General features: G+C 34.9%; 2 protein-coding genes and 1 long non-coding RNA gene across 9 annotated transcripts; 1 reads left to right on the top strand and 2 right to left on the bottom strand.

Moving 5' to 3' along the window:
* Positions 1-2,789: 2,789 nt before the first annotated feature.
* On the bottom strand, positions 2,790-6,565 carry LOC147508361 (uncharacterized). Of its 3 annotated transcripts, none has more exons than XM_086599129.1 (8): positions 6,324-6,565; positions 6,153-6,222; positions 5,941-6,029; positions 4,328-4,358; positions 4,188-4,251; positions 3,970-4,058; positions 3,809-3,881; positions 2,790-2,995 (listed from the first exon to the last, which is right to left on the bottom strand). In XM_086599129.1, exons 1-6 carry the CDS (start codon positions 6,530-6,532, stop codon positions 4,021-4,023), a joined length of 501 nt encoding a protein of 166 aa, XP_086455255.1. In that variant the 5' UTR covers positions 6,533-6,565; the 3' UTR covers positions 2,790-2,995; positions 3,809-3,881; positions 3,970-4,020. The 3 variants fall into 3 exon arrangements, 2 of the variants coding, with proteins under 2 accessions (XP_086455255.1, XP_086455256.1); XM_086599130.1 differs by having other exon boundaries at positions 4,188-4,248; XR_015216350.1 differs by having other exon boundaries at positions 3,970-4,358; positions 5,941-5,992; positions 6,153-6,565.
* Positions 6,566-26,047: 19,482 nt separating this feature from the next.
* On the top strand, positions 26,048-29,788 carry LOC147508360 (uncharacterized). 5 transcript variants are annotated; one of them, XR_015216347.1, is made up of 5 exons: positions 26,048-26,188; positions 26,421-26,537; positions 27,167-27,375; positions 28,075-29,280; positions 29,391-29,788. It is a non-coding gene; the product is annotated as an uncharacterized LOC147508360 (long non-coding RNA). The 5 variants fall into 5 exon arrangements; XR_015216349.1 differs by lacking the exon at positions 26,048-26,188 and having other exon boundaries at positions 26,277-26,537; positions 28,075-28,276; positions 28,439-29,280; XR_015216348.1 differs by lacking the exon at positions 26,048-26,188 and having other exon boundaries at positions 26,277-26,537; positions 28,075-28,276; positions 28,389-29,280.
* Positions 29,789-31,725: 1,937 nt separating this feature from the next.
* Positions 31,726-46,558, bottom strand: ALATS (Alanyl-tRNA synthetase). The gene is made up of 23 exons (XM_086600899.1): positions 46,293-46,558; positions 45,969-46,207; positions 45,744-45,884; positions 45,375-45,521; positions 45,138-45,290; positions 43,434-43,563; positions 41,918-42,014; positions 40,578-40,698; positions 39,347-39,403; positions 38,333-38,383; positions 38,147-38,242; positions 36,804-36,905; positions 36,368-36,490; positions 35,347-35,490; positions 35,182-35,253; positions 35,015-35,090; positions 34,788-34,930; positions 34,584-34,692; positions 34,309-34,496; positions 33,147-33,236; positions 32,857-33,039; positions 32,216-32,392; positions 31,726-32,122 (listed from the first exon to the last, which is right to left on the bottom strand). The coding sequence occupies exons 1-23, from the start codon at positions 46,525-46,527 to the stop codon at positions 32,051-32,053; spliced, it is 2,946 nt and encodes a 981-aa protein (XP_086457025.1). The 5' UTR covers positions 46,528-46,558; the 3' UTR covers positions 31,726-32,050.
* Between the last annotated feature and the right edge of the window lie 4,296 nt (positions 46,559-50,854).

Raw genomic sequence — 50,854 nt, 5'->3', positions numbered from 1 at the left:
AAGTAAATATGTATGTTTGACTTTATGAAAAAAAAAAAAAAAAATAGTTTGTTTAGTTTGAAAATGGTTTAATAGGAAAGTTTTTAAGTTTTAAAATAATGTGTAGAGATTTTATTAATAGGGAAACATTGAGAGAATAATTTCGTAATTTATGGGAGAAAATATGGAAAGACTTTGATGAGAAAGAAAATATCTATAATTTGTGGAGAGAGAAAAGTTTTAATTTGAAAAGAATGTGTAGAGAATTTGTAAATATGAAAATGTCTTGAGTTTGTTTTAGATCTAAAAGAAAGAAGAAGAAAACAAAAGAGAGAAAGAAAAACTGTGTGAACCTATTTCATCCCCTTTAATCTTACATGTCTCCCTTCCTCTGTTTTCCCTCGAAGAGGAGAAATATTCCTCATTTTCTGATCAGCTGAATTTATTTGGGTTGCCTACGTACCCCCGGCGGAACAAGCTTCGTCGTAGTTCTATCCTTCCTGCTCCTTCCATTTTTCCCTCCCTTTCTCTTCCCACTTCAATTCTCTCCTCCCTTTAGGTCAAAGTCCTTGGACCCTATGATCTTGGGCCCATCCATTGGGCCCAATACCATACAAGGTCCACTCCTCTCTCCTTTCCTTTTTTCTCTAAGTGTTGTACTCTTAGGCTCCTTCTACCTGTGATCTCAGTGGTCATGAATATGGCTGACACAGATGCCCCCTTTCGGGTCCGTCGATGAAGACGGCGAACCCGAGAAGACCTTGACCAGTAGTGCCCCAAAACTCAAACAAATATACCTCAGATGTGACCTTTCTGGAAAAATTTTGGCAGCATCTCCTCTGTATTTTCAACATTTCATAAACATAATTACCTGTCATAACCTGAAAATTTAATAAGGATACTGCCAAACCACATATAAAACCTCATACCTCAGTTGTAAAGTCAACTATTAAAGATATATTGATTCGTAGAACTAGCTACTTAACTATCTTGTCTGCTGCCATGGAGATGTTGGGGGCAACTCAGTTTGCCCCCAAGTTGAATTCGGACCTCATTGTCTGCGAATGGCTCATCCCCCCCGCTGCCATGGAGATGTTAGGGGCAGCTCAGTTTACCCCCAAGTTGAATTCAGACCTCACCGTCCACGAAAGGCTCATCCCCTCCGTTGCCTTGGAGATGTTAGGGGCAGCTAAGTTTGCCCCCAAGTTGAATTCGGACCTCATCGTCCGCGAATGGCTCATCCCCCCGCTGCCTTGGAGATGTTCGGGGCAGCTCAATTTGCCCCCAAGTTGAATTCATACATCATCGTTTGCGAAGGGCTCACCACCCCCCACTTGTCCTGGAGAGGTTTGGGGCAGCTCAGTTTGCCCCCAAGTTGAGTTCGAACCTCATGCCTGTCAACAGGTGTATAATCTGCGAAAGAGGAAAAAGAACACAAAACGCTATACAAACCGAAAACTATGTACGGTTAGAATAATAGTGCTAACCTCATCCATTTACTGCCGCACTTCCATAGCCTGCACACCCTAAAAAGCAGAGGAGCTAGGCATTGCAATCTACAAGCCAACAGATCATAACTCTATTATAAAACCAAAATCTCCTGTTCCTGCATTCTCATTAGCAACATCCCAGCCCGGCTCATCTTGTTCTCCTTGCAATAACCACTGATCATTACAGTGTACATACACATTAGGTTTGTAACTATCACTTCGCACAAGCTTCAGAAATAGCCTAAATGCCTTCTCTGTCCATCCTTTCTTGCGAAACCCATCGATCAATGCCATGTGCATATAAACATTTGGTTTCCAACCTTTCTTTACCATTTCCTTTAAAACTTCAAAAGCCTGTTTAATGCGCCCAACGAAGGGCCCCACGGTCTTTGCGTACTAGAATAACATTGCGGCATTACCTTCTGAAATACAATACTAGAAATTTGTCACCTCGTCCCCAGAACAGAAGTGTTAATCTCGAAAGGGATGCTAAATTCACCTTGTATCGACAAAGCAAACATTAAATCGTAAAGTCCTTCTTACGCCGGCACTGGAAGGCCAGTTGGTGGCTCGTAGCCGCGGATCTACAAATGGAACTATTGATAGCCTGCTGAAATCAGATTCTATTCCTAGATGTTGCATTTTCCTGTACGTCCCTATGCACTTAGTCTCCAAGCCTACTTTACCATAGCCAGCAACAATACAGTTCCAAGAATCCGTTTCCCATTCACACGGTCCGTCAAAAAGTTTCTCCGCACACTACAACAAACAAGCTTATCTGCAACGCCATACCCCGTCGCTAAAAGTTCCAAAAAGCGTCGCAACTGATCAATTGCAATGCCAAACATGGCGTCACAAAGATGCTGCAAAAAAGTGTCACAAAAGCTAAATTGCAACACCTATAATGGCGTTGCAAAAGATTTTTAATTTTTGCAACGCCACACTTCATTGCTAGTAGTATATGTGCGTCGCTATTTCATTTTTCATAATTTAATCGGGTTTTAAACTATTTGCAACGACTGGCATCGCTAAAAACTACTTTGGGCAACACTATTTGGCGTTGCAAAAAGATGGCTTTTTAACTGCACCATTTGGTGTCGCTATAAGTTAACTTTTTAGATGCACTTTTCAGCGTCGCTATAAATTACCCAATTGCTACACTAGATATGTTGCTAATTGTTTAAACCAGTGTTGAAATGTCCTGCTTCTTTAATGGCCAGCACCTAAATCATACAAAATATTTTAATTCATATGAATTTGCAAAATTTTCCCAATTCAATTTATGTAGATAACAGTAACCACATTTCAATGCACAATGAGTCATAACAAAATATAATTCATTAATTAACATCATCCATTACAAAAGTATTTGAAACATCCACAATTATTGTTTGCCAATACATTGTATCACATATTCGTCAAAGCTAGATTTTTAGCAAAATTCCCAAATATCTGTAGACCGCCGTTTGAACAAGATCCATCCACATAATTTTCTTCGTTAGTCTATTGGCAACTGATCAATCAATCTGGTACAATAAATTAAGAAAAAAAATGTATAAGTAAACTTATCTGAAACATTAACAAAACAAAAATGCACTCAAGTAAGCAATGAATGTGAAAATATATTTTCCAAGTTAAACGTATAAACCTAGGAAGTAAATACCACTACGACTTAGCTTGCAACAATTGTTTAAATTCCCAACCTTTTATAGTATGAAAAACAATAATCTGCCTATGGTCAAAAGCTTATAAAGAAAGAAAGTGAAAACAGACAATAACCAATAGAGTTTGAATTGAACAACATGGAATTATAGGTAGGAGAAAGAAACAATGAGAACAGGAAGCCTACTATGTTCATCAAACAATAATATATGCTTTGGACTGAAAAAATTATAAGATGTACAGATTAATAATATTTACTCATAGTTGTCAAACTACCGTCTTGAAACAAGTAAGGAAGCAAAGACTAAAACACAAGTACCTCACATAGAAACACAGATGTCCTATGATGGATCATAAGATAAAGATGTATTACTTTAAGGTCATTACATTACATTTGTGGTATACACTAATCTTGTCAAAAAAGATATTGTAGATCATGCCTAATGCGTACTTGTGTAAATATTGTATGTCCTTAATATATCCCCTAATCAAACTATCAACTAATGAACTAGGCATAAAATCTCCACATGGTAGTATTCAATGCATAGTTGCTGACCAAAAGATACAAAAAGAAATCTACAAGACAATCTACAGTAGCAAGGATAGCAAACTACACTAGATCTTACTGCTCAAAATTCACAACCCATTTCCCTTCTAAAAATAGATAAAAGTCATACCCATATGGCGTTAGAGACAACTCGATCTTAATCTCATGTTGCATTTGTTCGGCCCTGCTACTTGTTCACTAGGCTGCAACAAGTCAAGCATAGAGACTACAATAAGTCTTAGAACCAAAAATGACTGCAGCAGAATGGAATGGTCAATGGAGGCAACTTACAAAGCAAGTTAGTTCTAGACCAAGAATATGCAAACCATGTATCAATTCGAATCAACCCTTGAAAACTTCTGACCACCTCTTCTGAACATCTAGTAAAATAGCAAAGAAAGATGTTATTGAAGATAATGCGTGGCTTGACCATGAAAAACACAATGAGTCAATAAAAATAACCTATACCCATTGCCAGTGAATGAAGCAAAAACATGTAACAAACATACCATAACCTATTGCCTGTGTCATGTCATCGGTCCTGCTCTTAATTAGATCAACAATACCAGCCTTCTGAAGAGGAGCAACACTATAAAGGGAGATAGCCACAAGATACCTTGTAACTTCAGAAAATATGTAAGAGACGTACCATAGGAGCGGAGTTTTCTTTGGTCTTTGGACTATTGGAGAAAGGCACCAGTAGAGAAAAATAAAAAGTTATATGGAGTTAAGCATCATAAAACTTTCAAAAGCCAAGTAACTATTTTCCATCTTTATCGCTTAAACTTAGACAACTCTATTTCAAAAGTTTAGCCTAGTATTTTTTTAGTAAGCATTTTCAGGCTATCTAGCATTTTTAGTTAGTCAATTCTAATATATAATCAAGATCTGGTAGATATGGCCACTCATTGTAACTTTTGCATGTTAAATGGAGTTTCATCCTAGTTTGCACTACCGTTGTCTCTAGAGTTGATTCTCCCAATCCCATCTAGACCAAAACATATGGAAAATGAATTCGCAACAATGCCAGAATTTGAAAAAAAAAATGCTAGGAGCAGATGACTTGTCCCTACCAAGACCAAATAACCATTAAGAGCCGCACCGTTAAGAAAATAACCAGTCTCAACCAAGCCACAGTTGCACCATCAAAGTAAATATAAGTGTTAACAATAGCTATATCTTGATAGAGTTTAAATTGCAAGACAAAAATGCTTTGAGATGTGACTCTAGGATAACATAGTAGATGAGGTTCCATTACAAAGATATTCAACTTGGTAAGGACATGTGTGGGATACTCTAGAACATGCACCTTGGCAATCACACGAACTGCTGTTGTAGGGGACACTTTTGCTTATTGACGATGATTTGAGATTCTAAATGTTGAAATCAAATCTCTGTGTTCACATGAATTGATTAAAAGGAAAGCAAATACTAGGGGTATATAAGTACTAGAAGTGACGTAGTTTGACAATCTTGTAAAAGAATAAATACCTTAGAGCTCCACACAAAGGCCAAGTAAGCAATTGGTCTCAATGAAAATATTAGCAACTAGACAATCTATTCCAGCTTGAGAATTACAAATGCTTCCAACATGTCACAAAACAATAGGTAAAACAGACCAAATCCCAAAAGCACCCAAGTACACCCACCTAAAACATAAATAGAAACTACAAAATTGAAAAATGCAACCAAACATGATATCCTAATCCTACCATTTAAATGCTGGAAACTTGATAAGATTTAAAAAGCCAAGATTTTGGTTCCAAAACAGTTATAATTAAAAAACAATCAACAACTAGTTTACCAAAATTAAATCAAACCCAATAAACAAAATTGAAAACAACACTCAAAAATCACCTCAACCACTTGCTCGAAAGTAAAAACAATCCCAGGACTAGATTGAACCACCAATATACCATGATTGTACACTACCATTTATTAAAGAACATCCACATTACCACCCAAAAAATTCAACGAAATCTATTCACCACAGAAAATTTAACACAATATATTGTACATCAAACAAAGCATTTCTAGCAATTAAGTTCACAAAATTAAAAACTAAACATAAACTTACTGATCCATGGATTAATTCACAACAAAAGACCTCATAAATAAGTTCAAAGAGTCTCAAAATGCAATTTGAATCCCGCCAACACACCCACAGGAGTGCTGTATTGACGTAAAAGTCCAATATTTCAACAAAATTATGCATTTTTTTAACTAATAACCCATTTCTATTTCACTGCAATCAAAAATTACCTGTATGATGAGAAGAGAAGACACTTTGTTTCAGCGTTAATGGTGCCACTACCTGCCGAAGTCGTCAATGTGGAAACATAGAGAAAAATCTGTTAATTGAACAGAGAGAGAAAATCTATTAGCTTTCAATTGAGAAGATCAATTAAGCTTTGAACTAAGAGATAACAAGTTTAACGGCGGTGGTGGTGGATTATAGAAAAGTCGGAGCTTACCTTAGATTTAACGGTGGTGGTGGAATATGCAAAAGTCGAAGTTTTAACGTGGTGGAGGATACCCCAAACTCTAATATGAAAGTTTTAACGTCGATGCTTTAATAGTGTTAAGGATTAACCAAAATTAAAGCTTTCAAATTCAATCAAAAGAAAGCAAAGAGATAATAACACCTTAGTTTTGATTGCGCCGGAGGAGAAGACGAAGAAGATTTTTTTTTTTGTATGAAGATGACTCGGTGGCAGTAAAGAAAAGAAGATGGTGGGAGAGGTTTTCCAATTTTTAGGGTTGGAATCCAATAATAAGAAAGGCCTGCGAGAAAATTTGGTTGAATTAGAATATCCCACCCCAATAAAAAGACCATCAGCGACACCATTATCATAGCAGCGAAGGTAAAGAGAAAAAACTTTATTTATTCTTTTACCAAAATAATTAATCACGCCTATTGCTCACGCAAAAGGCGTGGCAATAAGTAAGTTTAAATAAAGCTGAGGCGGACATAACGCAGAACTATTAGGGACGCCTACATGTGTCACAATAGATATCTTTTACCAACAAATTTTGAGCGCTGCAAAAGAGTGTGTTGCAACTGAACCTTTTTGTTGTAGTGCGCAAGGTCCAAGCACCCACACTTGCAGTACATTGACAACAATGAACTACTAACCATCTTATCAAATTCATAGTTTCTCCTAATTATCAGCCCATGAAAGGCCTTGCTCTCATAATCCTTTCCAGCATTCCCAAGAACATGAGAGCATGCAACTGATAACAATTCCATCTTGATCAATTCCAGATATTTGCATATCCCAAAACAAGTCTAAGCACTCATTAATGGAGCCACTTCTTGCATAGACACCGATGATCACTGTCCAAGAGATGATATCTTTGTTTGGTATTTCACAAAAAGCAACATGGGCTCCTTTAGTGCTCTCACCCATTGAGTACATCAACAACAGGGATGACTGCACATATCTAGAACACCCATTTCTGTTTTTTTAAAAATAACCATGTAAACATCCCCCTTTTAAGATATTGGCTAAATTACCACAAGCCAACTTCAATAGTCCTAAAGTTCAATTTTTCACCAGATTTATGCATTTCATGAAGACAACCCAAACCCTTATCACTCTCCTCATTCTGCACCTACCCACCTATAAGTGTAGTCCAAGCCACACCATCTCTCAACTCCATTTCATCAAACACGTACTTTAGAACCATCAATCACATTACCACATTTGGAATACATATAAACAAAAGAAGACCCAACTGCAGAATTACCCACAAACCGACCAAGCTTCAAACTCAAACTATGAACCATTTGACCCATCTCAATACACAAAAGCTCGACACAACAAGAGACAACAATGGGTATAGTAAAAACATTATCACCATTTCCATCATCACCATTTTGAACTTGACTCCATCATCACCATTTCGAAGTGAATTAATCGTATGCTCAAGAAAATCTCGATCTGCCTCAAGTGTTTCCAATCTCTCATTGAGGTTCAAAACTTCATTTTCAAAAGAAACTAAACCAGTTGGTGTACTGGCAGCGGAAGCGTCTACACAGAAAATTTAAAAATAAACAATTGTTTGAAGAAAGCTCCAATCTTCAGATCTTGTTCTCGCAATCTATTTGACCATTCCTCCGTTTTGAATAACCCAACTCTGCATCAAATTTGTATCACCCTTTCCTTTCCCAAGTCGACAGAAGTCTCTCCCTCTAACATTCATTTATGAAAACTTTACTCTATCATCCTCCATAGAGAGAATCCCGACCCATAGTTTATCATTAGCTTTTTGTTTTGGAATCCCCACAGACGGTGCCATTGTGCGAACCCATTTCATCCCCTTTAATCTTACATATCTCCCTTCCTATGTTTTCCCTCAAAGAGGAGAAATACTCCTCATTTTCGGATCAGTTGAACCCATATGGGTTGCCTACGTATCCCCGGGGGGGATCAAGCTGCACCGTAGTTCTCTCCTTTCTGCTCCTTCCATTTTTCCCTCCCTTTCTCTTCCCACTTCTCTCCTCCCTTTAGGTCAAAGTCCGTGGACCCTATGATCTTGGGCCCATCCATTGGGCCTAATACCATACAAGGTCCACTCCTCTCTCTTTTTCTTTTTTCTCTAAGTGTTGTACTCTTAGGCTCCTTCTACCTGTGATCTCAGTGGTCATGAATATGGCTGACACAAAAACAAAAGAAGATTAAAAAGAATAAGAGAAAAGAAGAAGAAAAAGAATGAATGAATAAAAGAAGTATTTCTATTGCTTGGTGATATGGATTTTACGTGGCATTGATTCTTTGTTATGATTATTCTTTTGATGGCAATAACAAAAAGGTGAGTAGGCCTCACTAATTAGTCATTTAAATTATTTGGTTGTTTATTCCAATATATTACATTCAATTAATTAGAAAACAAAAAAAAATATATGTTGCGTATCTTGGAATGTTAAATATTAGTATATGATTAATAGTCTTGAAATGATTGTTTTAATTATAAGGGTTCACATTTTATTTACATGAATCATATTTAATATTACAAAGTACTTGTTAACGTTGAATAACGTAAAAGAAATAAAAGGAAATTATTAAAATTGTATTAGTGATTAGACCTCGCATATAAATAACTATTCTAATTATTTTGGTTGTTGTTTTTCTATGGTATTCAATTAATTAAAATAAAATATGAATATAGCGGATTAATATTTATGAAATGAATTGGTACTTGAAAATGCTAAATATTAGTGTATGTATAGTAGTTATGAAATGATATATATCAATATCGTTTTACATTTATTTGCATGAATTTAATTAGTACATAGTACTTATTAACGTTGTATAATGAAAAAGAGATACAAAAAAAAAAAAATGCATGCCTAGTGATTAGCCGTTATTTTTAAGTTGTATATATTAGGAGTTCTAATAGACAATTTTTGTGGTTGTTTCGTTTGAATGGTGACATAAATAAATTAAAGATTTTCGAATGATTACAGTATATGTATTAAATGTTGGTTTCGTATGGGTATAATTATTTATAGATTTTATTAGATTGTGATATACGTAACAAATTGGAAATGTTGTAATTGGGAAATTTATTTATTGTTAAGACATGTTTGATGGCTAAATGGTGTTTGGATGGATTAATTAGAAATCTTTGTAATGTAAATCAAAGTGTATGTATGATTTCAGTGTGACATGACATTCCTGAAATACTATAAAAATATTATGCAGTATGTTTGGAGCAATGATGACATTATGTGGTAAGTTATAATTGTTGTTCTGTTAAATGATAGGATGTGTTATGATATCTATTAAATGCAATATTTTTTTTTCAGAAATAAATGTAAACGCTCCATTATTATAATTGTGAGATGCTATATGAGGTATTATAGTCTTTGTGGATATTTCCAAAGGGATTATGGTTTAGTACAATAATTTTATTTGACACGTGAAAGAATAAAATGGTTATGAGATGGATAGTGATATTTCCAAACGTTCTGTTTTAATGCAATATATTTTATTGGCACATGATAGAGTGTGGAATGCTTACGAGATATAATTGTAAGATATTTGAATAAATTACGTCACGAAAATCCTAGAACCTAGCTACCATAACTCATGTGATTAGCCCTTGTGTAGGGCGTAATTTGATTGGCCCTTGTATTGGGCGTATAAGATGCTAACTAACCCATGTGTAGGGCAATCGTAGCCGAATAGTGGCTTGATTATCTCGTTCACAAAATTTAGAACGAGACGCGTGATATTTTATGCCGAATAGTGGCAGTACTCACCTAATGGCATTCATGTGAGAGTTACTTGGTATGCGATATCCCGCTTAGGGTAATTACGCACGGAGTGGTTCATTACGTGAGGAGAGGCATGTGGATGTACATGTTCGGCGTTGGGAAGCGATTGTGATAGCCAAAGAAACTAGGTAAAACATAGAGACGATGTGATTCTAGAGACACTTGAAGAAACTCTAAACAATAATTATGATGATATATCAAAGTGTACGTTAAATCTATAATAAATGATTGATTGTGGTTGTGAAAATGGTCATTGAGATTGTTCTTGTTGGTTCAATGAGATGATTGGAATTATGTATATGATATGTTTGTTTTATTGTAATTTATGTTGCATTCACAATGGTTTTGCAGAAGGGTGGGTTGAATTAATTATTTATGCAGGTGTGACCCACTCTGTGATCAGGCCTACACCAGTGTAAATATAGAATAAGTTTTAGTTTAGTTATTTTATTATTAGATGTAGTTGATCTAGTACGGTTTGAACTTTGAAGCTAAGGCACCTCGGTGGAAGAACTAAATGCCTTATTATTATTGAATTGGAAGCTAAGGCGCCTCAATATATAGAGGAACTACCTGTCTTAATTATTGTACTTAAGAATGTTGTATTATTTGTTGGAAGGTAAGGCACCTCGGTGGAGGAACTAATTGCCTTACTGATTGTGTATATATATGTATAAGTATGATTTGTATTTTAGGGCTACTCATACCAGCATTGTTTATAATATTAACTCGATTTGCATGTTTGTTTATCGGGTGTGTTCATAAAATGAACATAGTCGATAAGTCTTGATAGGATTAGTGTTGAAGAAGGTTGATTGCTGTTTGTGGTTTACGTTAGCATCTCATTACATAATATATTTTGTTTTCCCTTGAGGTGTAATAGATTTTTAGTTGAGACAATGTTTATGTATTTTCAGTTGTAATTATAATTAAAAAAAAGTTTTTGAAAGGAAATTTGTAACTTCATCATATTTGTGAATTTTTGTAATGTAGAGGACTTTTGTTTTTATTAAATTTTAATTGGTTTCAAATTATTGGAATAATCAAATGGATAATGGGTTTTTGGAAGTTGAGAGTGCATCACACCTCGAAAATCGGAGAGTCGGGAACAAATATTGTTTTTCCAATTTTGTCGAAATTCAGGGTGTGACAGTGGGTGTAGAAGAAACAGAGGGTTTGACAATGGGAAGATATTTGGAAGGTTTAATGGGAAAGGGAAGGATGTTGTTCTTCCTTCTTCTTCTTCTTCTGAAGATGTGTACGTGATTAAGGATGTCGAGTTTCCTTACGTTGTTGGTGGATACACTAATGTTGAGAGTGAAGAAGTGGAGGTAAAGAAATGGTCAACTCCTGCAGCTGGTTTGCAGAGGAAGAATATGGACAATGGTAAAGATGTTGTTGTAAGTGCTGTAAAACTCGTTATCATTATCAATAAAATTTCCACTTATTAAAAAAAAACAGGTAATTTTTTACTTTAAATGTTAATCTTTTATAATTTTTTCCACACGATAGTAGGGTTATATAGACTTATAGCATTATAGGAAGTTAACAATTTGTTAAATTGTTGTAGACTTGTGGACTAGATTGTGTTGATATATATAGACATTTTTTTCCCGATAAGTTAGATATATATAGACATAGTAATATCAATTAATGGCTTAAATGCTTAAGTAGTTAACTTTATCAGTCCATATTAAATTATTAGTAGTTAACACACTCTAGTTTTGTGAATTGAAATAAATGCATAATTTTGTTGATCTTTATTGTTTAGACCTTTTGACAAAAAAAAAATTGCATATATATATTGTTACTTTTTCTTCAATGCGTTCAGAAGTGTAAATGCACTCAATGTGCAATGTTATGGACCATTGATTTCCAATCTCTAATCAAAATTGAATAAGGGCAAAACTGGTAGATCAGTTGTTTAACTTGCTGCACCAAGTCATAAATCTCTACGTGTTTCTTGATTTCTCGAAACAAAAAGAACGAAATAAAAAACACTACGTGTTTCCTGATTTCATTCTCATCCTCCATCGCCATGCCCTTTTAGATTGATTAGGAAGGCACGAGTTCTTTGATAACTAGGTTTGCCTGTAGATGGAGAAGTGAAGTCCATTGAGAGTCTTGTATCTCACATTAGTGCGGCTGACTCTTTCGTCCCCACACTAGTAGATACCCCTCTTATGGAAGAAGACAAAGATCACAATTTCTACTCCTTAGACGTAGATAACATCGAGGAAGATTTTCTTCGACTCTTTTGCAACCCTTCTTTGCCACCTCGCGAGTCCCCTCATATTGACATCCATTCATCCTTTAACGCCATGATGGAAGAAGAATTTTTCACCCTCTATCCCAGTGATTCTTCTGACCCACCTATTGAGGAATGTCTTGCATATTTTAAAACCTATGATGATATAGAACTAAGAACACTAGTTGAGCACCATTCACCCACCTTACATCCTCATATCACTCATTTACCTTCCATCACCAATATTCCCCACTTTCCACCTTTTCAAAGGAACCTTGAGTTTGCACTAAACCTGCTTGTTTCTCCTGTGCTTCATGACTTTGTAAACCCATCTGGTGAAGAAGTAATACCCAAGGACAAGCCACCTGACACTTTTTCATTTTTTCCATTCCTTCCTTCTAAAACTTATCCACATCCCATGTATTTTCCAAAACCATCCATTTTCTCACGCTCATTCACTTGACATCTTTTTCGTAGGAGGAAAAAGAAGAAACTGTATGCTCGATTAGGTTCTAGATCCATCAGAATTCACTCCCATTCCACTAAGCCACGTCATAGGAAATCTTGGTGCTTAATTATGTTTGATGGTGCATTCCGTGTTAAATATTTATGGAAAGATCCACAATTATTTATATTATTGATATATGGTAAATTGCATATTAATACATATATATCACATTAAGTCTAGGGAATCTGACTTTAAAAGACCTATATAATTTTTGTAACATACCACCTTTTTGGAGTATAGGCCACAAAAAATTTCAAACTTAAAAAGAGTTTTCAAAAAATTTTGTTGGGGGAGGGGGGGGGGGTGTATTTTGGTATTTCATTTCAAATCTTTTTGCCACCCTTTGCCTCTCATGTTTACTCCAGTAGAATTTGTGTTAGTTAGTACGTAACAGTTTAATTGTGCTTCATGTTATCATATTATCTTTATAATATTTCTGTTACAAGTACTGCCAATTTTACCATGTTTCTATGGTAAATTCTTTCCTTATCTCTTTACACTTTGAGGACAAAGCGTTCGATTGTTTGGGGGGTGGGATAGAAACATTTGCAAAAATTAGGCACTTTTAGGATGTAAATTACGTACTTTTCTTTATAAAATATTAAAAATCATAAATATTATTTATACTATGCACTTAGTGATAATAGTATTGTTCCATTCTCCATGATGATATTAGTCTAGAAATCTCACGTAATACTTAAATTAGGATTTAATTTTTAAAACTTAGATTAATACGTAGGTAATAGTCATTGCATCTTTGATTGTATTTGGCAGTATTTTTCTGAGACCTAAGTTAGAGTATTTAATACATATCCTGTGAGCATCTAGCCTAAAAGCTTCATAAAAGTAAAATATTTGAGTGCTGACATAAGGGAGAAGTAAATTCTGAGTAGAGAAATCACACGTCCACTTGCTTGATCACCATACCATATCCTAAGTGAGAATTTAGGCCCTTTTTGGATCAATATAGCTAAAAATTCATACCTATAAGTAATTATCCACTAGTCGCCCTACTGAGCCTTTTTATTAGCATTTTCGCAACCACAAATTCTTTATCCATCTTTAAAACCAATAAAAATAAAAATAAGTTTGTCATCTTGAATGAGTCTGAGAAATATGATGAGTAAGGAAAATAAAGAGAAAGGCCTGTGGAAAACCAAAAATTAGTTAGTTGCTTCTGAAAATAAAAAGAAAAGAAGTTTCCATCCAAAGAAAATAAAATAAAAATAAAAATAAAATAAAAATAAAATAACTCCAAAAATAGAATAAAATGAGTCAAAAAGCCAAAATAAAAAGGCTAAGGATGAAAACAAAGTATAGAAGCAAAATAAGAACGAGGTTTTCTCTAGTTACATAATATGAAGACCCTATTTTCTCAAATTTGTCTTTTGAATATCCATTTCCTTTATTCTTTAACCAATACCTACGCCCCGTATCACCTAATAAAGACCTCTATCTCAATTAGGAATAGGTTGGTGTGATAGTAAGTGGTAGATGTGTTTGATCAACCTCGGCTTCCTTGGATTGTCATTGAGATTATGAGAAAACGTGTGCCCACTGCACACTAGAGTTAGCAAACTTGAGTGGAAAAATCATAGTGTTATGTGTCTTTACACATTCCTTGTGAGAACCTACTTAGGCACGCTACCAAAAAGTTTCAGAAAAAGACCTACCACTGCATTTCATTTCATAGTTCATTGTATTGTTTATCTTAAGATGATTTGATTATTATGCATGTATTAGTTTAAGTTTTAGAATGATCATCATTGTTTAAATACTAATGAGATGTATAGATTCTGAAATAAAACTAGGGAACAATTACTTTTATTTCTTAGTCGTTGTAGTATAAATGAAGTTTGCGAGTACCTTCTCTAGAAAACTCTCACGAGGCTATAACTCGTCCACTCGGGAATTCCTAGTGGTTTAAGACCTTATTGCATATGGTTAATGCAGTCGCACTCAGCGAAACGATACTAGTTAAAAATACATTTTTGACCACTTATTTTAATTTCACATATTAACTTGAGGACAAGCAAAATGCTGTTTGGGGGTGGTTTGATAAGAGTCCAAAACTATAGTTTAAACCCTTTAATAGTATTTCTATTTAGCCCATTATGTTATTAATAATATAAGTTTATCACTAATTATGTGTTTTTGAGTATTTCAGGCTTCGGAGTTGAATAAATGTCAATTCGTTACTAATTAGGCATTAAAAGGAGCTAAAGTTATTGCTAGAGAAGTTTCATGAAGAAAGCCCAAGTTTAATGGAGAAAAAGCCCTTAAAAAGCCCAAGTCAAAACTGTTAAGTGAAAGTCAAACCGGATTAGAGAGCTGAAGAAAAATCAACAGAACTTCAAAATGCCATATCTTTGGACTCAGGCCTCGGATTCGGGCCCATTTTATATCAAAATGACTGGCTCAGAAAGCTCCTTCTAATGGTCTAGGCCTTAACTTGACTCGATCAAAGTGGTATAAGTTAGTGAAAACACGCACTATAGTAACACCAGAATTGGAAGTCTTTGATTCAACCAATTAGGTTATGGACTTAGGTTATGGACTTTATTTATGGGTCCATAACCTAGCCTAAAAACTCATGCACGATTTTGTATCATTATATAAGAGAATAAAAACCCTAAACCATCTCTCTCTCCCTCCCATTAGTTAGAATAATTTAGCTCTCTCTCTCTCTCTCTCTTCCTTTTTAGTTTTAGTATAGTTTTAGTTTATGAGTTTAGTTTGTAGCCTCCATTAGAACATTTTAATAAAAGTTTTAGTTTATTCAATTCAATTACTTATTCTTTACATTATGTCTCCCTTTCATTATTTTAATTTAATTAACCCAATGATATTAGACTAATTCCCCCATTAGATGGAGTGATTATAAAGCCTAATTAGGAATATATTGATTAGTATAATTATTTAATTGGGTATGTATTTAAATAAATTTAGTTTATTGTATGACTTTCAAAATAAGCATATAGTAAATTAAACTAGGGATTGTTGTAATTAAGTTGAGAGACTTGGTTATAATAATCCTACATGCTAATAATAATGACTATAGAGATGTAGGTTGTTGCTAGGGATGATAAAGTTTGAGGCTTTAGGTTGGATCATTGTGTTAAAACCTAAAGATGATATCTTTTCAATGAATAATTCTATTCTTGCTTGAAACTAATCATTAGGTGGATTGATTACTTTTCTCTATAACTTTTTCTTCCATCAAAACCCTATTTCTATTAGTTTAGTTAATTTAGATTTATTTGAATCCGTATTATAATCGTAGAATATAAATCTCTCAACATAATATTACTTTCACCATTGTTTCTTTATGATTTAAATTAGTTGAATTTATTTTATGTATTGGTAGTTTAAGAGTGGAACGAATCCGTACTCTTTATATTACTTCATTATTATTTGAGAGTAGGAATATTGATCTAAGCACTTGTTTAATTGATTGATTATTTGTGATTTACGCATAGATAGTTAATTTAAATAAAACTGAATATCATAGTGCCATGAAATTTCTTCTTTCCATTAGTTGGAGTTGATGGCAATGGTGTACTCATTGTTTGTTTTTTGACTTTGGTAATTGCAGGATAGTTTTCTAGCAAGTTTTCTGTTAGGATGGGGAATCACAGTAGGAGCAGGGGTTGCGGCGTACCCAATTGATACTGTGCGAAGGAGGAGGATGATGACCTTAGGAGAAGCTGTGAAGTATAAGAGCTCTCCGGATGCATTCTCACATATTATCAAGAATGAAGGGGCCAAGTTTCTCTTCAAGGGTGCTGGTGCAAACATCTTGCGCGCTGTTGCAGGTGCTGGTGTGCTAGCTGGTCATGACAAGCTGCAACTGATTGTGCTCGGTAAGAAATATTGATCTGGTGGTGGTGGGTACTGGGTAACTTGATCAAGTGGGTGATGTGTGGTCGTGAAGTTGATAAATGATGAAAAGTTTGTTCTTCTTGTTTTTGACGTTAAGAATGATACGAGTAGTTTATCGCTTAGTATTTGCACTAGTTGGAATTCTAATAATCGGAGTGATAAATGTTAGTAAGTCATATGTTGATGTATCATCATAAACTAATGGAAATATAGTGGTTCTTAAGATATTCTGTATTCATCATAAACTAATGGAAATATAGTGGTTCTTAAGATATTCAGTATTCTGCTTTGCATGATGGTATTTAACAATTACCAAGTTCACTTGATTCTTTCAGCTGAACTGACCGAAACAACGAAACAACACAACACAAGAATATAAGAATAAATTTATTCGCTGAACTGACCGAAACATGAACAAACATAGCAAATAACATCCTAACTGAAAAAAAATACTAGAACAACAACTACAATGCAGCAAAATTATAAGTCTTTTAGACAAACTAAATTTTTAGCGTAGTCTATTATTCTAAAATGGACACAATCCAACAAAACAATCACTTGCTCGAGTTGCGCTTCCACTGTATCTTATCCGATGACGAATCAACCACTTATGAACCAAAGGCAACCTCCTGATCCAGTTCTGAAAACCATTGAAAAGATAACCATTAGAGAAGGCACTGCAGGACCCTTGTACCCAAACTCTATGTCAAAGCCACAGTGCCTAAGGGAGTGAAGTGAAACAGTTGCAGGTTGTTGTCAAATGCACCATTAGAGAAGTCAATGAACTTAAACCAGATCTTGTGGGTCATATCTACAGTGGAAGCGCAACTCGAATGGACAGTGGAAACTTTTCAGGTTCCACTGTGGACACAATCCAACAGATCTTGTGGGTCTTATCTACCTTATAGCTCCGGAACAAATGGACAAAACTTTGCATACACCAGTAGATGTGGTGAAGGGCGCATCTCTATAGCAAGCTACTAGCTGCATGTCTGTGTGGAGATATGCTTGCAACTTTTCAAAAACATTCAGGTTGACATAGCCATTAATAGGTTCACCTTGAAAACCAGGAAACTTTACGCGCTCCCCCACAGGAACAGAATGGGGTGGATCAACTAATTCAACCTGAAACAGATGGATGCTCATTAATAGTTTGATTGAGCAGTATCCAGTAATCATCGTGAAACCAAATGCTTTGCTGTGTTGGAAACACTATTCTTGTATTTATCTCCTTTTAGACAATTAGCACGTCACTAGAGAAAATCAGGATATCAATGTTACAAGTAATTCTATACTAGATGAAATAGTGCTTACTTTAGTATGATCATCGTTGGAAGCAGCTAAAACCATTGCATGTGACTGAATGCTCCTCATTTTCACTGGTTTTAGATTACAAAGAACGCAAACCTTCTGATTTGCAAATGAGAAAGTGTAATGTGTGGAGAAGAGTTATGAGATACTATGTAAAACATTTGATCATGCATCGAAAGTCAAATTGACGGTATGCTCTCGTTATCATTTATTTCTATGTTTGTAAGGATAAGTGACGACTGAGGATACTTTGTTGGAGGATTCACATTAGCCATACATGCCATCTAATGTGTCACAATATAAACGTTTTAAAGGGTGACAAGGTGTTTAGCTGTGTATTGGCAGACAACATATATATTCATGGGATAAACAGCTACTACGTACTGATAAGTGATATTATTCTTAGGGAGAATTTTACATGTGCTGTATGAACTTGGCTTAAAACTTTTGTTAGTTAAAGGAAATAGATTGAAACTCTACCTTCGGCGCTTCTTATATTTCTGCCTCTGTTGATCTATCCAAGAAGGAAAACTGGAAAACGATGGTTCAGTCTTCTGATTCAACTAGTTTCCAAGGTTCATTATCCCATTCCAACTTATTACATGAGTTTCTTATTGAGCAAAAGGTTTATAAATGTTATGATACTGTTGAATACCAATGTATGATTCTCTAATTTCTGATTCATATTTTTTATTTTAAATGCAAAAACAATGAAAATATAATTATATCTTAAACAAACATACTTGCATTTCCTCTAGAGGGATATATTTGACAACGTTGCTAACAACCGTCCTCGGGGTTTCTTCAGCCACATCTATTTCTTGCACATAAAGAGAATCAACATCTGGATGCTTCTTAACGTCCGTAATTATGCCAACACGCATATCAAGTGTAGTAATGGAAACTTCTGGTGCAGTTGCAAATTTTCGTTTTTGTCATACATTTGCAAAAAAGACACAAAAATGATAAAATAAACCAAAGTGATGAACATAGGAAATGCAAAAATAGTGGTGTGATCATGAGAAAAAAGAAAGTTCAAATGGTCACAACCAACGGAACGAACAATAACAAGGAGTGGGCCAGTACAATCAAGGTTACTAAGGAAAAACAACCACTTTGTGATTTAGGTATAGGCCATGGACACTTAGGCTTCGTATGCCCTGCTTCATGACAATTTCCACACCTGTTTCGAGATCGCCCTTTCTTTTTATCAGAATTCTCCGTAGCAACAAATCCACATGCACCTATATTAGAACAAATTTGAGAATTAATGTACTCGAAACCAAAATTGAGCAAAAGACAGTACTTACCACTCGTAGAATGTATCTCCTCTTCTTCGCTCAAATTGGCTAATCGAGCACATTTCCCCAAATGGTCTAAGTTTATACTTGGACCTGTACAACACAGATGAAATTGCAGTTAATAAAATCAAGAATTTTTTAATACTATGAGTGCAACACATTTACAGCTAGAGTTTCTGAGTATACAGATACTAGTACTGAAAAAATTAAAGTGATGTTTACCCCCAACTTCCAGGCATGTGAGCCTTGTATGCCCTTTAACACCACAAAGGCCACAAGTTTTCTCTGTTGCTTCATTGTGCACTTAAGTCTTTTCTTCTGTCGACCCTTGGGTGCTACATGGGGTGGATCCCGAATCAGTTCAAAATGGGTGGTATCTCCCGAAGTATTTAATGGCTCCTGAGTAGGAACTTGAGTGTTTCTTTCACCACTTAATGGGGTCTCCTTTGACATAATATAAGCAGCTAGCAAATCTTTAAATTCTCCACTAGCTCCTTCAGATTCGGCAGCCCCCATACATATGCTCTTACAAATCCCCATAAGCTCACTGTAACGTATGGCATAAGCAGCTACTCTGTGCACAATATTAGGAAGAACAACTGGAATAGCCAATTTCACATGTTGCGTCCACCTCCTTAATATGCAACTAGAGGGCATTTTGCACACATCTTCATTTTTAGAGGGCATTTTGCACACATCTTCATTTTTGAAAACAAAGATGATGTGTCTGCATGGAAAACCCCAAGATTCAAATAGACCACAAGAACATTTGGCGCTTTGATCAACAACATTGTACGTGCGACTTGTGGCCCCTACTCAAATGATGACGCAGAGTGTAGGAAAGAATATTGTTACCTTGATCATTTTTCGAATCTACAATGTACATCGCTTCCTGCTGCAATTGCTTATTAAACACATCAAAAGCCGCCCGCGTGTGTAGACTGATTATGCCTGATTTGAATAGCCCATCAAGTGGGTCTCAATTACTGGCTTGGTTGTCAAAGTAATCACTTCTTCTTCATGCTCACGGTGATGAATATTTTCAAGTGCCAATTCCAATTTATTATAGAGTTCAACCATTCTCATACTGGGCTTCACGTGACGCCGTATAACATATATAGTTTATGCTTTCACAACATTAGTTGGTTCTACAACCACCAAAGAATGTGCCATGGAGATATGCCTCTACCCACATAATCTTTTTCCTACATATCTTTTTCACCCACTCGTGGTCATTGACTTCGTGTGCTTCTAACAAATCCTTCCATTTTTGCTCAAACACTTCTTGAGAACACTTCATAAACATGAGAGAACAAAAGTCTTTTTGAAACCCAGAGACACGGACATTTCTAATGGAATTTTTGAGAATGTGTCACGCACATAAGTGATGTTTGGCACTAGATAAGCAAACATTGATAGCCTTGCGAATTGCGTGGTCACCATCAGTTATGACCGACATTGGTGGCTTATTGCCCATAGCTTGTAGAAAGCACCTTAAAGCTCAGATGTAAGACTCCTTTAACTCACTCGTCATAACTGCAAAACCAAAAACTATAATTTGCCTATGGTTATTCACTCCAGCAAACACAACAACTGGAATTTTATAATGATTTGTCCGGTATGTCGAATCAAACAATAACACATCGCCAAAGCAACAGTAATCTGAGCGACACGTCGAATCAGCCCAAAACAATCTAATCAACTGACCATGCACATTTATCTCGTGATCGTAGAAAAATGATGGATCAATCTTCGACTTATTCTTCATGCTGATAAGAAGTGTGCTAGCATCCCCATTCATATACTAAATTCTCCTCATTCTATTGATCCGATTATAAAGGTCTTTTCTTATATACCCAACTTTCCAAAAAGCGCCAGCCTTACTCACAAAAAAATCGATCACTTGACAGGTTCTTATGCCCACATTTTTTAGACTTGTAGCTAATGTTGCATCCTCATTACCCATATTTCTATGTGATCGGCCAAACATAATTGAGCTTGGATAGGACACAAACGGATGAGTATGTTCTCCAAAAAAACCACTAACAACCCACATTTTGGATTTAACATCTAAAATCACTTCAAAATGAGCAAGGCACCCATATCGAGTCTCCCTCCGTGTTTTTTTTTTGCGTGGGGTTAGGACAAAATATTTCTTATCTCTCATACCTTCACATGAACACAGAAATATTCGCTTATGCTCAACATCTTTATTAAATCTACGGATACCCCTATGAACACTAAATCCAACAAATTTGGCATACTCATTGTAGAAGTCATAAGCCTCGCCACTAGTTTTAAAACGCATAGAGAACATGATTGCATTCTCGTCTTCACAATTTGTACCTTCTCTATTTCCCTTGCACCGGGCTGATTAAAAGAATTCATATCCTCTTTATCACATCCTCCTACCTCTTCTCTTTCATTTTTATTCCCTTCTTTAAAAGATTCATCTTCTCCTTCACTTTTGCCATCCGATGTATGTATGTCTTCTAAGTTTACAATGATTGGCTCCACACAAATATCTGTTTCAGTGTCAGAACAATTACTTTCCTCATCAGGGCATGCGTCAAGATAAACATTTCTAACCCACTCATCATCTTCATTAAAGGTAAGCATCATCACCTAATCAATGCAACAGTTAAAGGAATATTATAAAATTCTATAAGTAGATACTCTCATAACAAATTACTAATGATGCTCTGACAAGTAAGTAGACATAGATCACCTGATTTTAGAAAAATATCAATATAGTATTCATCTTTTAATATCAATGCGACTTCCACATGATACACCATAATTCACTATTATAAAAAACAGTTTGACCAGCCCATTTTCGACCAAGCATAGCTTCTAACTTTGATGTCCAAATGCAATGAAACATGATTCATAAGAAAATAGACACAAATTACTATCTTTTTTATGTAGTTTGTCCTGACCCAACACTAACTCTAACTATGATAAGATTGCTCTCGAAATCAGGGCAGCAGGGAAATCACTAGTCAAGGGTTCTCATAATTCTAAACAAGTATGCCATATTTAAACTAAGGTTGTAACAGATGCCAAATATTTAATCTGCTTCCCTACTACTATAGACCTTCCCAATTGCAAGGAGTAAGAGAACCAAGTAAATCATATAAGAGAAGTAAACAAGAAGTCCTTGAACTCAAACTAATATAACATATGTGCCATTAAACTAATTTCACCAACCTCAAACCAAACATAGTTTAATAAGAGGTGGTGAACTCTACATATAGGAAAACCATACAACAATAACTTCTAACTAATTGGTTCTTTATACCAACAATCTGAATCTCAAACAACATGGGTTAGATGAATTAACTGAAGTCCAAAGCAAATGCTCTCAATTGGATATAAATTAAGCGCGCAAAACAATCAATCTACATTGCCTTAAAACATATAGAAACAAACTAAATTCATACAAAATATATTGGGTGAAAAAATTGGGCTTCTAAAAATCCTAAGAAATGGAAATTAAATCAAAATAAAAAAAACAATAGAGGAAGAAGATCATACCCATGCACTTGAAAAGATAAAAAAATTGAAAAAGAGAGAGAATGAGTGGAGTGCGTGAGAGATACCAGGAGATACAACATGCAAATTTGAGAGAGGAGCCAAGAAGAGATGATATGAACTCGCCTTTCTGTTCCGTTGAGAGTAGAGCGAAGAAGAAGTTGGCGAGTCAGTTGGAGAAAAAAACGGTAGATAATACGGAGGACAAATCTGGTACAAATGTTTTTGGGTATTGTTGATACCAGTTCCTTCGGTAAACAATTCGGTCATTTTGTTTGTTTTTTTTTCTTTAAGATTGAAAAACTGAAAAACGAGTGGCAAAGATCTGTGCACATTGAGCCCACTAGATGAAATGCGCGTTGAAGAAAGCCTCATATATTGTAGATATGATTACAAAAATTTAGTTCATTCAAATAAATCTAACATTAGAACATGCTCACAAAACTTTTAGACCGTTAGATGAAAAATTCAAAAATGAACACAAATGAACACTAATTTTAACATGGCTAGACATATCCAAATGTTATGATTTTTTGTGAGAATGATCTTCATGGTGGGGAGATTATCTCCACAAAAAACTAGGCCTTAATTCATTTGTATGTCGAGAATGTGGCTATAATGTGCGCATAATGAATGTGCCTCTATCCCTATATATATATATATATATATATATATATATATATATATATATAAAATATATATATTTTATATTGAAAAACATGGGGTTTTGATGAACAGTATTTTTCACGTATGTCATAGGGGCAATTTAGTCTTTTCGCTATCTATTGTGGGGGTATTTACGTCTTTGTAGTATCTAAATATATTATCTCGACATTTCTGGAATATTCCTCTCCTTCTTCGTCTCCGGCTTTTGCTCTTTTTTCAATCTTCGATCGCTCACCGCAACTGTTTACACATAAAAGAATATTCATAAGATTGTGTAAGATAAATAGCAATGAAAATCTTTGTTAATCGCATGTTGAAAGTATCAGGAACTATCTGAGAAGTGAGTGACAAGATTTTGAACTTTGGTACCAAGAACCAATTCAAGGTTGCTGCATTGCTACTGTGTTAAATTTATTTTGGTAGGGAGACAAAATGTTTGTTTTCTTATCGAATCTTGGTTTTCTAAAATAATGTTTTTTTTCCGAAAACCATTTGAGTGTTTCTGTACTGGAAATGTGGTTTTTTGGATTGTTGTCTCAACATGTTTGACGAAATGCATGGAAGATATTTTGTATCTTGGACCAAAGTGATTTTGGGTTTTATGCAGTAAACTAGAAACGTGTGAAAGGGGTATGGACATTATTATCCTCAGTGGCAGAGCCAGGAAATTGGGTGAGGGTGAGCCACAACTAGTCACTATAAAAAAAACTAAAATAAGATAACACCCAATCTGTCAAATTTGTGTTTTCCTTGCATATTTTTAAAAAGTATAAAAAAAAAAAACACAATTCAAATCCCATCACAAAAGACATATAAATTTTGGAATTACAAAAGACTGATTGCTTAATAGATTGATTTAGGAGAAAAAAATAAATACACAGACATTTAGCTTTGGAAAATTAAGAACTTGAGAAGAAAATGCCTAGAAATATATGCTTCTTACAAATATATATGCTTATGGAAACCATTTTAAAATTCCACAAATGAAAAAAAAAAAAAAAAAAAAAAAAAAAAAATCTTTGGAACTGTAAGGAAAAATAGTCCAAAAGGCATTAAGAAAAAAAATAAGCACTTAGGCGCAATAAAGAATATTGTACAATGTTTAGACATTTTTTTTTTGGCTAAAAGGTAATTAATATTAATAGCAAAAAAATGATGTTACAGGCTTACAAAGCGTTTACAAATTCTAGATTGGGAATATAATTCTCATATTTACGCTTTCTCAAAAATCTACAGTGGGTAAGCAAAATTTGGATTTTCAAGCTAGCTTGTTACGCCAACATGGTTTATGATCCCACCATTGTTTTAAACTGTACATATTTAGACACTAGTACATTTTTTTTTTGTCATCACTTTAGTGTTTATTTTAATTGTTTTCATTTTCATTCAATCCCGAAATTCCAATCAATACCTTAAGTAGATTCAAAAGTAATAAATTCACTACAATTGACAATCAAAAAAATTTATGCAACAAATTAAAATTGTAGTGGACTCGAGTAACCGATAGATTGAACTCATTACATACAAAATTGAATTATAATTAATAAAATTCATTAACAAAAAACTAAAAAAATAAGAGATTGGAGAATTAAGGTTTAGAAAACATACCAATAAACATACATATGAATTATTGGGACTGAGACTTGAGAGTGTTATTACTCTTTTTTTCTCTTTCATCTTTTTTGTTTTTCCAAACAAGGAAAAACACCTGGCAAAAGTGTTGTTTCTCAAAATACATAAAATTAGAGATTGAGAGCTTTCTCACGTTAGGTTAGTTAGGGGAAAAGAGTTTTTATTTTGGGGTCAGTTACGGTGAGGGTTAAGTAACAAAACCGTTTTGATATATATAGGGTGATTTTGGACACACCCATAAAAATACTCCCGTACCCCATGACTAACTAAGTTTTTGCCATACCCCAATAACCGCTTCAATCCATTTAATATCTCCCAAATTAATTTGGCGTATTTCCAATAGGGGTAAAGAAAGAGAAAAAACAAAAAAAACTTATTCTAAAAGAAACAACAAATAAAAAAATGTGAAAGTAATACTCTAGAAGGGCGACCTTGAAGAATCTGTGTGCTACAATGTTACTGTAGCACACTGCACTATAATAGAACTTCTAATAAAGGTAAAAGAATGCCCAAAAAACAAATTGTGTTTTTCCTTTTCTAGAAATTGCTTCAATTTCGATTTTTTTTTATTGCAATTACTTCTTCTTTATAATTGTAGAAGGGTTAAAGGAGTTTAGTAGAAATATATTCAATTGGAAATTTCTCAAGCGAAAAATGAGAAAGGAAAAAAATGCATTAATGGCTGATAAGTGAAGGAGGAGGAAGACTTCTTTGTTTTTCCAAATTCTACAATTTTACCCTTTCTAATTCCTTTTCGTAAGGGTGAAAAAAAGTGAAAAAAAAAAAAAAAATAAGTGTGAAGAGTTTGTGTTTGCTGGAAAGATAAACACTTGCTTGGATATACTTAATAAAAGAAAAGATAATTTAGGAACCTAAATGTGTCTTAAATAATTTTATTTATTTATTTCAAAGTTGGGGTTAGGGAGTGTTTTTATGGGTGTGTCCAAGATCACCCTATATATATGGTAGTTACTTTTTTTGAGTATTATAGAAAAAAAAATAATAATAGAAAAAAAAATATTAAAAAAAAAAAATTTTAAGAAGTTGAGGGTGAGCCAGGGTGTACCCTGGCGCCCCTGGCTCCGCCACTGATTATCCTGATGATGAGATATTGATGTTTCGTGGGGCTTTGATAATTAAAAAAGGTATGTTCTAGCTCTCTCACTTTAATAATATTTGCACCAATTGTAATTTTGTACAAAAAAAAAACAATCTGTTTTACGAAATGTCTGAAATAGACTTTGTATATACGAAAGTCTTGCTTCCATGTTTCCTATTTTTTTTCTCATTTTTTTTTTCTTAATGGGTTTTTATTGTTGTTACTCCATTCACTAATAATAGATGTTACTAACTGAACTGTGAATGTATATGATCAAGGTTGCTTGGGGAGCTTACATGTTCACATCAATTTTCTATATAGAGCTTCCCACATGAACAATGTGTAAATGTTGATCTTCATAGTTGAATTTAAGGTGCTCATCGATCATTAACCAGGTACAACGCAATGAACCACACCCACTGCGATGTATCATTGTTTTTTACTATACTGTGTTGTATCATTATTTTAGTATACAGTAATTGGTATACATTATGATTGACAAGTCAGATGATCAAAAAGATTGCCAGTTGCCAGATTGTGAGTGTCCATATAAACATGAATATGCCCTTGCTCCTGTGTTAACCACTGCAACTGAAATGGTACATGGCATATGCCAATACTCTGTGACCGAAGTGTGTTTTTGTCTCTGATAATAATTAATTTCCATAGAAGTCATGTGTGTCAACTCTTTTTGCAAAGGGAAAACATGGGAAGCATTGTGACATAGCACCGAAATAGATACATAAGAACATAACACTACTATGCTCATGTGTGTGACACAGGAATTTATTCATTAAAACAATATACTCATGTTAATTATGCTTATGAATTATCTCCCTTTTTCTAAAGTAAATATTTATCTTCCACCGATTACCAAACTTCCCAGTATTGGTGTTTCTGTATGGGATATTGGTGTTTATATGGGTGGAGGTTAACCATATAAACAGAGGCTATGTTCACGATATAGGTAAAGATTATGCAATGTTTGTGGCTTATAATGATTTGTTCTCGCTTTCCACTTCAGACTTAGCAAGCTGCAAAGAACACTGCACTTGGGAACAATTCAGCATCATGTTTGATGAATGAATTGGGAGTATATGATTTGACGAATGATGTTATTGAAAGATTTTTCCAATGTGGTTCCAAGTCAAACACACCGCCACCTGTCTGGTTCACAACAAATTCGTTTTAGTGTGTTTGTGACTTCCAGCATCAATTCCCTTTTGTTATGAGGTAAGATTCTGCTGCTCTTAGAATGTTGAGAGGAAGTTGCTGCTCTTTGATAATTATCACTCCATTATGGTTGGCGAGAAAGATGGCATAAATGGCCTTATGTGAGGCAGCTTTGGACCCACTTATATGAAGAATTTATTATTAAGTTTAGTATTATGTAGAGCTACATGATACTTCATATATGGTTTTATTTATTATGGTCTAACTAATGTTATTTAGAAGCAAACCGTCAGAGCAATTAAAAGTGAATGAGCTGTTTACAGCTACAAAATCATCAACATATACAGATTTATTGGAGGTTTCCCAAGAGTTGCACCATTTTAGGTGTGCTACTACTTAGTAGGTTAACAATTGTTGTATAAAAACTAGTTGTTCATGTAAAAGAAATGTAAAAGAAAAATATCAAATGGTTTGTTCATGTTGATAGTATATATGTGTTAGTCTCTGCCTCATTCATCTTAATTTTCAGCGTCTCGAGTTTCCAGCATATCTTAAGAATCTTTGTTTTTCTATATACCTGCACTTTCTATAGACCGACTCCCAGCCTTCTGTTAGATATTTGAGAAAATGGTAAGATTTATGATTTTAGTGTTGTTTATATTCACTAATTTTTATAATAGTTAGTTTGGATATAATTTTAGTGGTGTTTGTATTTACTGATCGAGTTGTATGTGATCTTTTGACCACCATATAATTCAGGTGCATTCAAAATGGAGAACTCTACCCAAGAGAGCTCATTATTATTACTTAATGACAATGCAATTCATGATCGTCGAGAGCGGCAGCGACAGAGAAAGAGAAACCGACGTGAAAATATGACTGAAGAACAGTGTTGTTGTTATAAAGTAAGTCCATTTAGCTTACTGGAAACAGAGTGTTCCATCAAGGTGCATCTGTCCTGGTACGTATTCTCTATGTCCTTAAATTTCTAGAAATAATATTATAAAGTAACTATGTACTATGAGCATATGCAGGTTATTTTACCACTATATAAGAAACCTAATTTCTTATAGGCAAGTTGTTAACCCAAATACTTGGAAGTCCTTACTATATGGCTGCACAGGTCCTAAAACAGAATTATATAGTCAGAAGTCCTTACTATATGGCTGTAGAAGTTGTGAAACAGAAATATGGTCTTGAAGTTTATGTATGGATTGCTGGACTAATCCTGTACATCCTACTTTCTGGGATTCCACTTTTCTCGGCAGGTGAGTATTCTCTAAACTATACCTTTCCACATTCTATATGGTGTTTTTTTACTTGACTACTTGAGAAAGTACACTTAGCCCCTATAGATCCAATAATATATGTTGAAAAGGTCCCAATATGGTTATTTATTGAAAAACCCCCCAATATGTTCAATGCAGGTACTTGTTGTCTGATAAATCATTCCAACTTAATAGACATTGTAAATAAGGATAGTGTGTATTAATCCGGGTAAAGGACTATGCAATGGTACAAGATTGTTGTGTCGAGGTTTCTACTTAAACTTTATATTTGTTGAAATCGTCAGTGGAAACTTTTTAGGTTCGACGACTTTCTTGCCTCGAATACCTCTAAAATCTTCCTTTTGTACTTACGAGAAAGCAATTTCCAATACGTCTGAGTTTCGATTTTACTATAAACAAATCCCAAGGTCAGACAATACCGCACGTTAGAATCTACCTGCCTGATCACATTTTCACTCATGGGAAACTTTATGTTGCTCTAACGAGAGCGGTGTCAAAGAGAAACACCAAGATATTGGTGAAAAATGGACATCTGAACGACAGACAGTACGCATTTACACACGCAATGTTGTCTACAGAGAAGTTCTGCATAGGTGAATATTTCGAAGCACTCTACATTTTCATGTGCTCCTGGCAGTAAACATCATCTTTCCCATTCGATGATCAGTTGTTATATGTAAGTATGGTCATTATCTTTTCTACTTAATTATTCATTTTTTCTATGTACACATCCACTTCATGCAATAACTTTGTTTTCTATTGTTGTCTTTATATGCATAATTGCAGAAGTGCTATTCATGGGTGTATGAAGGATGGCTGCAAAATTACAAATATAGAAGGGGTTATTCCTACATCAATTGTTGTCTTGGAGAGCAAGGCCATGTTAGCTTATAGAAGTTGTGTGAGAAGCATTACAAGATAAGGCTTTTGAGTCTCAATAAATATTGAAGTACCAGGCAAATTCATCTTGCTGCTTATAGTGAATGCTTCGACTATGGAGATGCTCCTCTACTTATAATGTTTAAAATGAGCCTACAACTTAATCTTGCAAAAGTATCTCCTGCATTGCTGTCAGACCAAGTACCTCCAAGGCTCCAACGCCTCTTCATAAAATGCAAATACTATATTATTTAAGATTTATATCTAAATTGGTAATGCAACCTTTCATCTTCTTGCTCATACTTCTTTCTTGCTCATCAGTCACAACATAGATGTTTCCCTGTTTATCCTGTGATAATGCTAAGCCGTCTTTTTCCCATGATACCTAACGCTCTTGAATTTCTCGCCAATGTGAACACCTGCATAATGTTAATATATATATATATATATATATATATATATATATATATATATATATATATATATATATATATATATATATCGAAAGGAGTTCCGTTTACCATAGTTTATACCGCACCCTCTTACCATATGAATTGAGTGCTAAACATTTGTGGATGTGATGTCCTAACCATAGATAACATCTCTACAAAAATTCATCTCTTTTGGAAATCTATAACCTAGTTAAAAATTCTTATAAACTTTGATTTTTTTTAAACGGTTCAGATATTTCAATTTTGTAATCACCTTTTGACAAACTTAAACATTATCAAATGATGTAAAATTTCATAGAGGTGATTTTCATGATTAATTGAACACATCCACAAAAAACTAGGTTATAATTCACATTGTAGGTAAAGTTGTGGGGCATGGGATAAACTATAGTATAAAAAATATTACCTAACTATATATATATATATATATATATATATATATAGTTATTCTCTAAAAAGTTACTTAAGTTAACTTAAAATAAGTACGCAAGTAAAATTTTACCTAAAAAATGAAATCAAACCTAATTTTCCATGGTTATGAAGCACTCACTATAAAAATCATCTTCACAAAATTTCAACTCATTTGGAAACCTATAACATAGATAAAAATTGTTATATTCTTTAAAAAGAAATCTAATAGTCTAGAAATGTCGAGTATATCACATCCACAAAACATTAGGACTGACGTACTTATTTTAAGTTAACTTAAATAACTACTTTTAAGATAATGACTATATATATATAGGGGTAGGTTCTGTTTACAACACTTTTTATACGACATTTTATACAATACCCCCCACCGGACCCTTCAAGATGTTTTAAGGGCTAATTTTTTGTGGATAAGATGTTCTCACCATGGATATGACCTACATAAAAAATTGGATCCTTTGAACATTTCTAAGTTTGCCAAAATTGGGTTACAAAATCGATATTTCTGAACCGTTAATAAAAATTCATAGGTTGAGAGCAATTTTTCTCATGGTTAGGAGTTTTCAAATGAGTTGAATTTTTATGGAGATGATCTCCATGGTGTGAAGATCATATCTACAAAGAATCAAGGCTTAATTCATATTTTCAAGGAGTATTGTATAAAAAGTGTTGTAAACGGAACCTACCCCATATATATATATATATAGTCTCGAACAAAAGGACCTTTAAATAAGTATCAATCTAAAAAAAACACAACTTCTTGGCTCTAAAATGATTTAAACCCTACAAAATGATTTAAAAAATCTCTACAAAAATTTTTTTGAGATATGATCTGCTAACTATAAAAACGTGGACCTTTATATATAAATTAGAAAAGGATATCAAACGAGTTGAATTTTTGTAGAGATGTTCTTTATGGTTAGTAGATCATATGCACAAAAAATTAAGATTTAAATTATTTTGTAGGTGAAGTTGTGGGTGTTTAGATTTGGTACTTATTTAAAGTCCTTATTTAAGGTCCTTTTAGGAGCCGGGCTATATATATATATATTTTATTTTTTTTTTGGTGGGGTGGAGTAGAGTGTGCACATAATCTCGCACCCCCTTACTTAGAATCGTGACTCCGTCCCTTGATTCTGACCCGACTACTGTAACGGTTTTTAATATATCAAAACTTTGCCGGTAAGTTGATATATGAATATACGCTGCGACATATTCTAATATAGAAGCACTAGGTATGTACCATGCCAACTCCATGGTACATGTGAAACTATTGAGCACCATTAACACTACTTTTGGCCTCCTATCGTCATCATAATGAATGTCATCGTGTAGAACAATCTCTATTAGATACATCTTGATAAGTTAAGGTTACGGTTCACTGCTCCATTTAAGAATGAAAGAAAAACGTCACAAGAAAAGAGAAACAAGATAAAGAGGGTTGCAATCGATCCTCACCATCCAAGTTAAAGTTTCTATTCTCTGTATCTACATTAATCAATAGATCAAGAACCAATACAATGCACTAAACTTACTTGCACATTCTTTTGACCATCTTGGAAAAAAATGAAAAAAATGCATCGCTGTAGAGCATTACATCCACTGCTTCAAATTTCTTCATCAACACAACTTTGGTTGAGTATCCAATTTGAATGCATCTGCAGCAGACCAAATCTAACAGACTTGTCAGCTCAACTTCAGTGAGGCCATTTCTGTAGCCACATCAATGGCTTCTTTTAAATGTGATGCAGCTGTTCCCTGAAAGATAAAACATCAACAGAATTTAGGGGACCACATATATGATCAGGCTCGCCAAATTTCTCTATAAATACCCAAATGAAAGTTACTTACCTGGCCTTGAGCAAAACCATTCTTTCCTTTACCGCACCTCCCTTTAATAGGCGCCAAAGCTGCCGTCAACCACTCTGACACCTCTAATCCCTTCTTCTGATCATTCTCTGGAACTCCAGCATATACCACGGCCTTGTTAGTGGCTTCATCTGCACTGAATACCATAATTGGTATTTTCTGCACATTTTATCAAGATGATCAGTGAACTAAGTTTAGGATTAATCTAACACCCTTAATTTTTTTAATTTTGTAACACCCTTTAAAAAAAAGTAGACAATCAAACGAGCTGATTTTTTGTGAAGATACTAAAATAAAACATTAAAAACGACATGCATTTCAAGGTACAACTGAGAGGAGTTGAAATATGAATGGATGATTTTTGGTAGGTATGGCCTCTACAACATAAAGATCATCCTCACAGACAATTAGCCCCTTTTATCTGTTTGACTTCAAGCTTCAGGGATATACACTATCGTTTTCGCTTAAGTACGGTACTGGAATAGGATTTCTTTCAATCTAGTAGGGCTAAATTAAAGGGGAACAGCGTCTGTAACGTGTAAAGACAGCATGACCAATAACTGAACGTTTCACAGAATACAAAATAAAGACAGATTACTTGAAGACCACAAACTGTAACCAACCTTCTGTTCCACGACTTTCAGGACAGCTTCACGAACTGCTGTAGCGTCCAAACCAACATCAACAAGAGAGATGCAGAAGGATTTGTTATCTTTAATAGCAATCTCTGCAATCTCTGTTGTGTCCTTGATAGCTTTCTTAATGTTTTCTTTAGCTATCTCCTTTTGTGCTTTTGTAACTTGATCCTGTCAAAAGTAAAATTCTTAGTTAATCCATTACAAGATGATTTTTGGAAGATAAAAGGAAGGTGCACAGGAAGAAAGATGAAAAAGGTCTGGACTTGCTGCACTACCTGAAGTTGGGAGATCCTGGTTCGCAAATCAGTTTTCATTGATGCTGGTATAGCTGCTCGTTCTATACGACTTTTCAGGGAAGCTACTTTCTGGTGAGAAACAAAAACATTTCAATTTTAATCATATGTTTCACTAAAGCATAGCAGTCAAGATTCAGACAACTATTAGTTTCTTAATCATGACTTAAATTATAAATTATGCCATGTGGTCTGAACTGAGAAATAATTCACATGGATGCACTGTACGATACCGGAAGTACGGATCAGAATTAGTATCCTTAAAGGCATGCCTTGTGAAGTTGTGATTGCACTAAGGAATGTTATCACATGCAATAAACTAGGCAAGGTCACGAGTATAATCTAACATACACTACGATTGCAAAATATGAATGACCAATGGTCAAGATACTTTTCTGAATCACAAACTTTTCAGCACATATCCTCACAATTTTTCCATTACAAATCACAAAATAATACACCATTTATGATGGCCCATTTCACTTCTCCCTATTCCTGTTCCTAACTCCTCCCAGGTAGTTTTTCTTTAAAAGTAATAACTAAAAGAAAATATAATCTTATCCCGAGAGTTTACAATCAATTATGCGAATATTTGGAAGATGCTACTGATCATGTGTATCCATACTCAATTTCAAATCTACTAATTGATTAGAGGTTCACTGACACTTGTGGAAGGGATCAAACTCCCCCCTTTCCCCACCCACACACAGAAAGTGGTCAAATTCAGAACTAATCATACTTATAAATCCTGAATCATGTTTCGCTACAAGTTTGAGCCTCCATCCCAAATGAACTTTTCCACTACCTTGGGATGGGTAACTGTTTTGGTTTGCCAATCTGCTATGACTGCAGAAAAAGATTGTTTTCCCTCTAAGATGGCAATGAGGTGCTTGACATCTGAAGTTTGTAACTTAGTTATGTATATATAAATGCTACCTACTCCCAGGGCCCTATTCCCTTTCCTCCAACAGCTGATTAAACAATTATAAGCTCAAACTGGCTTTAGTACTCCATAGTCCATAGAACTAATGTAAAAAATGGTTATGAACTGACATGTAAGTATGTACGACAGATTCCAGATATCAAACATGACATGGGTATTAGGTTTTTCAGAGCATAGAATGGGGAAACCACAAGCAGTTACCTTCTCCAAAACACTCCCTTCTTCCTTGGACGCATCACTTATTTCCTGATCAAGTGAGCAAGCCAACTCCATGGCCTTAAATGCGTAATCAGTTGTAACAGCAGTTATCCTTCGAGTGCCCTTAGCAGTTCCTTCCTCAGATAGAAGAGCAAACGCTTTAGCTTCTCGTGTATTTGATATATGGGTCCCTGAATATATCCACAAAGCAAACAGTCAATAAACAGTAAACACAAGGCCATATAGTAACAAGCACAAAATTCTTCAATGCCATCAACCTCCACAAAGTTCTGTTGAGATAGATAACCATTCCTTATTGTCTGGATTGGCCAGGAGTTCTTCCACTTTCCTACCAATTGCCACGACCCTAACTGGGTCAGGATAAACCTATATCGACAGAAAAACAAACTAGTAAATGGTTGCTTATTGAATTAAAAATAATTGAGAAACCAGATTCCTATGTACGAGAAAAAGCAGCATACTTCTCCAAATACTGCTCGTAAGCCAACTATTCGCCTTGCATCAGCAAGGGTTGCCTCTGCTGCAAATACTTCTAATTCATCTTGGATCTGCTTGTTCACGATTAACTCGATTCTCTTCAATTCATCAGGTTTAACGGGCTTGCCTGTTGAATCATAATATGTAATTTCATGAGATTACACGTGTCCTTAAAAGAGTAAAATAAGCAGTAAAACTTCATCATTATTACCATGGGAGAAATCATAACGCAACTTTTCAGGGAGAACTAGGGAGCCTTTTTGGTCCACATGATCACCAAGTACTTCCTGCATTCGTGACAGATGAGACTTTATTGAACCAGATGTAGGAAGATTACACGATTAAATCAGAGTGTTATAGCAAAAGTATGTGGCATACCCGGAGAGCATAGTTTAGCATGTGTGTACATGTATGGTTTGGGGCAATGAGAGCACGCCTTTTGTAATCTACCTGCATGCCAACAAGCAATGTGAAAAATGAATGAAAATGAAGGAGCATAATAGACAGAAAATAAAGGGGTAGAAAGTCGACTAAGTATCTCACCTTGCAAATTGCTTCATCTCCAACTAAGCTTTTGCCACATTCGCTAACAATAGAACCAATGTGGAGAACAAACCCTCCATAAACTTGAACATTGCTAACTTTAAACAGCCCAAAGGAGCCTTCTAGAGAGCCAGTATCAAATATCTATTTATCAAATGAACCAAGCAACATTATAGCAATGTATTCGGCAATTATGATTATGAAATCAATCAGCATGATAAAAAAGATGATTCATGGATGCCAATTACAACATAAGCCAAAGTTGAATAACTCTACCCAAGACTGCGCCAGGTATGTTTCAATGCTATTTAATGGACTGTAATTATGTCACCTCTATAATAGAAGACAGAATAGTTGGATACTACACAAATGAATAAGATACATCGCATAGTTCATATAAAGGTATCCTTGTATCTCACCCGTTAAGAAGGACAACAATGAACTGTTAATCTTGACTTGCCATAAGAATTATTCACTGGACTGCAATATATATTGTTGTTTTTACACAAAATTTAGTTAATGGATACAATATACAATGTACAAAGTATACATTATACAATTTCAAAGAGTACGCTACTTTGCCTGATATAAAAAAGAAAACCAAAGAACAATACATTGCTTTGGTGCTCAGACACAAGTAACTGCGATCAGCATGCATTAAAATACTCCACACTTTCCCCATGCCTTCCACTAATGATGGCTTCTAAAGGTTGATAACATTATTATGGTCTCCAATGGCTTGAAGTGTCTCTACTTCTCTTTAATGAAAGGAGGGTCAATGTTTTGAGGAACTTGCTTTAAGTTGGTGAGTTGTCCTACGGCCCTTCTAAATGGTGTTTACATGTTGAAAGGGATCCCTTCCAAAATCCAGGAAGACATGTTAGGTCATGTAGATGCTTCCCCCTTTTCCATTTTTGTAGTTATTCAACAAGCAATAACAGTTCAATCCATCAAATAACATAAATGAAGAACGCAAAAACTAAAAACGAAACTAGTGGAGGTGTGGAATGGTGTTCAATACCTGGCCACCTTGTTCAGCATAGAAACTAGTGGATTCCAAAATAAGACCAACTTCTTCACCGGAAGTAGCACTCTTCACGAACTTAGAACCGTTGTAAATTGCTTTTATTACACTTGTGTGATCCTAGAATCAATATTCAAATCAAAGAAAGTAGAATCAAACTTACTAAGTTGCTAAGATACTAATTTCGATATGAAAAGTATCCAGTAAAAGAACATTTCTTTTTTCATTTAAACCACAAGAAAACAACAATCACTGAATGATCAACATTTAATGTGGCTATGAGCTAAAATGCATCGCGCAACCTTGCATTCTTCAGAGAGTTTGCATCTCATATGCCCCACTAATAACTCTCTTTGTAACATCCTTGGAATTTATGTAACATAACCTGGATTTAAATCACTACACTTATCCCAAAAGAAGGTACATCACTAACCTGGAACCATGTAAACTTGCTGCTATCAATAGTTGGAGCAATTCCTGTCCTATGCAACTCAGAGGTGGCATCAGCATCCATTATAAGAGCACCGCCAGCTTGCTGTAAATTAGTAAAACAAGCACAAGGCACAAGATAAATATATAATAAATTCAGCAAGAAAGAGTAAAGGTCCTTCATCACATAGAGATTAAACATGATATCCAGTAACTAATAATCTATCTAATATGATGCGCTTTTTCTAGCACTAAAAGACAAAATAACATTTAGGCAGAGTCAAAAAACAGTTCAGATTGAATTTAACAAGTGAACGACTAGTGTGTGTTTATCTTCCTCGAGATTTGTGTTTTCGGTCGTTGATAATTAATAGTTATGAATTGCATATCAGCTCATTTGTACCAGCAGATAGATGAGCCGTTCCGTCAAGGTCAGGTCGCGGGTTTGAGTTATCCAAAGGTCATTTGCTTCTTTTTATTATTTCTTTCTTTTCCTTCTATGTTAAAGTCTAAAACTAAAATGTGCACTATAGGGACTTGAATCCTAGAAAGGGAATCACAAGCAGCTAACCATTAGGCCACTTTCTTTTGTTGCTTAATAGTGGAGACCGTTTAAAACATAAAAGATTTATACAACAATTTGCTTTCAACCAAAGCGTGCCGAAGGAGAGCTGATGAGTGCCTTTAAGGCACGGGGCATATTCTAGTATAAAAATATAAAATAAGATTTGATATTACAACTAAAATGTTCTAATTATGAGGACTGAAAATTTCAATGAAATGTTTTACTTGTGAACAACTAGCCATCCAAACCCCAAATACAGCATCAAGATATGTGGGCTCAAATGTTCCAGGGTTGCCCATTCTTTATATCACTTACTAGTTTACTGCACACGCACGTTGAGTGTGTTTTTAGTCAAATTTTTCGCAAAATGATGTTACTCATATATAATTATTAATTAACTATGTTAAATCCAATTAAATGAATTTACAACTATGTAAGTTTGGCATATCTGGGTGGGTGTTGGTCTACCTGATCATAGCTCAGTTTAAACACAGAGAAGGCAAAAGAGAACCCAATTAGTGGATGTTTCTCACTAGTCACTCCCACACAAGTAATAAATGAGACATGAGGGGGCAATGTTACAAAACAATAATTTTCACTGTAAATGGGAAATCATGCATTCATGCTCATACTGTGATTCACAGCATGTGTTCTTTAAGGGTTCTTTTTCTTTCTGGCAGGAGTTACTACGATGTCAGGTAAGACAGATTGTCATATAAGAAGTGCAGGAATACAACTGACTCAAACATGATAATAACTGATTTAACCAACAAAGCATATACCTTAGTCTGAGCATTCCTTGATCTTTCTCTTGCTTCATCCATGGCAATATTAAAACCCTCCACATCAACTGATAGACCTAGTTCTTCTGCCATCAACTGATAGAAAGAAAATGTGTCATATATACATTACCATCCCCCACAAAAGGAAACAATGCAAGGATTACAACTACAATACATTCTATGCACCTGAGTGAGATCCAAAGGAAAGCCAAAAGTGTCCCATAAAATAAAGGCATCCTGTCAGCAAAAGAAATTTTCAGTTGGTTATGCCAAAGCCAAAATCTACCCAAAAACTTTAACCCAAATGAAGAGGAGCTGCTTGGATCAACTAAAATACTAAGACAAACACCAAATGAAACAAAACAATGTGAAACCTTGGAGAAGGTTCAAATTATTCATATGTAAATAGAAGAAGAAAAAAAATCTAGGAACCACTGCAAAAGTTGGTTTTCCGGGATGCGAGACCGCAAAAGGAAAAAAAAACAAACAAAGAAGATGAGTATCTCCCATTCTTGCCGATAGTCCAAATCAAAATATCTTATCTGGTTTCACAGAAAGAATGATGTTACACTTGCGATTACAGCAGCAAGACCTGATTTGACATGCACTTACGAACCGAACCCCATCCAAGATGACAACTATTAATGATTATGAAATCGCAAGACCATTACTCAGGCATATAAAAAACACATGGGTTTAACAACAATGTAGACATCCTCCAAAAATCTAATGCTCTACGATTACCCAAACAAAATTGAGGGTCTCTATAAGGGTTTAGAGGAGTTTCAAAATTACACCCCCTTTTCTCTATAAGGGTTTAGAGGCAAGAGCCACAATTACACCCCCTTTTCTCAGTGTTATTCACCCCCACAATTGAATTCCTAAAATTTAGATTTAATTACTCTCTTCCAAAAACTCAGTCCCCAATACAACACAACCATCAACCAAGAGGAGCCAAAACAGGAAAAGAAAACCATGTATATTGTTGCATTTGCACTTTTAGATTCTTGACAAACTTGCAAGAATGCACAGAATTACCTCTTAGTTATACAACATAAAGAACTAATACAAAAATATATAACGTGAACAACGAAACACCAAGAAAAATGGGAGTAAACAAAGGCAAAGACACAATGTAACCACCAATATATTACAGGTAGAAGCAGCAAAACCAAAGCAATAACACAAATATATACTTGCCTGACCACTCAAAACTTCCTTCACATCCTGTGCAGCCTTTTTAAACTTCTCAATCCCCTGAAGGACAAAAAAATGGTCAGGGAAGAGAGAGAGAGAGATAAAATTCACATTATTTATGCGTTGGGCTGACATATAACTTTTCAAAAATTTCAACATCTAAAAGATTAAAATTCACGCTATTTACATGTCAACACATTAGATCGACCGGTACTTGTGAGTTAACACCGGCACCAGATCTACAAGTTAATTGCAATGACTCTCTAGCATGTTTACATTCTAATTCACGGAACTAAAACTTTACATGAATTGTAAATTGGCTTCTGTTAAGAGTGTTTTTCATGGTGTAAACCATTTTGCAAACAACTATGGCAATTTAATTGAAAAAGCATAGCATAGGCATTTTAGTAACACCGTTGGACCTGCAGGCTACTATTCCTTTGTAGAAGGCAATTTAGCTGCAATGTGGAAGATGCACAAATGCATACACCAAACTTGGGTATGGTTGATACTTCTGCTCAAATTGGATATCATACCACACAAATCCTTTCGGATGCAATCATTAGATCGTCAGTTTGTCTGCAGGTAAGATTGATATTGTTGCTCTAATTATATATACTAATAAACAAATTTGTTTAAACGCAAGCAGTAGAATGTCTGATTGTGGCTGCAAATTATTTACTCTATTATACAAATCTGCCACACGCACACGACACTAACACAAAATAACACACACACAAAGTTGTTTTCACTTTTGAAAGAAAAGTTAACAGTCCAGAAATGTCACTGCAACCCTCTATTGGCTATCCACACAGGATTATTTACAGACGGCTCTTCGGTGAACCTACAAGATGAATTAGGTAATGGCCAATGGTAGTTTTCGTTTTTTTGTTATTTCAAACAACAGGGTTAGTTTCCTTTAAAATAAATTACCGCACTAATACTGTGTTGTATGCATATTTTTGTAATGCAGAATCGTGAATTGTAGTAATTGTGTGCTTGGAAATATTTCCAAACAAGATGGTACATAGCAAGGGTCTGGGATGTGAAAGAGTGTGTGGCTGGGCTAATATACGTGGACAAACATATTTACGTAGGTATGTTCCATCACTCCAAATGTTTCATAGTGAAAAAACTATCACCATCTTAAAAAGGAAAAAAAATGGATCAAAGAGAAACAAGAGAGTATACATAAATGGATCAAAGAGAAAGATACTGAGGTCGTCATAACTACCTTAAGTAACGTCTTTCCAAAACTTGCTTCTTCATCCGCAATAATTTCTTTGATGTTGACTTCATGTTGCTTCAGTTCTGGAAAGATGCCTCCCATTAATTCCACGAAAACAGGTACAAGCCTAGAAACAACAAAAGATAGGGTACATACAGTTTCAATAACAATGAAAAGCCATCACTTGATTCTTCCTTTTTATTTATATTTCTTTTTTTCTTTTTCTGTGGGGTGCGTGAGTGATTAAACATTCAATACCATACATAATGAGATAAAGAAGAGTGCCATATAGGATGAGATATCGTACTACAATTCAGATCTACCAGCAAAAAAGAGAAGTAAAAACAACCAATAAGAATACCCCCAATAAGCCCTCCCTCACAATGTTGACTCCCAAGAGAACAAAAAAGACTCATTCATTATATACATGTATTTCTCTAACGCTTAACCACAGGAAGAGTAACCTTTTGAAGAAAAGAGCACTAAGAGGAACATCAAGATCTTGCATGAGAAATGCCTCTGGTTACATTCAAAACACACAGCAGAAGGTGTATGATGATATGCCTTCCTAGGTGGACCAAAGTAAAAGTGAGTCTTCATAGAGTTGGTACTACTCGTGAGACGTGGAGGCCACAAGGTCACTTGGGTGGCAACTAGTCAAGTTTCATATGCTTGGATGGAAGCAACAACCTATATATTCGAAAGAGTTCTGTCCTTTCCCTTTTAATGGTAATAAGTACAATCTAGATCTTACTGATGGCGAAAAACACTTCAGATTCTTAAAAATATCAGTGTCGGGACAAACAAACACATGGCAACTCGTGTTGGACACATACAATTGCATACGATTTCAGGATAGGGTTTCTTCTATACCCTAAAAGACAAAGAAAATAATCTAGTGACATAGTTAGAACTCCATGATATGCCACTTTATAGTTATTTATTTGTAAGAATGCGCTTTGTAAGGTCTTGAGCCCAAGAATTAGTTATGTAAGGTAACCTTTTCCTTTGTAATTAGTTGTGCCTGTGTGCCTGTGTCCCTGTGTCCAATTTCATAAGGATCATCGTGTTGGGTAATACACACGCACCATAAAAATGAGGGCTTCGTTAGAAATATGATATATGAGCATTATATCCAACATGGGGATTTGTATCTATTCCTCATGTTGCACCCCTTTAACGTGTTAGCCCCTTTTTTTAAAAAAAAAAGAAAAATCAGATGTCAATGAAAATTAATAACCACATAGGAAATGGAAAAAAATATTATATTGGTTTTAGTATAGTTCCGGTATCAATACTTTGGAGACATTGAATCTGGTATCATAAAGCACAAGGAGAATACTTACCCACTGAAGAAACCTTCTTTAGCCTTCAGGACTTCATTTCCATAACGAACAGCTCGCCTAAGTATACGTCTTAAAACATATTCCCGGCCCTCGTTACCTATCCATTGTATAATAATTATTAGGATGCTACAATTACATTAACGTATAAAGCAACGTCAATGAGGCAATGAAGCATTACGATGGTACGAATAATTATATACAAGAAGAACATTGCATTTTAAAAGTCACAGTCCAACAAAAATAGTAATGTCAACGAGTTTAATCTACTGTACTTCTCATGTTTACACAAATATTCTTATCAAAGATGGGGGAGGGGGGAATCCCTAACAAAGCCTAAAGCTAACATCACCAAAAAATAAAACAAACCAAAAAAATTGATCAAGTTTTTGCTTAGCACAAATGTAAGATATAGCAAAACTATTTGCAGAGGAACTACAGAATGTTTGAGGCCTTGAACAAGAAATGGAGGTTGCACCATCATCAAGGCTCTACATAAGGTTGGGTTCACACCAAGAGTGGGATAATGTCCCAAAAAGCTTACCAAGATTGCAGAGCCTCTTCTATGGTCAACAAAAGCCAGACGGCAAAGGTAGTAGATTTTGGCCTGCCTTGAAAAGAGGAAGATTGGGTCTTGGGCAGAATAATAGAAAGGGCTGGCCATCTGCACAGATTCTACTTGCCCCCATGCATTTATGATCCATGGTTCGGAAGACAATTATAACCTGAACACTTCTAGTATAATGGTGAATCGCCTTTACAAAACCTTTAGAGTCTAAGGAACTGGCATAGAGTCGCTAATGGTCATTCTTCCAACCACTATACTATAACGCCAAACAGAGCTTTTTTTTTTGGATCAGCAAATTAAATATTTTATTAGAAGTAAAGAAGTAGGTCAAGAAAACCTACAATTACAATTATCAAAAAAATAATAAATAAATAAATAAAACGCACTCAAATACTATTCTACAAGTCCACTACTCAAGAATCTCTATACATAATATCTCCCCATCTTCCCACAAAGTGTTTTATAAACGCTTCACAAATCTACAAACACTTCAGTAGCAAAGGAGGCCCAAACAGAGGCTTTTCTGGACGATTAACTATCTAAGACATGCTGCAGTTCAACCTCTTCTTCCCATTAATCTGAAAAAGGTTTACTGCTAGACATATTTCCACAACTAAAACCAATTCTTGTCGAGTAATACATAGAAACCTTGTTGGCTAGCTGACTGCTAACCAAGTGTGAAATCAAAAAGAGTACAAGTGCATAATTCTCAAACTAGTCCAGTACACATAATTTATTGTTCTATTCCTCAAACAAGAAATAACTTTTCCACTGCAAACATATTGCAGATTGCTCTTCATTTTCAGATCAAAACCAACTACATTACACCGATGCAAACGCCAGCAATTAGAGGTTTGTACTGGATATGGATCAAGCAAAAAAGTTCACTAACAAACATAAAAGAGTAATTGAACAAGTAAAAAAGTATATTTGAAGGTCTAGATATTTCACCTGGACAGGATCCATCAGCAATGGCAACTGAAAGAGTTCTTATATGATCCGCCACAACCCTATAAGCCATGTCAACTTTATCGTTATCATCTGCGCCAATTTTCCCAGAGTATGTTCTAGCACCCGTTGCCTACAAACAAATTGAGAATAAAATACTCAAGCAACAAAAAATGCAAAATGAATTCAATGACATTGAGTAGGGGTATATGCAAAAGACAGAATATAAGAATAATCTTACTGAACCTACACTGCTTGATTAAAGCATTACAAAACAAGCAAATTATGTGATTACCATGAACAAGGTGTAGCTGAATACACATCAGCAGTACCAATTAATACATGCCAACAAGAATGTTTTAATTTTTTTGATGATTAAGAAATAAGAATAGTACCAAAAGTCTTACTGCGACAAGAAACATTACATTTACCTCAAACATGTTTCCTCACACCAATAATACTAGCTTGGTTTTCCAGTATCATACTTAGCACAACTTACAAAATGCAATGTTGCTCATTTAGCATCCAAACCATAGAACAAAATGCCATTTCAGGATAAAATTTTGCTACCCACACAAACCATACTTTCAACAAAAATTGAGACGTAAAGTGGTAAACATACTGATATGTCAAAAAAATTCAGATGTTTAAAACCTGAAATGCAGGCAGATTCTTTAAAATTTCTCGGCATTTTGTTCTACAATCCAAACTTAGTCCAAGCAAGTACCACAATCCATGTTTATAATATTCAATGTTGAACATTTTGAGAGTTGTCACCTTCACATTAACTTGATTATTTGAGAAAACATGCACTCACTTGCCCTAGTAGCTGTGTTGCATGGGTACAGGACGGAGTGTCTGGTTTGGACACGGGTACGACGATTTGGACACGGCGAGATCTGAGAATTAGGGTACTGTTTTGCTTGTGTCTGGGTGTCCGTGTCCGTACAGACACAGGTACGCGATACAGAGGAAATTAGGGCGTACCCATGCAACAGAGCCTAGTAGTAACCAACATGCATTTACAGCCTATTTACTTCACAACTTGTCTTCCATATCAAATGTTTGATTTTATCTATGAATTATGCACCAACATCACATCGGTCCTATGTGCTTGTTGTAACAAAAGACAAGGAAGTCTGTTGGTGTACTGCACCTACCATCAAATACATGGATGACCAAGAAATGATAACTATAATTTATTTTTACTAATTAAATCCACTAGTTAATACTTAATAAGCCAGAAATAAGTTGAAAAGATGACAAGAATGGGTGGGTCTTTCACTGAAAAAGTGTTTAGAAATATGCCAACAAGTGTGACATAATTCACAAAGTTAATACTACGAAACTGGAAGATTCTTCTCGCATAAGTACTACTTTCCAGAAGTCAAAAGTAATATAAGAAACTCTCTCAAAGCTACTTTCATATCTTTTGTATATGAAACTTTAGTACTTTGTGACGTTGTCGCCTTGGAGGGTCAAATCCAGGCTTATCAACCAAGGAGGGGGGAAAGCATAGAATTCAACAGCAAGAATATAACAATCAGTAGATTATATTCAGCATCCGCATAGATAATCAATTCAATTGTATGTCATTTAGAACTTGTGTGGATCCTTAAGACAGTCTAAGGAGAAACAATCAGCTAATTCATATATGGATAAGACAAAAAAAAATGAAATGAAAGATTTATAGAATCATCACCATACTTGTTGTATAGCATTAAAAATGGGCATGAAGACATCAGTATCATAGTTGCTCATTTTATTCTGGAGAATTGATGTCAAACGTTCAAATCCCAGTCCAGTGTCAACGTGTTTTGCAGGGAGAGGTTTCAAAGAGCCATCACTTTCCCTATTGAACTGCAAGTATAGACACAGATTATAAAGTAAATAATAAACAGAAAAAATCAATCTAATTAAAGGAAAGAATCGGCAGACCTATACCTGAATAAATACAAGATTCCATATTTCAATGCACGTGGGATCATCGTTGTTGACCAACGAAGAAGCATCCCGACCACCAATTCTATCAAAATGTATTTCTGTGCATGGCCCACATGGACCGGTATCACCCATCTCCCAGAAATTATCCTATTATAATAATTCACACAAATTAACATAAAACCACCTTTTACTGAGTCAATGAAATGAGCCATTGATAAATGAAAGTGGTCACTCCACAACTAGAAACAATATCAAATTGAGCACGTAGATACACATATGAGAAACTCTTACATATAATGATCAAAAGGTTTTATCGTGAACATATTGGAAAAAATTGAAGTAAATCACAAAAGAAGCCGTCAAGTTTACCTTACAACCAAAAGGCAGTACACGTTCGGGTGGCAAAAATCTTAGCCATATATCCTTGGCCTCATCATCAGCAGCAAGGCCTGATGTCTCGTCACCACCAAAATAGGTGGCGTAAATCCGATCTGTAGGTAGTTTATACACCTATAAATAGAAAAGACAGTCAGATTAAAAAACTACAACTCTACATGAAAGAAATGAATTATATATCTACATAAAATAATAAACCTGCGTGAGAAGGTCCCAAGCCCAAGTAATAGCCTCGTTTTTGAAGTAATCGCCAAAGGACCAGTTTCCAAGCATCTCAAAGAATGTATGATGGTAAGTATCTTTCCCCACATCATCTAAATCATTGTGTTTCCCACCAGCTCGTATGCACTTTTGGGTATTGCAAGCACGTGTTAGTTTACTCAACGCAGTGTTGGGATCAGCAGTTCCTAAAAATATTGGCTTGTACTGATTCATACCTGTGGATATATTAATTAATTAAAACTTTGGATAAATATAATTAAATGGATTACAATTACAAAATAAATGGATAGGAAAACTAACCTGCATTAGCGAAGAGAAGAGTAGGATCATTAACAGGAACGACAGGACTAGATGCCCAATTAACATGCTTCTTTGACTCGAAGTATTTTATAAACGTCTCCCTAACTCTATTCCCTGTCCAATTCTCAGCTTCATTGTTTCCAGACATCTTAACCCTAACTCTAGTTGATGATGATGATGAAGAAGAAAAGAGGTGATGACTGGTTTTACTGACGCACCTTCTCCACACCCCCATCCATCTTTTTTTCCCTTATTTATTATTTATTAAGCTTTTTCTACTTTTTTTGGTCTTTAGGGTATGTTAAATGTCGGAATATCGGCTGATATTTTCAATGTCTCAAACATTTCGAATTTTGTGATTTGTACATGGCGGACAGACTATAATGGGCATATTGCAGCGCGAATCTCTTGAATTCCCAGGATTCTTGTTCTGCTATAGTTAAATCGATGTAGACATCTGATTGGTTGGTAGAATGGTATATAGGAAGTGTATGCTCCAAAACACGAACCCAAATGCTCTTTGTTCCCTCCTACGGATCTTATATTGTAATCATTGTCACCAAGTACGGTACGGGTTTAAAACGGTGTACTTAAAAAATAACTTAGTTCGTATTTTAAACGGAATGTCTCAGGAAAAAAAAAAAAAAAAAAAAAAAACGTAGGGCATAAAATACGGGTTTAAAACGTATAATACGTAAAAGAAATGGTAAAAACCGATGATAAAGAATATAATAGATAAAGATGTTATTTTTTATAAGAGTGAAAAAAAGAATAAGCACATAAAATAAAATAATAATAATAATAATATAAACGAACAAAATTCAAATACATGAAAATATCAAATTATCATTACTCATCTAAATACTAGATGTTTTAGATTCAGTACTAAAACACGACTCTAAATAAAATATTACTAATCATAGTACAAAATATCAGAATATAGGTATTTATCGATATTTAATTTCTGGATATGTATCGTGGATATATCCTCCTCTTTAGGGATATTTGACATTGTTTCACATGTAAATAACGTTGATATATCCAAAATATCGATAAATATCGTGGATATTGTGGATATTTATTGATATATCATGATACATTATTTATATTTATTTAAAATATAATAGTAAATATTAAATAAAAATGTTATATACACAAAATATCGCCAAATATCTCCAAATATCCTCAAATATCATAAATATCGTCAAAATATCAACGATATTTATAGTCGTATATATCTTTAAACATATCATGATATTTTTATATCTTTCTCTGAAATCTGGATAGATATCCCCAAATATCGCGATATATCGGGATATTTTGTATTATGTTACTAATTACCAACCATAATGGCATAATCAAGTACTACAAATAAATTAATAACTTTAAAATTTCCAATTATTAAAAGTTCAAAGCAAAATAGAACTGTCTCAATAAGTCAATCTAACGCTCACTCTTCAAAAAGGTAAACTCCAAAACCCTTTTTTCTTATCGCCCCGCTTTCTTTTAGATTATTATTAAAAAAAAATTTAATAAAGTTTTAAACGGGAGATTTTCAAAATCTCGGGTTTTAAACGTTTTTTTAAGTTTAAAACGCATTTTTTAAAAAAACCCGGGTTTTAAACTGGAACAAGACGCCTTGCCAATATCTCGGGTTTTAAACGCGTTTTTTTCAAAAAAAACACGACATGTCCGATTTACAATCATTTACCTCACCAAAATGAAACCTTAGTCCTCAATCCAATGCCTCCAATCTAAATACCATGTTTAATCTCAAAGTATATAGGGTGTTTTTATTTATTATTATTTTTCTTTTTTAGTTAAAAAGAAGACACTTCTAAAAATTAGGAAGTGCTTCCTACAGAGTTTACATTATCCATACATAGCTGAATCAGAGATGTTGCTATAGCCGGATTCAAACTAACAAAATGAGGAGCTCGCCTACCCTTACTTGCTAGTGCGTGAGCTACAAAATTAGAATCCATACGAATAAAATGTGAAAAGTACAAATATCCAAAAGTGAAGTACAAGCGTAAATATCATGTGCCACTGAGGTAGCTCCCCAAGATAAACTTGTTTTTCTGTTTTGTAGAATTTCGACTAAGTTTTTGCAATCCGTCAAAATGGCAAGACATCGGATATGCAATCACCTAGTCAAGTCTAGTCCTCCTCGGATAGCTCGTGCCTCAGCCTCTTCTGGGTTGAAGGTTGTGTCTCTACTGTGTCCTGCACCAATACAGTGACCAAAGTTATTCCATAGGGCAAAACTTATTCCTACTTGGTTTGTGTTACAATCCCAAGAAGCATCTATGGTGAGGTAGTGCCAATTATTGTTTATTTGTGGCCACATGTGTAAATACTTGTTTTTGGAAAAAGGTTTTTCATTGTATGTAATGAAAGTTTCAGCTCTACATATAATGATGAATTCATTTGTTTGTTTTTGGTTGAAAATAATGTCATTTCTACTAATCCAAATGGAAAACATAATAGTGGTGAAATTACTTAGTGTTTTTTAAAATGGTTTTTTCATGTAGGTTAGAGAAAATAGTATTAATAATAGTGTTGATCGATTCAGTTTGGTTCTAGTGTTCCGTTCTAATGGAAAATTTATAAGCATACCAGATGTGCTTTAGCATATTGCAATGGAAAAGTGCATGAGAAATAGATTACACCTAGTTGTTGCAGCGTGGGCAAGTTGCGGAGTTGATAATAGTCCTGTTTCTCAAGTTCTCCTTTGTAGGAAGGTTGTTTGTGACGGTTTTCCAGATGAACAACTTGACTCTTTCTGCTGTATCAATATTCCATATATGTTTTCAGTGTTGAGGATTAAGCCCATTATCAACTGTCTTTGTGCTGAGATATTTGTAGACAGAATGTTATGCTCAGTTCCCCATTTTGTTCCCTCATCCATCTGATGGTGTCTACATGTTCAGTTTGACTAAGCGGTATTTTCATAATTTCCCTCACAATATTGGGAAGAAAGAGTCTATCAAGAATATTTGTTTTCCACGTGTGGTTTTCCGAGTCTATTAGATATGCTACTCTCTTGTAGGGACTATGTGATGGTCGAGGACCAAAGAGTTTTTTATTTGGTAGGGTCGGTATCCAGGGATCCATCCAGATGTCTATTTCACTTCCTGATCCAATGTGCCAACATAACTGTGGGAGGATTTCATCTCTTGCCTTAATAATGCCTCTCTCCTAAACCCTAAACCCTAAACCCTAAAACCCTAATTCTAGTACCATAATAATAATAATAATAATAATAATAATAATAATAATAATAGATAAAACAAAAATAGGATAAATATTATTTAAGGATAGGAAACCCCGTAGGTAAAGAGATAAACCTTCATCCCTGTTTTTCGAGGACTTTGAAAAAAAAAAGTTTACACAGGAGTTTACACGAAGAGTTTTAATAGAGGGAGAGAGAGTTTTACACAGGGTGGAAAACAAAGAGAAGGAAGAAGATTATTGGGATTGCTTTATGACGATTATTCCGTGGTGTTTTTCGTTCTCAAGTTTATATTTTTCACGCCACTCGTAAACACAACAGAAGTGAGTAAATATTTTTATATACAGATTGAAACATGATTTAAACTGTATGGATTACATTCGAGATTTTTGGTAAATATATGTACTGTCGGTAATTTATCTTTAGTTTTTACTGTTTAAATAAAGAAAAATTGTCATATATACGAAGAACAGCTGTTTCACATCTATAGAAATCAAATAATGAACTCATGACGATTTCAAAATATAAATTTATGAGATCAAAAGATTTGTGCTTTATCTATATGTTGTTGATTCCTATTTAACTTTGATTGGATTTTATTGTATAAACTGTCATTAATTGATTAGTGATTTCGGTATTGAATTGTTTTGTGTATTGATCGAACTGTTGGTTATGTCGGTCGGTTGTTGGTTGAATGGGATACGTTGGTTAATGTTTGGGGGTGGTGTTGAAGCTCCGAAGGGGTGTTAATGGCATCGAGATCGGTTTTTGGGAAGTGAGGGGAATCGAGTTTTGGTTAGATCAAGATGTTGGGTTTTTGTTGGTGTTCAAAATCGAACTGTTTCGGTGTGTTTGGGGGTCACACGGGCATGGCAGTAGAGGAGGAGCAATTGGGAGAGATGACCGAGAGAATGATTCAGTGCTCGATCTCGGCCTTGTTTTGTTTAAGTGTTTGTTTGAGTTGGGCTTGGGCCGAAATAGAAACTTGTGGGCTTGAGTTTGTTTTTACTTTTGGGCCTAAGTTTTGTTGAGTTGGGCCTGATCAGTTTTTGTGTGGACCAGGTCTGCTGAGTTTAAGCGGACCGGATTCTATTAATTTAGATGGGCTTTGGGGTAGAGTTTGTTTTTTGGCCGAATCTGTGCCTAGTTTGGAATCGGGTTTTCACCTAGTTAAGGTTAGATTCAAACTCTAGCCAAAACATGAAAAAGTGAGTTTTCTTAGTCTTCTTTCCAACCCAATGGGCCTCGTTGTATTCCAAGGTATGTGGTGGTAGATATGACGTCTGGAAGTTTGGTTAACAGAAAATAGTGCGCCAGAAATCATTTT

The sequence above is a fragment of the Coptis chinensis genome, chromosome 3, assembly GCF_015680905.1.
Source record: "Coptis chinensis isolate HL-2020 chromosome 3, ASM1568090v1, whole genome shotgun sequence".
Classification (NCBI taxonomy): domain Eukaryota; kingdom Viridiplantae; phylum Streptophyta; class Magnoliopsida; order Ranunculales; family Ranunculaceae; genus Coptis; species Coptis chinensis.
The sequence above is the reverse complement of the archived record's forward strand: the minus strand, read 5'-3'. Positions and strand labels throughout refer to the sequence as shown.

Coding starts and splice junctions, on each gene's coding strand:
- LOC147508361 (XM_086599129.1), bottom strand. CDS start 6,532: ATGATAATGGTGTCGCTGATGGTCTTTTTATTGGGGTGGGATATTCTA. Junction 6,223..6,323: donor CCGGCGCAATCAAAACTAAG/GTGTTATTATCT, acceptor CTTTCATATTAG/AGTTTGGGGTATCCTCCACC. Junction 6,030..6,152: donor CCACCACCGTTAAATCTAAG/GTAAGCTCCGAC, acceptor TTCAATTAACAG/ATTTTTCTCTATGTTTCCAC.
- ALATS (XM_086600899.1), bottom strand. CDS start 46,527: ATGGGGGTGTGGAGAAGGTGCGTCAGTAAAACCAGTCATCACCTCTTT. Junction 43,564..45,137: donor TTTTTAATGCTATACAACAA/GTATGGTGATGA, acceptor ATTTGTTTGTAG/GCAACGGGTGCTAGAACATA. Junction 36,906..38,146: donor CAAGGAATGCTCAGACTAAG/GTATATGCTTTG, acceptor ACTAATTTACAG/CAAGCTGGCGGTGCTCTTAT.